Source organism: Populus alba, chromosome 19, assembly GCF_005239225.2.
Source record: "Populus alba chromosome 19, ASM523922v2, whole genome shotgun sequence".
Lineage (NCBI taxonomy): Eukaryota > Viridiplantae > Streptophyta > Magnoliopsida > Malpighiales > Salicaceae > Populus > Populus alba.
The window spans coordinates 22,075,696-22,128,923 of NC_133302.1; the positions used below are offsets into that span (position 1 = coordinate 22,075,696).

General features: G+C 33.0%; 6 protein-coding genes and 2 non-coding genes across 10 annotated transcripts in view; 3 read left to right on the forward strand and 5 right to left on the reverse strand.

The window, feature by feature from the left end:
* The first annotated feature begins 1,460 nt into the window (after positions 1–1,460).
* LOC118044204 (transcription repressor OFP4) lies at positions 1,461–3,033 on the forward strand. The gene has a single exon (XM_035052410.2). The coding sequence runs from the start codon at positions 1,750–1,752 to the stop codon at positions 2,908–2,910; it is 1,161 nt and encodes a 386-aa protein (XP_034908301.1). The 5' UTR covers positions 1,461–1,749; the 3' UTR covers positions 2,911–3,033.
* A 2,095-nt stretch (positions 3,034–5,128) lies between these two features.
* Positions 5,129–10,321, reverse strand: LOC118044205 (probable serine/threonine-protein kinase WNK4). 2 transcript variants are annotated; one of them, XM_035052413.2, is made up of 7 exons: positions 9,502–10,321; positions 7,743–8,008; positions 7,422–7,645; positions 7,170–7,327; positions 6,785–7,091; positions 6,283–6,582; positions 5,129–5,848 (listed from the first exon to the last, which is right to left on the reverse strand). In XM_035052413.2, the coding sequence occupies exons 1-7, from the start codon at positions 9,592–9,594 to the stop codon at positions 5,424–5,426; spliced, it is 1,773 nt and encodes a 590-aa protein (XP_034908304.1). In that variant the 5' UTR covers positions 9,595–10,321; the 3' UTR covers positions 5,129–5,423. The 2 variants fall into 2 exon arrangements, with proteins under 2 accessions (XP_034908304.1, XP_034908303.1); XM_035052412.2 differs by having other exon boundaries at positions 5,129–5,893; positions 9,502–10,316.
* Positions 10,322–21,068: 10,747 nt separating this feature from the next.
* TRNAG-GCC (transfer RNA glycine (anticodon GCC)) lies at positions 21,069–21,139 on the forward strand. The gene has a single exon. It is a non-coding gene; the product is annotated as a tRNA-Gly (tRNA).
* A 6-nt stretch (positions 21,140–21,145) lies between these two features.
* Positions 21,146–21,235, forward strand: LOC118044245 (small nucleolar RNA snoR114). The gene has a single exon (XR_004686754.1). It is a non-coding gene; the product is annotated as a small nucleolar RNA snoR114 (small nucleolar RNA).
* Positions 21,236–21,976: 741 nt separating this feature from the next.
* On the reverse strand, positions 21,977–28,439 carry LOC118044206 (uncharacterized). Its single transcript, XM_035052414.2, has 9 exons — positions 27,702–28,439; positions 25,747–25,932; positions 25,513–25,605; positions 25,078–25,260; positions 24,829–24,931; positions 24,543–24,728; positions 23,075–23,967; positions 22,533–22,951; positions 21,977–22,398 (listed from the first exon to the last, which is right to left on the reverse strand). Exons 1-9 carry the CDS (start codon positions 27,996–27,998, stop codon positions 22,338–22,340), a joined length of 2,421 nt encoding a protein of 806 aa, XP_034908305.1. The 5' UTR covers positions 27,999–28,439; the 3' UTR covers positions 21,977–22,337.
* Positions 28,440–32,727: 4,288 nt separating this feature from the next.
* On the reverse strand, positions 32,728–36,566 carry LOC118044207 (UDP-xylose transporter 3). Of its 2 annotated transcripts, none has more exons than XM_035052416.2 (9): positions 36,366–36,566; positions 36,225–36,281; positions 35,925–36,105; positions 34,912–35,096; positions 34,347–34,414; positions 34,048–34,180; positions 33,670–33,831; positions 33,308–33,580; positions 32,728–33,206 (listed from the first exon to the last, which is right to left on the reverse strand). In XM_035052416.2, exons 3-9 carry the CDS (start codon positions 36,043–36,045, stop codon positions 33,087–33,089), a joined length of 1,062 nt encoding a protein of 353 aa, XP_034908307.1. In that variant the 5' UTR covers positions 36,046–36,105; positions 36,225–36,281; positions 36,366–36,566; the 3' UTR covers positions 32,728–33,086. The 2 variants fall into 2 exon arrangements, with proteins under 2 accessions (XP_034908307.1, XP_034908306.1); XM_035052415.2 differs by having other exon boundaries at positions 35,925–36,087; positions 36,366–36,565.
* A 7,365-nt stretch (positions 36,567–43,931) lies between these two features.
* On the reverse strand, positions 43,932–47,180 carry LOC118044209 (uncharacterized). Its single transcript, XM_035052417.2, has 2 exons — positions 44,641–47,180; positions 43,932–44,494 (listed from the first exon to the last, which is right to left on the reverse strand). Exons 1-2 carry the CDS (start codon positions 47,147–47,149, stop codon positions 44,097–44,099), a joined length of 2,907 nt encoding a protein of 968 aa, XP_034908308.1. The 5' UTR covers positions 47,150–47,180; the 3' UTR covers positions 43,932–44,096.
* A 5,011-nt stretch (positions 47,181–52,191) lies between these two features.
* Positions 52,192–53,228, reverse strand: part of LOC118044210 (MDIS1-interacting receptor like kinase 2-like) — a 1,847-nt gene continuing 810 nt past the window's right edge. The window contains exons 1-2 of the mRNA XM_073406819.1: positions 52,833–53,228; positions 52,192–52,686 (exon numbers count right to left, since the gene is read on the reverse strand). The exon at positions 52,833–53,228 is cut by the window's right edge and continues 810 nt beyond it. Coding sequence (XP_073262920.1) covers positions 52,289–52,686; positions 52,833–53,228 — 794 coding nt within the window. The 3' untranslated portion in view covers positions 52,192–52,288. The remainder of the gene's footprint in view (positions 52,687–52,832) is intronic.

Here is a 53,228-nt window from a genome sequence, read left to right on the forward strand (position 1 = left end):
AGGTCCCAGCAATTTTTCAGAAGATGGATGGCATAGTTGTTGTGATCCGTACATGATTTCTAAATTATGGAAATAAGATTCAGCTCTAGATTACCTATCCAGTGCTAATCTTATTCTTGATTACAAATTATTGCCAACTATTTTTTTTTTTTTGGGTTCCTCTAGCACAGCCTAGTTCCTTAAACTCAGTTAAAGTTGTGCCCAAACAAATAATTACCTGACCAGCATGTGGCCGGCCTTAAATTATTCCTCATTTTACACAAATTAGTTGGTTTTTTTTATGAAACTAAAAAGTAAAAAAAAATATATTTTAAAAAATAGAACGATTTTTAAGGTTGTGTTAGGAACAATACAACCTTTTTTTTTTTAAAATATATAAAGGTTGGTATTTGGAACACACAACCTACTAAATAATTAAAATAGAAAATAAAATTCAATAGGTTACGTTGCTTTCAATATTGTGAACTATTTGAAGAAAAAATTGTGAAGTAGATTGTGCTGTTATGAACAACGCCATATTTATATCTGTTAAAAAAAAAAAAAATAGGTTATGCTATTGATTACAACGCAACTTAGAGATTACGCTCTGCTCAACAACGCAATACAGAAATTTTGTTATTTCTCTATATATATTTTTTTGCTTGAGCTAATTTATCAATATTTTTTTTTTACATGTATTCATCAAAAAAAAAAGAAACTCAAATATAATTTTTTATATATATATATATATATATGATATTTGAATATGTTTTATCCATTTTCGATTAATTCTGAGTTTTAAAATTAACAATTATATAAGTCTTCCAATAATTAAAAAGATTTAAAATTATCATCTTTAAAAAACAAATTCAAAATCTGAAAATTTAATCTATTTTTCTTTTAACATGACCGGTGATAACCTGCCTTGCCTGTGTTCGATTCAGAATCCATCATTGATTACAAGCATGGATGAGCATGAACCTCGCATGAATGTGAATGGACAGACATTTACTATCGAATAATTGCTCCACAGAGATGTTATCAACGAATTCGGCTAATTTACAGAGCCATTTTCTCCCCTGAAGTTTGGAGAAACGCAGCTTCATCTTCACCTGGGAAACACAAGTGAAAGAACCTGTAAAGTGCTTGGTAGGGGACCAGAAACAGAAGGTGCAGCACCAGGCACGTGGGACAACTTGTGACATTAAGCAGTTGGAAAGGCATGGAATATCATCATTTAAGAAACATGGAATCATGGGAAAGAACACAGCACTTAGTAGACATATGGGCCTTGATTAATGCTAAAATCATCATTACATTCTCTTAACCCTTGCTTTGGCTACGCAAAAGATGAGGCCCCATATGAGTAGTTTTGACAAATCTTCAAGTTGCAGCAAAAATATTGGCTGCTGGCCTCAGGAGTGTGTATAAAATGGTACAAGTGATTGACAGACTAAACTTTAGCCAACGTTTTCAAGCCCTTAGTTTCTTGTAGTAAAGTTGAATTTAAGAGATCATTATGCATAACAAACCCTGATTTTGTTGGTGTAATCCAAAACAAAAGATCTGATTATGGAATTCTGCTTGTGGTCATGATGAAAAGTCGTTTTGATAATAGGCTTTCTCAACACTCCTTGCTTTCAAGCTGAACTTTTTTCTAGTGAGCCCCATTTATTCTACCTTTTATAGTCCAGACATTGTAGCTCTTTTCATCTTTTTTCAGGTATCAAAGAGAGGGAAAGGTGTAAACCATCTCAGAGAGGGAAAGAAATGGGCAATTACAGGTTTAGATTGTCAGATATGATACCAAATGCCTGGTTTTACAAGCTCAAGGACATGAGCAAAGGCAGAAAGCAATACACCTCTCAAGCTTTCAAGAAAAAACCACCCCCAGGAAATGTAACATCACAAAAACCCAACATTTCTCATCAAAGATACTCTTATTGCTTCACCACAGAACCTGGAAGAGCTGAGAAATTCCACTACAATTCACCTGTAAATCCAAAAGCCTCAGATACTCACTTTCCTGATCTACCAAGAAAATCATCCAATAAAAGAAACAAAAGAAAAACCATTTACAAGCCTTCTCCAAAACTGGTCTCCACATTCTCTGCTGATTGTAGCTGTCGCGTAACGGTTAACTCAAACCTGACCAAGTCAATTCCAGGTGATTCACCTGACTACTCTAGCTCTCCTGCTGAGAGCTCCTATGATGAGCTTGGCTTCTTATCAGAATCTGATGAAGATGACGGTTTTCTTGTTCCTGATTCAATTGATCATCAATTATCGTCCTGGTCTAGCTCTTGCAACTGTAATGTTAGCTCTTCAACCGCTGACATTATCATTGACATGAATGAAGAATCCTATGAAAGGAAAATCAAGGAGGTTGAAGGGTTTGGCAGGATCCCCGAGCTAGAGCTTCCTCGAATATTGACCAAGCCAGCAAAATTCAACGACAAAGAAACTGAAGTTACTCAGTTCAGAAGAAGTTCATCTAAATTGGAAGGGGTAAAAGCACATAGGTCTCTCTCTGTCAAGATTGTCAATGAGAGAAGCATTAGGACTCGTAAAGAGCAAAAGAACAATCCTCCTTCAAGAAAGTCCTCAGCGAATTCGACAGGGATAAAACTCCGAGCTAATACTCCAAGAATTGCAAGCAGGAAAATCCAGGCTTGTGCTCGAAAAGGCGTGTCATTTTCAAGAAACAAGACGCTTTCAGAGAGCTTCGCAGTGGTTATGTCCTCAGTTGATCCACAGAGAGACTTCAAGAATTCAATGGTGGAGATGATTGTGGAGAACAATATCCAGGATTCAAAGGATTTGGAAGAACTTCTTGCTTGTTACCTTTCACTCAATTCAAAAAAATATCATGATTTCATTATCAAGGCATTTGAGCAAATCTGGTTTGACATGACTGACCTTCACTTGTAATTGTAAAATCTTGTTAGATTATCAGATGCATGAATAATATGATCTTGTAAATGTTACAGCTTGAATGAAAATTTCTATCCTTTCTTACAATCATTGGCTTCCCAAGTTGAAATATTTTAGTTCCAAATTATTTTTCCTCCTTGGAGTCTCATGAAGAATTTTTCCAACCTTTGGTTGCCTCCCCTCAGGGGGATTCTAAAATTTTAAATCCAAGCAAAGCCACTGAGTCAAAAACTGACAGTAGAACACTTGACTTTTGTTTTTGTGCGTAAACTAAAAGGAAGTTTGACATTTGTCACAACAGGCTCCTGTTGGTATCAGATTGTCTGAAGAAAACAATCAGCTGGAATGCAAGCTAATGGATCATGATGAAGGACTGAATGATCATAACATGCTATGATTGCCAGCTGCATGAGCATGAGCCTTTTGAGTTTGAGACATGGTTGAAGTGAAAGTTGACTTTGAACAGACAAGACTTCCTCATGCATGGATAGCTTTAATCAAGGTTGGTTGAGTGAGGTCATATCGTATTTGGTAAAGAACACCTTAATAATTAACTTAAGAAAAACCTTTATCATGCTATTAAAGATAACATCATAGGCTTGATTATTAACTTTCACATGTTAATTTTGTATTTAATTTGTAGCTGTAACACCTCTTAGAAAATTTGGATATTCAAAGAGAACTGAAAAATGGGGGCACTCAACTGTATAAACCTGCTCTCAGACTTGCCATTGCTTTCCTACTCAGGTCCAGATAGGCCGGATCATGTGCCGGTTTGGTATCGGAAAACGTTTAACCTAAGATAGGAATTATTAGAATCCTTACACAAACAGGTAGTCTTGTACCTTGGTAAATTTGTTAGAAATTTTTACTAATGTAACCATTATTGAACCTTTTAGCAGAAAGTTGTTTCATAGCCAATATATTGTAAAACAGGACCACAAATTCTTATGTTACCTTTAGGTATAGAATTGGCGCTTTGGTGACAAGTTATGTCCCTTTGTTGTTTAGTCATGTAGATTTGTTGAAGATTTTGAAGTTTTGAACCATCATGAAGTGCCAAAAACTATTTGTTCGATTAATTTCTTTAATTAAATCTAAATATAGGAAAATCCAAATAACAGGCATGCAGAGAGTTGTAATTTTCAACTTTTCAGGTGGTGATAGGCCTAGCAGCAGCAGCAGTTACACTTTTCAACTCTCCCTAGGTTTCTAAACTAATTTACCATCTCTTACTGCTCATTTTTCTGACATGTTTTGAATGGCTAGTCCCATCAGAAGAAAAGATAGAAGAAAACTGAATGGCCAGGACAAGACTAGTATGCTGTTATGATCAGGAAATAAGCAAGACAGACAATTTAGGTCAGTGTAATTAATAGCCGCAGTTTTTTTTGGTTTTATCACTTTTAAAAAAAATAAAATAACATAGTACAAGGAAAGCAGCAAGTAAAAAATAAACTGATACAATTTATGATATATAAAAAAAAGAGAGTAGTATTATTGAATACTAATAATTAATTTTGTACCCTATTTGATAGTATTTAATGTTTTCACACTTTAAGCCAATTCTTTATTTGTTTCAACAGATTCTTTGACAGCTACTTCCACACATAATATACAACACTAAATTTTCGAACCCCTCAATCAGATCCAGTTGGATTAAAGTTATGAACTAACAGATAAGTATTTACTGTCAACAACTTGTATCAAAGTCAGAAACCTCAATGGCTGCATTATTTGAGAAAAGGTGGGAGGATCATAATTCAGGCAGGATCCACCCGGCAAAACTTAATGGAAAACGATTGGGAACTGCAGATGGTACACAAATGTGAAATCTCTACAGTTAATCCTTTGCAATTATGGACATGAAGAACACAGCATGCTGTACTGCATTATTTGGTTTCAATGATGCATTGTTTCCAATTGTTTCACTATATTGACAAAATACTAAATGCTATCATGCAATACATAACTATTGATAGCTTGATTATTGCAAGCTCAAAATTGTAGACCACACATTAGTTGAAACTGTTGTTGCTTTTACTCTGTCAAATTTTCAGCCTCAGGATCTCCACCTTTCAGGTTGAGCCCTAAAATGTATACTGGCATGGCTTCTTGGAAGCTTTTCATATGGGGTTTCACATGAGAAAAATTGGAAGCAGAATTTCACAAAAAGCAGAGCTTTGAGTATAAACGCTTAAGATTTTCCCGTGGGTGCAAGTAAAAGAAAGCAATATAACTTCAATGCAAAATACAAGCTAGTATCATCCAACACAAACCATGTAAATACATATTTACACTGAATGTATCTAGCATTCTAGTACCTTCAACCTCAGAATTCTTAATACCAGCTTACACGGATGCCAAACAAAGCTTCCTCTTATTGTTTTTGTAGACTTACTGCGTAAGGGGTAATTTATCTGCTACCTAAAAGCATTTTCTCTATAGCTTCATTCTGGAACAAGATCATCAATTCTCTCATTCATTTTTGACATGGAGAAAAGCTAATTTTAATGTCTTCTGCTCGAAGTCCGTTGTGACGCCTTTTTGCAAACCTCGGCAGGTGCCTGAAAACCAACATCCTCTACATCTCCTACTGTCTTGGACAATCGTCGCTTGTGCACTTCTTCCACCAGCGATCGGTGTAGTAGCTGGCTACGAATATCTACCAGTGATCGGTTCCTTGTTAATCTACGACTGTCCATCATCCTTTTGCTTTTAGAGCTAGAAACTCGACTTTGTGATTCCAGCAAAACCTTGCAGTTGTTGTGGGCATTTGTCGCCAGTACCTGGCCAATATTGGAATTTGAATTTTCTCGAGGACAGAATCTTGTTGAATTTTGAGTCCTCGTGTCCAGATGTTTCTCCCTCCTTGTTGTGCTTAAATCAAGCTTGTGCTCATCGCCAGAGATGTAGTTCAAGCAAGAATATGATCCTGAGTGTGAAGAGCTTTGAGAGCTGGTATCATCAAACAAATCATCTGCAACAGCAGTTGTTTCCAATTGATTTTGTGATATTGAAACATTAACCTAAGGCCCAGCAAGCATATTCAGAATTAACTAGCTTTTTCGATTTTCCTATCAGAACGAACATGGGATACCTAGCATGTTCTGGCTGTAGCGTACAATTGTTCCTATACCAATTCTTTTGAAAAACTTTGATTAGCATTTCCAAAATTCTAAGAAATTAGTTTCTTTGAATAAAAGGAAGATATTCCTACTTGATTTTGACAAAATTCAGGGCCTGAAGATACATCAGACAGACCAAGGCCAAGCAATAATTAACTAATTCTTTGATTAGGCTAACTAATCCATGGCTCAAATAGGAACTACATAACAGCTAAGCTGTAAGGCATTATGGGAGACATACCTCGGAGCAAATGTGGCATTAATCCTGATAGGGATGAATGAGATGATGAATATGAGGAAGAGTGGAATGGATGATTATGCCCATCATCTTCTTGGTAATCAAATATATGGCGGGGTTCAGTGTCAGGTAAGTCCCATTTCTTCCAGTTTGGCACTAGATCAGAGATCGCCCCGTCAATCATATCAGCAATTTCAAATGGTTCCCAGTCACCAATCTCAAGCTCCTTGACCATCTCCATTGCAACATCAATCGGTGTGTCATGTAGAATGTCGAAAGGAAAAAATATGTTCCTAGGAGTTCCTGCAAGAAAACATTGAAGGGGAAAGCACTTCAGAAACATGCTTGTCTACAAATACTGGCCAGTTAACAAAGCTTATGAAAGCCACACTGTCATCAGTATGGCAGAAACTATGAAAACTCCTTTTTTTCAGCAACAAACAAACAATTCCTGAAGAACAAACGTTTTAAAACACTTGCATTGAAAGAGAAATTGTTCCCTTACCATCTTCATTAGCAATTTGCACTTTAAGGAAGATGGTATCGTCACGGTTCAGCTTCCCTGTGATTATCATGTCTGTCCTTGGGGGATTATCGTTTAGTTGGAGTTTCTCCATTTCCCTCTCATTCAGAAATGACTTTTGATTTCTGATCCTTGGAACCTGTGACAGTTCAGCTTCATCAGATGCAAAAAATGGATCAAGCAGTAGCTCTTTTGCTGGCAATCTCTTTGAAGCAGTTTCTAAGCATTTTCCAATAAACCTCTGAGCTTCCAAGTCCTGAATCCGGTAGAATACTGCTGGTAACTTCCCCTGCATAACAAAAGTATTATACTGGGCATGCTCTAGCTCACCAGAAATTACGAGTGTTACTATGAAAACAGACTTTACCGATGTTACTTTCTTGTAAATTTGTGCTGGATTAGTACATTCACTATACGGGTATTCGGCTGTGAGCATCTCCAATACACACATGCCAAATGAGTAGATATCAACTAGTTCATTGTAATTCTCCTCGTATAGTTCTGGTGCCATGAACTCCGGAGTGCCTGAAAATGGTTCCCGAATCGTAGAGATATAATACAAGTCAGAACAAATGGAGCAGGCATCGATCCATGCATCAATGAAGGAAAAAACGACTACCTATGACACTGTGTGCTGATTGGGAACCCCGGAGTATGGCTGCAAGACCTAGATCACCAATCTTGACCTGTCCAAGATGGCCATTGACAAAGATATTGTCACATTTTAGGTCTCGATGAATTACAGGAGGATCATGGCCATGTAGATACTCGATGCCTTCTAAGATTTGTCGAGCCCATTTCTTGATGGCTCGGATGTTCACACGGGTATACTTTTGGCGATATCTGCAAAACAGCAGATAGTTCTTGCGTTATGGCATAAAACGCATCAGGTTAAAGGATCATGGCCACGTAAACAAAATTGAATTGCGAAGGAAATTACTGTCTGAGAGTTCCTGAAGTAAACATTTCAGTGATGAAGTTAAAGGTTTTTCCACGAACATCAATCCAAGAGGCGTAAAATTTGATGATAGAGTCATGATTGAGGATTCTTAGCAGATGAACTTCTGAGTATAGCCTCTGCAAATCCTCTGGTGAGCAAAGCACCCGACTGAGTTTAGCCTGGTTCCATGCCACCTCGATTCCCAAGAACTCATCTATTGCCTTGTACACTGTTTTCATTGCTCCTCTGCCAAGAACTTCTTCGAACTATTGATTTAAAACACATTCAATTCTTGTCATAAGTGGATACGCTAATCTTTTTCAGTATTCCCATCAATCAAGTAATCAATCAATCATCTCATAGAAGAACTAAATTGAAATCTTGGATTAAACATACGTGTCAATCATCACTCGAATCAATCATACATATTTTCCATCCCAAAGGTATAACATAGTGATGATGTGCTTGCAGATGTGTCTATGAACCATACAAACAAGTTAAAGCTCGCGAAGAAGGCTACGTATGTAAAAAGTATAGTATGACAAAAATAACTATAATTTTAGATATAATCATTAAATTAGATTTAAATTTGGTTGGGAGGTTCTACAGGCAATATCTAGTGGTTGTAACTAGCCGAGATCTTGAAGGCTTCAAATTAGTTCCATGAATTGTTGTTTTAATTATTTTTCTTGTTAATTTTATATTTTAATAACTATTCCTACCTATATAGCTTCTGATTGTTTTGGTTAGGTTTAGCTCTATATAAACAATTGGAGTATTATTTTGTCCATCAAATTATTAAACTATAGGCTTTTAGAAAATTTCAGAATTTTATTTATTTATTTCACTACAATTTATTTAAAACCGTAACCTTAGAAATTGAAAATTCCAGTTTCTATCGATACTATATACGCTGCGTAACCTAACACAAATCATTGATTAACTACTAAACTAAAAAAAAAAAAAAATCAATTAAGATCATTGGTAGCACCGAAACTAAATAATAATTGTCTGTAATATCTACGAATCATAGCCTATACGGTCTTTGCAGTTTGCACAAATTCTTTAATTAACTGGTAATTCAATAAGTACCCCCAACGAGTGTGTTAATATATAAATCATCACTTTTAGGGATGATTAAAACCAAAAAAATATAACATAAACAAAGATTAGGACAGTGACTTCCCAGCTGAAAAAAGAAAAGAAAAGGTTTTATCCTACTAAATTATATATTAAGATTCATGTATTGACATGGTAAAAATGGACGTGTGATAACTAAAACAATTCATTACCCTGTGCAATCATGTCTAATTAACCTCCTCAAACTACACATTCTCAATTAATATTACATGTATTTTATACAATAAACTAATTAATAATACAAGTTGTGTCCTAGATTAAACCTAAGTTTTGTTACATCAAACTTGACAGGACAACATCACTTGCATCGACATGGAATAGTTTTTTCCCGATCTTATGAACAACACTATCTTGTACAGTCCAATCTAATCCAGTCTCGTCAAGATCAAATACACATGCTAAATGAACCCTAGATTGTGAGTTAAGGTAAGACATGGTGAAGGTACAAACTAGTAGACCTTTAACCTTCTATCCAATGCTATGAGAATCAATGCAAATTGTAGAAGTAATTGCAAGAAGATGAGAACAAAACAGATGCATGAAGACAACAAATGCATACATGCATAGATACATACATACATATATGATGATGATGATGATAAAAAAGGCTGAGACTTACCCGACCATAACGGCCTGTCGGATCGGTTTCAGCATAGCCATGATCAGCCTTGGTTTCATCAAAAGGACGCACTTCAACATGCTTTCTAGACATCCTTATGATATGGCCAAAACTTTTGCAAACTTTATGGAAAAATATAGGGAAAATAGAAAAGACTTAAGGGCTTTAGGACGCACGTAGATATTGTCTGTGTAGCTAGCTATATAACTAATTCTAAGCAAAAGATCGATGTGCCCTAAATCCGGGGCTTCCCTTCATGATTTTCATAAGAGAAAACACCAAAGAGAAGCCAGAAGAGTCTCGAGTAGTCTATCCTTAGCATGATCCAAGCCATCTCTACAACCCCACTTGAAGATATTATGTCGTACTTGTTTGAAACCATTTGGGGTGAAGTTAAGAAAAAAACAAATATTGAATTTGTCTTAGAACTGACAAGACAGTATTATGGGAACTGATGAAAAATTTGTTGGCTAGTTTTGCTGAGGGTGGAAAAGCAAAAATATCATTTGCAAACAAGGGTATAGTATAGGCAAAATATATATATGTGTGTGAGTTTAATTAGGTAGATATAGCTGCAATGACTCGAAGAATTCTGAATTTGAAGAATCCGTGGCCACTCTTTGTTGGAGACATTTGTGGATGATCAAGAGAACCCAAAATGATGTATTGTTAGGATGTTGGTGTAGAGAGGAAAGATGGATGTTTGAGAGAGCTTTTGGGAAGATAATATGGAACGCTAGCCAAGATGCAAAAACGTTTTAAAGAAGATGGCTGTGATTGCAACTTCTTCACAAAAGGTGCTCAATAAATAAGGGGAAAGGTAGATGATTAAAGACGACACTATGTGGAAATATGTGATACTGTGCCATTATATGATCTTCCATGAAGGTGGTTGTCTGCATATTAAAAGCATATATTATAATCGTGGCTATGCTGAGTTTAATAAATTCCATCTATGAAAACCAATAATATAAATGTATTAAGGGTTACAAAATATCAAGTCCAATATTCTAACAAGTTAATTTAATGATTCATTGATTTAAAAATACCTTTCAAGTCAAGTTTTATTTTAAATTAGATTTTTTTAATTAAAATGATGCAATTTTATTTTAAAAGTAAAATAATATCGATTTTAATATATTTGATTATCAATTGATGACCTAAATCTTGTAGCGTATCAGCCTGAGTCACTTGTAATATACAATTTATATAATTTTTTAAAAAAGAAAAGAAACACATAGAAAAAGAAAATTGTGGGCATTTTTATATTTTTGTAGCTTCTTTCTTGTGTAGTTGAGAATTGTGAAGGAGAAAGATTCCTCCTCCTTATCATTAATCAGGATGTCAAGCTTGACTTTGATGCCATTATTGCAACTGAAATGACAACATTCACTCCATGATTTTTTGGCCACGCATATGTTTAGATATGGACGGCTTGGCTTGTTTGGATTATATGGTTGAAATTTTGTCAAATACCAAAAAACAAAATGAAGGAAAACTCAAATAGGCCCCAAACTATATAGGAATTTCAATTAAATCTCAAATATTTTTTCTTAATTATATCAATTGAATTTCCAATGATTCATAGGATTCTGATCAACTGAACCTTCAGTCCATGGCAGTCAATAGATTCCGTAAAAATCCTATATTTATGCGTAAAAATTTATCTTTTTTGTATAAAGATTGATGTTTTTATTTTAAAAAAGTAGTGAAATGGAAAAATCATTTGATTTTTTTTTTTTTAAGAAAAATATGAGGATACAATTGAGACTAAGAAGACTCAATTTAGAGATGGGTGGGTGATGTGAGAGATGCCAAAAAAAAATGATAATTATAACTCTCCTCTTTTCTTTTTCTTTTTTATCTTAGGTATAAGCAATTTTAATCTTAAATTACTTAAACTAATGTCAGATTATAGCACGAGGCAACTTATATAGGTTGCACCCACGAAATGAATACCCCATATTTTTTTAAAATACTCTTTCACGTGATTGTAACATCAACTTGAGGTTGCTTATTAATACGTTTTTATAATCTTTTCTAAGATTAAAATATTGACTAATTAGCTGAATTAAAGCTCATAGGATAATATTGTACATAGCTGCAGAAGACAAAATGGATTAGCAAAGTTGACTCTAATTAATAAAAATTAAGATATATTAATATTAGAAAAAACTCATATAAAAATCTGCCAAAACCATCAAAGGTGTATCTTCTTATGTTAATTAAATGATATCCTAATACCAATGGGCCATTTTCAATTAGATGATTATGTCTAATCCATGGTTTAATAATAAAACAAGTTCATTAAACACTAAATAAATAAAACTTTATTGATGGTGTTTTCATCATGGTTATAAATTATTGATGAAAAGACCAAAAAAATATTGGCACTAAATAAATAAAATACGCCAACCAAGATTATATTGGTCATTCCATTCATCACTAAATAAATTACCAATGAAGTATTTTGTCACTTGATTTGTAGGTATAATCTAAGTATTGTCGATGGGTTAGATAATGGAATTGGTGATAGAATATCCATGACTAACTCCGTCCAAGATTCTAAAACTTTTTAATTATTCTTGTAATTTTCTAATGAAATAGTACCTCTATTTTTGAGGATAATATTGTACCGATGGATTTTTTTGTCTATCAATGATTCTATTGGAAAATTAGTATTTTTTTTTGTTTTTTTAGTTAAGTAGTTGTTAAATTAAAAAGAAAAAAAAATCACAATAAAATCAAACATCATCAATTTTATTAAACATTAAAATTTTATTAATTTTAATATTAATTTTGCAACAATAAATACATCGTTACATAAATGAAGATGGAGGTGGAGAATCCTGAGCCAAAAGAACCGAAATGTGAAGTAAGGTAATATGAAGCCATATACTCCATCATTTTCTCTCAATTTGTCCTATTTTTCTGTTTTAATTTGGCTATCATTTCTTCTTCTAATTTAGCTACTCGCTCCTGGACTTACTCTAGGATCCTCAATTCAAATTCTAGCATCGACTAGCTTGGTTAGATTGGTTGTGTGCTTAAAGTTGAAGCAATACAACCTAACCTCGTTTCTCTAGTCAATCCCATAGGCATCTCATATACATAATTCCTATTAGGTCCATCAATTTCTCTAGTCTCCAACAACAACTAAGTATTATGAGGAGGATGGGTGGAAGTGTATTCTCTATAGGCTTCTAATATACTCTGCTTTACCTAATTATAGGTAAAACCAAATAAAAAACTTTTTTGTTTATCGGAATGCAAAACCAAATAGAATGCCTTATATTGTAAAAACTACATCATACAATTCTTCACCTGATAGCATTGACGGTGCAACATCCTTTTTAGCTTTACATTTCAAGAAGTTTTTTTGTTGTTTCTGTATCGATGATGACTTGGTAAGAATCTCCATTAACAATAAAAAGAAAATTGGCACCATTCATTAAGGTAAATTCCTTATTAATTTTTATAGAATATGAACAAGATAATTTTTCATGTGTGCTCAAACCCGAAACCATCTTATATGTGGGAAAATAATTAATAGTTCATATCAATGTTGTCTTCATCTAAAAATTTTGTTTTCTTAAAACATCATTTGGAAAAGCCTTTATTAACTATAACCAATTCAACTCATTAATCAACAGTTAAAGATAAACATTTATATTCATACCTCAGACTATAACGACCTGGTATGACATAGACAATTGCATTAATTTAAGTTTCATAAAAATCTAGGGACAAGTTATAAACTGTTAGTATGACTAACCAATAAGAATAAGGTGCAACAAAGGATCCAAATAGATTAAATCCATTTGTACACAAGCTAAGACGTACATTATATGGTTCTATTAAAAACTACGGATGCACTTTATTAAACTACTTCTAAGCTTCACCATCATAAGGATGCACTATGAATTCATTCACCACATCATGTGAATGATATCATGTTGTGTGACCAACAGTCTTTGGAGACATAATAACATTTACAATTTAAAAGTGATTGAGAAGTATCTTAATTTTTTATATATATGGTAAGTGTATTTCCTCTACCACTATTAGGTTTACACCAAGTATGTTGATAGGTTTTGCACATGGTAAAATTTGCATATTCACCATAGTACAACATGTAAAAGTTTGAACACATATCAGGTTTTTAGTATCCTAGGCCAAGAGATTTAATCATTGATTTTACAACATAGAAATTCTTTTTTAGTCCCTTCCTTTCAAGTAACATATGTTTAGCCCATTCAATGATGTATTTTAATCGGCTTACTCAAACCATAATTTGACTTGATGATAAACACTCGTACAATGGACAAAAATTTATTGTGAGTTGTACATTTATCTCATAATGGTTCATCAAAATTTTTTAAAAGTTCAAAAAACCTAATTGCATCTGCATTTAGTTTCTCTTCTAAATGGATGTTACGTGAATCTTAACATGAATAACCATGATTCATTCCTATTGCATCCATCACCGCACTTCTATAAGCATTACTTTTATCATCTACAAACCCGTGTATATTGCTAAAACAAGAAGTTGAGCCAACTATCTTTTTTAATATGGTTTTGTAAGGAACATAGATTTCTCTGTGTGTAAACCAATACAAATATTAATTGATGAACCTTTTTTAAGTAAATACATCATCGTAATATTTTTATGGTGAAAATTTTTATTTTTACACTACACACATGGATATCAAATTTCACATGTACTAATATTATTTGGTTTAAAAAGTATGAAATTAACCTCTTAAAGATAATATTACTTATACAACCTTCCAGGAAAATCTTGATATATACAAAAAAGATCATTCATTACTTAATTATAAAACCGCTATAGAATAATATTGATTGTATGGTTTTGAATCTATTTTTTTTTTTTTTTTGCTTCATAAATTCCATTGATAATTACCAATGAACACAAATTCATCTTTATTTCTGTCAGAAACTATCAATGAAAATTCTTTGTCGCCCCACTGGAAATTTGCAATGGGTTTTTTGTCACCATTTAAGTTGCTATTTACCTATTTTCTAGTAATGGTTTTCCACTAGTTTTAATACATTTTTATTTGGTCTACTTATGATGTAGGTATAGGTGCATGGAATTTTATCTACTCTCCTCGATTCAATTTTTTTAAGATTTTTACAATAAAGTGTTCGATTTGCATAGGTGTAGAAATTAATCTGGATAGAAGAATTTAAAATAATGTTTAGTTACTGTTCTGAGATAGAAAAAAAAAAAAACAATAGATATAAATTATCAGACATGTCTTCATATCCTTATTGTTTTGAAATAACAAAAATTCACTCTAAAGCTGTTCAAAAACATATTTATATTATATGTTTTCCCCATTCCTTTCAAAGTGCCAAACAAACACTTTTGTATCTGTTTTGCTTTTTTTATTTCCTGAAATACTAATAGACTTCAACTCTCTCTTTTTAACATTTTAGATAAGCAGAGATAAACACTTGTACATCCTAAGAAGTATGTGTTTCACTTTTTAGGGATAAAAACAAATAAATATTTCCTTTTTAGGGTTTAAACTAATTAGTATTGTTGATTAGTACCTTAATATATTGATAATAATGAGCCATGTAAGCTAATTGGGCACGCTGCAAGTTTTTTCAGCTCAGCCAGCCGTCTCCCTCCCTCTTTTCCTGAGCTGAATGGCTCCATCGACTAGGGGCATGCCCACGATCTCATTTCACCAAACTACTTTTGTGATGGATTGACGATAAAGCTATGGCCTCCCGTTGTCAATTCCGTCTGATTTAGTATTCTTTATCAATTGCATGACATAAAGAGTCTTCTTTCCACTTACTAATTAATAGTCTGTTCTTATCCTCTTTTTGTTAATAGTTCTTTTAATCATTGTGGAACTCTTCCCTATTCTCTGATTCTTTAAGCTTTTCCTGACGTCAATATGATTGTTTTTGTCTCTAATTTATATCTTAATTAATTTGATTAAAAAAGAGTATAATCAGAAAGTGTCATTGATTGACCAGGTCTCTGCCTACCACGCACACTTCTCTTTACCATTTACCCTTTTTTCTTCTTTTTTGCTTTGGATGGGCAAAAAAAAACACGTGCTCATAGTTATAAAACTCGTCCTCATACATGATTTTAATCTTATATAGATTTAGTCATGGGTTGGATTACTTAATTGGAAACGATATTATTTAATTTTTTTAAAAAAAAAAAAAACAAGTTAAATTGTATCTCAATTCATCATAAAACTTACCTGAATTCATTGGGCTGGATGAAGTTTCATATCACTCTATTGTTTGTCGTTCAAAAGAAAAGGAGAATTTTGTTTCTCCCTCGTTGCAAATGAAATCTGTAAACGCATTGCATGTATCTTTTTCAATGTAATTGTTTGAAAGTTGATAAATATATAGAAAGCCGTTTATGCTTCATATTTATATCTGCACATGTATGTTTTATTAATTTATTTATCAATCAAGATAATAAAACATGACTCTTGTGAGCATGTTAAACATGTGTCTCCTGGTGAGTTCAACTCTAAAGTAAACTAAATAATAAAAAATAAAATCAAAAAATATAGAATAAAAACATTAAGAAAAAAAAACTTCGAATTAGCATGAGTTAACTCGACTAACTCGTAACTCAAGATATGAGATCAAGATAATCCTATAAAAAAAAAAATCACAAAATTGAAGGCCTAACAACCTAATATCAGTGGATGAAATTGAAAAAAAAATTTCTTAAAAAAAAACCTAAAAAAATATATATTGAAGTCAAATTAGGCTAATCTTCAAAACTTGTAATCCAGATAATGAGACTGAGTTACCTCATAAAATGCAAACCCAGAAAAATTATGAAAAAAAATTCTCAATCATCCAAAATAAAAAAATCAAAATAAATAGTAATTAAAAGAATAAAGACAGAATCTTATATAAAAATTAAATGAAATGAAAGAATGAGGGAATAAGTTGAAAAATAAATAAATAAAGAAAAGAATTAAAAAAAAATAAGGATCAAATATGATAAATGAAAAAAGCAAAGGAGGATGAAATTGAAAAAAAAATATAATTTTATAAATTATTTCAAATAAAACAAATAATAATCAAATAAACTCTGATCAAATCTAAAGGAGAAAAATCAAATGGCTATTTTAAAAAATTAAAGGGTTTGACTCGAAAAATTAAGGAGAAGAGAGGAAAAAAAAAAAGAAAAAAAAAATACCGTCAATACCAAATCAAAAGTATGTTGACTACACGCACCACCTGGATATGGAGGGGCCACCAAGGAGATTCTAATGCTATCTTGGAAAATGGTGTTTGGCAACCAGGCGTTGCCACATGCGCTGCCTGAAGTGCAGGAGCACTACCAACACATTGATACCTGCAATGCACGCATCAACTATTTTTTTAAATAATATTTATATTTATTAAATCAATAAATCACCCCTCAATCTTTCTAATTATAACAAACAAATAAAAAACATAATGAAAATAAAAAAAAACTCTTGGAATTAAGCTAAGTAAATTTTGAATTTAAGTATATTTTAGTCCTTTTATTATTTTGTAAAGGTTGAAAAGATTGAATAGCCCTTAAATTCAAGGTTAAATTCTTTTGCTTTTACTACCAATCAAGTCATTTATTGTGCTAAAAAAGTGAAAAGACCGATTTAATCCCAAATAATTTAATAATATCAATTGATCCCGTAAAAAAGTTATTTTAGCCCCTAATTTTCACTTCTTTAGCTTTTATCATGAAGAGCAAAAATATCATTACATTGTCATAGATGCATCTTAGTTTTTTTGTTTTTTTAAATATATATATATAAATCATTTGTGTCAACCGTAATTTACCAGGTTGAAATTTTAAATAAATTCATGAAATTAAAAACTCTAGACGGCTTGGGAAAAAGGAAATTATCACAGGAAGAAAAGGGAACAACATGATTCAATAAGCACTATATAATTGAAGCCATTAACTTGCATTATTGGATAATTTTTCAACGAACTCCCAGCGTGTTGCTTCATAATCATTTGATCTAGCAAATGGAATTTTACCAAAGGCATCAGCTTCCTCTATAAAAACATTACATAGCACAAAATAAGTTCTTGTAGTCTGCATAGAACAGAATATATGTGCAACAAGACAACCTTTTCGAGCACAAATTGGAGCTCTCGTACAATTATTGCTTGAATTTCTTACAAACGTGCTAAAAAAGTAGCACGGCAGCCACCATCGTAAAGTAAGTCAATCCACTTCTAACTGGAGAATTTTAGCAGTATTTTTTAAATTTTCTATGTCATTCTAAAATTGCAAATAATAATTCACATATAGTGGTTGTTTTTTTTCCTAGAGTTCTTCTTCTTCTTCTTTTTTGTCTCTGAATTGTTTTTGTCTTATTTGGTCCATTAATATTTAATTTTGTTGATATGGGATTTGTCTTTATAATTTATTGCTTTGCTTGTGTATGGAGACCCTCGTTGTGTCGTGTAGTGAATGTTCCCTTGCTCGAATATATATATATTGCTTTAGGTATTTTTTTTTAATTGATTTTTTTTTAAAAAAATTACTATTCAATATTGATTCGGTTAAAAATTAAGTTTTGTGATTTTTTTTTAGAGAATTATCGTAGTCTCATGAATCAAGCTATTTATTTGGAATGTCAACCCAGGCTAAGATCAGTCTTTCTTTTAGATTTTTTTATATCAATTTGTTTTTAGTTTCATCTTTTAACATTGAATTTTTTGAAAATTAAACTTCATGATTTTCTTTTCTTTACTTTACTTTTTAAAAGATTATATTGATCTCGTGATCTAAGTCATGGGTTTGGAAGGTTAGGTCCGGTTACTAAAGTCTTTTTTCGAGTTGTTTTTTTTTTTAAGATTGAATAATTTTTTAATTATATCCTTCAATATTGAGTTAATCTATTCACATGAACTGACTCACAGGGTTTCATGGCCTTGGTCGGGTTTGTTGGTGTTTTTATCCTTTTTATTAACATATTTGTTTTTTGATTTTGTCTTTCTACATTTGCATGGTTGGAAATTAAGCATCATAATTTTTTTTAATTTTATTTATATAAGGTTATCTCAACCTCATAATTCAAGTCATAATTTTGGCATAATAACTCCAATTATCTCGGTTACTTTTTTTTTAAAAAAAAAAAAAAAACTTTAATTTCATCATTCAACATTGAGTTGTATTGGAATTGAGCTTCATAATTTTTATTTTTATTTTACCAAGAATTCTTTTTATATAGGTCCTCATTATCTCTTTTTATTTTTTTAAATCTAGTCGATTTGTTATCATTGCTTTTTTTTTTTTTTTGTATCATATAATTAGATGAAGCCACTATTGAATCTAGTTAGGCCTATGACTTACGTCGCAAGATTTTTTTTATCCTTTTTGTTATGTTAAAAAAATAAACTTAGTTTACAACATAGTATAGACCACCTATCTAGTATGATGCTAAACATAATGTTTCTAAACCTTACTTGTTTTGATGCAGGGGCTAGGTGTAAAAAAAATTCAACTTGAAGTTAATCCAATTTGACCAGCTCAACTAGCAACCCAATTGAAACCCGGTTTTACTTTTATATTTTATTTAAAACAACATTGTTTAAACTTTTTAAAAAATGATATGATTAAATGTTTGTTATAATTGAATTTCTAATAATTAATTATTTCTAGAACTTGTAATAAAATCTTTTTCTCCATCAATATTCACTTATTATATATATAAACCCTTCTCTTCTTGTGAAATACTATAGAACAATAGAGATTACCCAAGAAAAATGCTACATAATCGATGTGTTGAAAATGAAATGACAGAAACATTGTATCTACCTAGCTTGCCATCAGCTTCACTTGGATTGAATGTAGAAAAACATAGGACATGTCAGCTATGGCTACCGAGAACGACTTTTCTTTGTTTCATTTCCATGGCAACATGGGGCCACAGTGATGGCTGGACCACGACAATAGAGCCCGCCACCAACTGGTGTTGTTCATGGAGGACCTCAGATGACAGGTGGAGAATCAAGTAATTAATTAATGGAGGTATTTAATTACAAGCATGATTATGGAATCAGTAATTAATGGTGATGATAATATATTAGTATCAAACCCTTCATCTCTCCTGTGTTTGCTTCAAAAGAATTAAGGCTTAACTGGACATTTTTGTTAAGAGAAATAATCGAATAATTGAAACAAACGAAGTGAGAGAAATAATAATTTTTGCTTACTTGTTAATTACTCATAGAAATGGAGGTTTAATAATTTGGTTTTACTAATACAAGGATTATGTGCTATTAGGTCCAATTAAAGTGTGATGTAAGGCTATGAAAAATTTAGTCATCTATGACATCATATGTTGATGTGGATCTAAAAATAAATAAATAAGAGTTTCCTTATTAATTAATAAAAGATCAAACCACCTTTGAGATACAATAAATATCTATAATGTCATTAAATAGCTTATCATGGACATATGGGCCACAATTTTATTTTATTTTATTTTTATTAATTTTTCAATGTTTTGTAATAAAAAAGAGTATAATTTTTAATTTTTAGAATTAAATGGGTTTTTAAGTTAGCTTGCATGTATCTTGATTAATCCCACGAGTTTTGAAATTAACAATCATGTAATCCTCAAATTATCTTAAGATTTATAAAATTTAAATTAATAATTTTTAGATAGCATAAATAAATTTAAAATTTAACTAATTAAATTATATCTCATTACAAGAGATAGGCACGTAATATTTCTGGAAACGTTACCTGCTTTTCATTGGAGGACAATCTTGGTCTTTGCTTAATTCACCATGTGTTATGCTTTGCAAACAAATAAATATTAAGTAACATAAAGCTTTTGAGTCTGGGGTAAGTGGGATTACAAACATATAAAATTAATTAAAGCAACTTAAATTATTATTACGGGTAATGAGAAATAAAATCTATTTAGTTTTTCTTCGGGATAGAAAACAAGAGGTCTAGACAAATATACCTGACTCTCTAGATGATCAGGAGAGGAGCACCTGCGATGTGCTGCAAATGAGGTTCCAACTCCCAGCATCATTTTAATATCGGAATTTTTACTCACTACCTGTATGAAAATCTTGGCAAGATACATGTCTGTAATTAATTCAAAACATAACGGAAAACGTATACATATAGTTAACATAAATAGACTGTTTGGAGAAGGAAGCGATGCTTGCTTCTACATAATAGAAAAGTATATATTTGTTTATTTATGTTATAGATATTATTATTTTTATTATAATTTAAAGTATTGATATAAAAAATATTATTGTGTTGTAATCATCTTTGAAATTCTTGATATAATTATTAATGTTATAAAATCATTATTTTTATTATAAATTTTTATAATAGTTTTCATAAAAATATAAAATAAACCCGCCTTTAATAATGGTAATTTCTAACAATGATTGATTCTAAATTCTTATGACAAATGTCGCTCTTTTATGACGTGTTTACTTTTTAACAGATGATTGATATTGGATTAGTAAGTAATGTATTTAATTATTTTTATATTGGAGAAGAGAATCAACAAGCACCAGTGGTCTAGTGGTAGAATAGTACCCTGCCACGGTACAGACCCGGGTTCGATTCCCGCCTGGTGCAAATCCTGAGCTGTGATGACCTCTGTGCTCAACGTGATGATAGGGTCTATCACTACCGTCTGATCATCATCGGACGAAAGCGAGCGCATCTGAGCTCTTGATTTCGTAATTTTGTTTTATTTTTCTTTTTTTTAGCAGAATAACATATCAACACACATGTATATTAGAGAATTTTTGTTTTCAAACTATATTGTAAGGCTGAGTTAAATTATTTAATGATAGACATACCTTTTTAATAATGATAATTATGAGTTGCAATACAACCTCTAAAAAAATAGCAACTTTTTTTTTTTTTTTTTACCAAAACTATTTCAATTAATTATTGCATTAGATATCATTTTTTTTCAATTTAATGTTGCGATTGGTTAATGTGAAGGAATAAAAATATGCTTGGTGAGAGAGACATCTCCATTGTCTTCGTTTTCTATGTCGAATCAGCAACCCAACACTGATTACAGATGATTCCTGGCCTTCTTTTCTAGAAATGGTGGTGTTAGTATGATCCAAGTTCTCCACTAATAAAAAAGGGAGAGATTATAAGAAGGGATCGTGTGACATGAAGAACAGGGGAGATTCATGACAAATTTCGGGGACACCTCGTCCACGCTTCGATTAAATGAAGGATGAGATGAACATCATAATGACAAAGATCTCAGGATTTCAACTCAACATTCTGGAAGATTTTCAGCACCCAGGAGATTTAACTCACCAAAGCATAGAAAAGAAAAGAAAAGAAAAACTTTGGTAATTCTGTGTCCTCCCCACTCCATGTTGTAGGTATTTGGCATGGGGTATTCACGGGGCAAATTCAAAAGTTTCCTCAGTTGGAGACCAAAACTTGCATTCAAATATCCACTAGTCTTCACTGCAAAGCTGAAATTTATCATCAACAATTGATATTCGGATGTTTCTATATTCACTGAAAAGATATCTACACAAACCTTTTCTGTTAGACTACCTCCAAATCCTACAAGCATTTAAATGGAAACATAAGATCTAAGAAACAAAAGCCGGTGTTACACAGAGTTGGCGTAGAAAACCATCATGGCGGACAAAAATAGTCGTTTTCTACATTAGAATGACCTCAATCTCCCAACGAAAGGTGAAGAAGAAAAGCAAAACAGAAGTCTTCACCGAATCTTGGATAGTCATTAGAATCTATAGTCATTATCTTCAGTTAATCTACGCTTCGAAATCCTTCATTGAGTCAGTGGAGGAAAATGAACATTGTCTTTAAGATGATATTGCTGCAATAAAGCCCTAAAATCCAGATGATGAGGTATTAATAAAGTACCACCTTCTATAAAGAAAAAATATTAAAAACGAAAAACCCTTAAATTATCCTCTTTTTTATTGAAAATGAAAATTTACAGATTCTAGGAAAGTCTATTTACCTTTCTTGCTCATTTTCTAAAATCTCGAGGTCCTTGGCTGTTGATGCGACAGGGCTTGTAGCTGAGGTCCCAGGGCATGACAGGACCTCCAAATCTGACGTGGAAGGAGGCCCTTCAGGATGCTGAAGGCCCCGAGAACCACAATCAGTTCTCACAAATGCACGGGAGGAACCATTGGCATTGGAAGATCCCCATACAGAAGGGTAAGAATGGTGGGCCTCTATTGGCACAGGCTTCCCATTACCAAGATGTGGGTATTCGGCCTCTGAAAGATCATGGCCATGTTCAGAGAGATTCTTCTCCTGCAAAGTTGTAGGCAAACCATTGTCATGGACATATTTATGCAACTGACCATGATATACTTGTGGTTGAGTCCTCCCTCTTCCCAAGGACAGCCTATCCCCCCTTGAGTGATAACTCTGCGAAATCATAGGCAAGGAAAAACTATGAGACCTGGAATCTATAAAAATAAAAATGGATGGCATGCCAACAATCATCAAAAAGCATAAATGCCACAGAGCATAATAGTCACTTGGAAATACCATGTTGGGAATGTATGTTCCTGTTCCTCGTCGTTTGTTCTTTTCTTCAGAATCAGTAGCAGCTCTAAATGGTCCCCCTGGGTTAACACAATAGAGTTGTGTTCCAAAAACATAGTTCGTGTTCATTTGAGAATGACCATTCTGCTTCAATTGTAGGGACTGTTGAACGGTTTCCCAACCATTCTTATTCTCTGACAGAGGCAACATGGAAGGACAGGGTGGTAAAGGTGCAGATACAGCATGCATATGGCAATACTGACTATATGCCAAACTTTGTAAGTGGCCATTGTGATCCCCTCTGAGTCCCAACAAGGATTTCAAAGGTTGGGAGTTTCCATTAATGCCAGCAAAGTCTTTTTCTACTCGAGTAGTTGATAGGTTCTCCGGGACATTATCAGCAGGATTTGGGGTTGTTGAAACAGATGGAGCTATTCCTTCATGCTTGGTACATGAACACACTGAATTACTACTCTGAAAATGGTTCTGTTTTGGTTCTGGCCTAAAAATGCAGCTCATTTCATCATCAGCACTAAAATTTATAAGGATTTCTCTATTTCCTTCAGATAGCCCTGGGAAATGCAAAGGGGGGGTATGATTAGATTTTTCAGAAAATAGTGTATCATTATCATAGCCACCATTCAATTTCAGATGTATGTCATCTTCAGAGCAAGTATTGGAATGTGATGACAGTGATACTGAGTTATCAGAACTTCTAGCACCAGATGCTAATTCAGAATTTCCCACTTCAGTCCAATAGTCGCTTCCATGCCTATCCAAAGTATTTGCGAAGAATATTTTGAGCTCATCAGCTATTCTCTCTTTGGGTAACAAAAGAATTTGGCCAAGCTTGCGAGCTCCATATTTAAAGGCACTCCTTATTCGAAAGAAATTGCCTGAAAAAAAACCCACAGCATAATCATTGGCATGGGCTAACACGAACATTCTTAAGTGCCCATTTAATTGGACTCAACATGCGAACAAACAGGAGCAAAACAAATTGTCATTTATTAAAACTGTGCAGAATCCCATTAAAAAAAAAGAAGCAGAAGGATAATGTCATCTGTTACCCTTGTCCTTTGGCACAAGATAAACAGCTTAGATTTTATGCCACAATGCAGAACAAACCTTCCACCAAAGGTAAGCACAACAAAAGAATCTAAGGTAGCTATGCAGCCATGGTAGTCATGAGGGCAAAAGTGTAGAGGAGGTAGTGCTAACAATGGATTTGTCAGTGGTGCTAATTCCATTAATAATCTCAGGGCAAAAGCCATGATGGTCAGTCATGCTATGAGCAGTAGAAAAACAGAGTTTAACAATTAAAACTACTCAGTTTTGACATCGCTGAAAATTTTACAATTTCAATGTGATGAAAAAGAAAATCCATATCCAAGGTCAGGTACACCAGTCAATACAAATTCTTCTTTCTTGTTGTGCCACAGTTAAAAGAGAAAAAGAGACAGCTTCAAACCTCTGTTGACGCTGCGCCCAAGGTTGTTATTCTCCTTCAAAGGATCAACTATATTAAGATGTTTTTGGGGAAAAGGCCGTGAATTCATCTCAGGCTTTCTTGATGGGACAGAGAACCTATCAACACAATCTTTGAGAAATTCATCACCAAGCAACAATTTACCTTGCCCATTTTCAAGTGGCTCAGCTGCACAAAAAGAGACAAAGCATAAGACAAATATGAATCCATCAAACAATCTATAACATCAGAAACTAGTTTGTTAAAAAGAATGCAGCAAGTATCTCACCAACAATATTGGGAAGGGAAGATTTGCAAACTGGTCCATTTAAACTAATACAATAATTCTCCCAGTCAAACGTGCTGAAGTAATCCAGAAATCTGTAGAGAACCTACAGAAAATGCATGCACATTCAATGGTTCATGAATGCATAGAACACTGCAATTTGCACACATGGAGATACTGCATGCACACGGCAATATTTCAATTGAAGATGCACAAGCACAATCCACACTGTTTAAGTCCTCTAAATCTTACCGCCAAAGGCCCATTTAAGGAACAGTGAAATAGATGGAAGATGTACAGAATCAGCGTTTCCAAAGCATACGTTGAAATCAAACCATGATGGGCACCAAGAATTCGACTCTCATAGTAGCACCAAGCCTTGATCAAAATAATGCTGCGTTTGAAGAGGTGATTTTTTCCAACAAGCTGATCAACCTGCATACAAGTGATATTAAAATGACAATCAAAACTTGACCAAAATCATATTCTACAGCACTCATAAATTTTGATCCTAATTTTATCAGGGAGCTGGGTGCTACAACAGAGCATGGCGCTAGAAGACATAAATTAATTTAAGACTCACCTTTCCTAAAATAAGTGCAAAAGACAAATTCAAGCACTCAATGCTGCAACTATAGTACAAATACATAAACTCATCCAGAAAGCCAATGAAGATAAGAATCATACCTCTTCAAGAAAGCATAGGGTGCAAAGTCCTCCTAATTGATTGAAGGAAATATCCACCACTGTATTCTGTACAATACATTTTATAAGCTTAACCTGCCAACAAAAACCCAGAATCAACCAGAAGTGAAGGAACAAGGGAAGTGACTAGAACATTCATTCTGCAAAAGTACCAATTTCTCTACTTTAAACTAATTAGAACTGCAATAAAAGATAAGGCATCTGCATGAGAAGAACCTCGGCATCAATGCAATGGACATCTTTCACTTCAAATGTAGAATCCTCATTCAGCTCTTCTCTTCTTAGAACAGCATGAATATCAGAGACCAAAGCTTCCTCAATGGCAGGACTGCTAATGGCAGTCAAGTCAATATCCCCATCAGGGAGATATGTCTTTAAAGGAACTGACCCATATGGGAACACCTGTAAGAAAGAATGACCAGAAAAGGGTACAAATCCCATTAGCATCCACATCATTGAAATTAACTGTAACTCCTATGTATTAAACACTAATTGCAGAAAGTAATCACAATCAAGTAGGTAGATACCAATCTTGACTTAATGGGTGATGCTTAAACTGAGAAAAGTTAAAAATGTGATAATGTTTACACCAACAATTGAAATCCCAACTAAATCATTTCAATTTAAGCTTTAGGCATCAGCACCAGAACCAGAACTTTCACAATCCCATTACAACTACTGCAACATCAAGGCTTTTACTCACTCAGGACCTCCCTGCCACATGCCTAAACACCTGTACTCATGTCAAACATGACAAACAACACAACAGTACAACTCCAACCTCACATAGAATGAAAATCTACTTCTGCAACCTAATCATGATGAGAAATTTACTCTGTAATGAACTCATACTCATTAACCTATTCTTGCATTACAATTCATGAATCACAATAACTGATCAGCCACATAAACAAAACACATTGATTCCTACACTAAGAATTCTAATCATCATGATTAGAATTTTATGTTGAGTTGATTGGATTAAAATAAATTACCTTGTAAAGGCCTAAGGGTCCGTAATCATAAACCACCATATCTTACTTCATACTTCCAATCACAAAACATACACAAACACCAGCTCTGTCTCCATCTCTCCACTACGAATGTTCATCAAATTATTACAACGCCACATCACCAACAACTCTATCATTGACAGGAATATCCAAACACAAACACTTTTGATAACATCACTATCCTACACTCGTTAAGATCCTGACTGCCACTACTATAACTCAATTTTCACTTTCAAAGAGTAGTCATATCTTTTGCATCTTTTTCTGTGCTTTTTAGAACTCATGATATTTCAGAAAGCAGTGCAGACAATTGAATATACAGATACCAATCTTAACTTATTGGGTGTGATTTATCTCAACAAGAAATTGTCGATGTAATAAATATTTCAATTGATCTTTCAAGTAATAAACCCTTCCAGATTCAGCTGCAGGAATCAAGATCAGAATCGAAACATTAAAGGTCACTTTACAACTACTAACTATCCAGATTTCAACAGATCCGAGGATCACCCCACCACATCAATGAACACTCGCACTCATACCATACATTTCAGCTATTCACAAACAAAACCCAGTTAGCTACACACAAGAACATAGGTATACCTCTGCAATCCTAATCATCATGATTAGTATCTACCTCAGTCAATCAAATTGTCCACAACATTACTCTGCAAAGAGCTCATTCACGCAAACCACCTAATCTTCCTTTATACTGTAAAATCACTAATCATTACCGTAAAACAAAACAAAAAAAAACTCTCACCCTAAACTCCATTTTCCAATCCTTGAAAGCATTATATCACCAAAAACCCCTTAACCAACTACAATTTCCGAACACAAAAACAGTTTATAACATCACTACTCCATACACTTCAATATCCCAAATTTTCACAATTGGAACTCAACTTTCACAATACAAACAAATTCACAAAATAACCCTATTCCTCCTAGCAATAATAATAATAATAAAAGACAGGAACAAGACAATAAATTATGGTGAAATAACTACATTAACACCTATAATCACCAAAATAACCCACATTAACCCCAAGAAACAAATTTTAGCAAAAACCCACATCACAAAACCACTAAAAACATCAAAAAAGAAATAACAAAAAGAGAAATTATGCAAGAGAAAGGGATTGTTTAAAATATAACCTCAAATCCAAGAGAGGATTTAACGAGTCTTTGAACATAACCAATTACTTGTTTCCTCTTGAAATTGGATTCTACAGTTGGGTGTATTCTATAAACAATCTCTCTCGTAAATTCCTCTGCTCTCTCCCAATTCTCTTCCACAATTGACCAAGGATCCGGATTCGAAGAAAAAGAAGGAGAAACCGGGTCTTGACCCGAACCCAGAAGACCATGGTGATGATCATGATCGTTTTGGTGGTGATTCTGGTGAAGATGGCCGTTTTCAGTCGGAAAGTCACAAACTTGAAGATCACCCATTATTTAAAACTGAAATTCTAACAAAACCCGCAGATTTATTTCTTGAAAGAAGAGATTTTCTTCTTGCTTGACAGGATCATATCATTTGCTGCCGTTTTTTTCTTTTGCTTTCTTTTTTTCCTTCTAGTTTAGTAAGAGAGAGAGAAAAAGGTTTCTTTTTTCAGGATTGAAATTGAATTGTTATTGCTACTATTATTTACACACAGAAGATGAGGAAAGAACAATTTTAAGAACCCAGAAACCAGAAAAGAGAGAAAAAAACAAAAGAAGAGAAAGGATTCTTTTTTTAATATCTTTGGGTTTTCTTTGGAATTTTTTGTTTTTTTTATACGATGTTTGTGTGTGGGTTTGATTTATTGATTCACAGGTCGTTTGTTTGCACGTCAGTCAGATGAGATGCGACGGAAAGGAAGTGAAAAAAAAGTAAAGAAGGAGAAATATTAATACTATTATTATTATTATTATTATTATAAGACAGAGTGATATACGGCCAGTTGAATCGATTTAGAACCGGGCTGCTCTGGATTCTGATTAGAAAGAAGAATTGATTTGGTTTGGCCTTATTAAAAATCCGATGAAAACTTATTTAGATCCGATTAATAACTTGCAGGCTGTTTTTTTAAAAAATATATATTAAATTAATTTTTTTAATTTTTTTTAAAATAATTAAGTTAATTTTATTTTAGATTTATCATATAACGGGTTTAATTAACAATTATGAGGTAATATAAATATAAAGAAGGAGATATAAGGATTTGAAAGAGAGAGATTGGATTGTTTTGTTATGTTTCGTTTGCATTTACTCCAAGCAGTTTTTGTTTGTTTGTTGATTTTTTATGAAAAAAATATTAACTTAAAAAACATTTATGCAAGAGGGAACATAACCACATGTTGTTGTTATTTAACAGTATAAATATTCTAGAATTGGTATAATTACGAGTCTTCCTTTATTTCTTTAGACAAGTATCAAATAAAAATATATTTGTTATTTTTTAAATTATTGGAGAAAAATTAATTTAGTTTAGAGAGAGAGATATAAAATAAAACTTGGTTTTGTATAGAATTAAGCTTTAGAAATGTTATGCTCAATATCTAGATTTGAATATTCATAATTTTTTTTTTGATAAATTTTTTTTATTTAATATTTTTTACTGGATCAACTTATATATATATCTCAATTAATTTCATGAACTCTGAAGTTAATGATAATGTAAATTTCTAATGATTTTAAAAAAAATTCAAACTCATAATCATAAAAAAGCAAATTCAAGATTTGATCAATTAAGTTATCCAACAAGATTCCTCAATTTGTTTTTTTTTTTTTATATGTTAGCTACAAGTTCGTTCAATGATATATAAGGAATCAAGAATGAATTTATAGCTGTGTTAATATTTCAAGTGATAAATATATTACATCTCTCATTAAATAATGGCCTTGATATCTGATTGCGGTCTTGAATATTCTTCTATCAATAAAATAAGACGTCGGTGGCATAACCCACTGCAACGTTGATAAGTAATTAATTATAAGAGATTAATTTCTAGAATTGAAACTCATAAATTAAAGTTTCTATTATGGATAACCGATCGAGAGAGGAAGTTCAATGTATTTAATGAAGAATTCCTAAATCGAAAAGACTTAATGAAATGCTACTCAAAATCTCAATAATTACTATGTATTTTAATTCTCGAATCCAATTTCATTATGTTAAATTTGATTTTCATCTTTATTTGAATTTTATAAAATCATAATCATAATAATAATAATAATGATATACTATTATTACCATAAATAAAATTACATTTCCCTATAAAAATAACATATCCTCTTAATCATATGGGTACCTAGTAATTATAATATTTATTCACTGTATCTAAATCAATGAGCTTAATGTGTCATCATAACGTTAATTAATGACGCTTTAATGAGTCATAAAATCATAGGATTAGCTTGGCCGTGCCATCTTGCATGCATGCAAGTTGTCATCTCTGCAGCCATCTCTTTCTTTGTGTCTTATTTTATTTGTATTTTTACTAATCTTTTAATTCTGAAACTAATATTTATATAAGCTTCTAATAATTTTATATAGTTTGTGAAACTCGAATTATAATCTCTAAAAAGTAAATATAGAATTTAATCAGTTGAGGTACATTCCTCATAGTTAATTAAATATTAATTGGAGCACTCTTCATCTAGAAAGTTTATTTATTTATTTCCTTAAAAAAGAGGAATGCAAATTAAAAAAAAAAAAACTAAAAAGCATGGGATCCAAAATAAGTCTCATGCCCATAGAATATTTTACACGGCAAATGGTTACTTGCACTCTTCATTAGGGATTACCTTTTGGATATGGACGTCACAAAAGTCAATTTCTTTGAATATCCAGACAGCTTTACGCTCACAGCTCTAATTTTGACATCCAAAGAGATAATTAATTAATTACTCCATCAAATTATTATTGTCGACTGCCATAGGGCAAACCCTAAGTAACGTATCACAGTTTGTAATGTTCACCTTTGCCTGCCTAAACTTGCTGTCTATCAAAGAAAAACACGGTAGCTAATACTCTGAGTTTTATTTTTTTAATAATTATAAATATTTAAATCAGTTTAAGTATATTTTTAATTAATGATAACTTTAAAAGATATAATTTAACTGGTTAAATTTAAAAAAAAAAATTAAATCACCGAGTCTTATAAATTTTAATATTATTAAAAAATTATAGTATTATTACTTTTAAAATTTATAAGATTATAAACTATCACAAATATTTATTAATAAAAAAATGTAATGATTGTCCCAATCCAGCTAATAACATCTAGCATGCTCCTTAACCTAAAGTTGGACTTCTTGATAGGCTGAGTATCTTCTGCCTCTTAGCCACGAGGCTTCTTCTCGATCGACTCTTGACTTTCAATCATCTTATCAAACCGTTAAGTGTAGATAGAAAAAGAATGTAGAGGATGTTATAGTCTAGTCCTTGTGCTTTCAAGACTTTGATAAGATAGTCTCTCTTGTTCAAAAAATTCCATATTTAATCCTTGTATTTTCATGGATATTGGTATCTTAAACGTGGGATTTTCCATAGATTTGTCATGTTTATGAAATCGATATGATTAGCTTGAATATCAACCATTAAGCTTATTTAGTTAAGTTAATGGAAGGTTAGATTTTTTAAAAAATGATATATGATAGATATTCCTTTCTCTTTATCATTACAAATAATTAAATTAATCCCCCTTTTTTCTGCTGATATGTAATTTTAAATTTATAAATACATCAAACATATTTAAAATCAATTTTTATACTCTTAAAATTTGATTTTATAATAATTACTTTTGTAATAATTTACCTTAATCTTTTCAACCTCATTCCAAACACCTCTTTACATATAATGGACTCAGCTCAGCGCTATAGCCACATGTTATCTCAATCAGATTTGATATAAAAAAAAGTTCATCTTTACAAGTTCAATGATGTTAAGGTTTTGTTTGCTTGCAAAAAAATATTTTTTTTTAAATAATTTATATAGAAAGGTAATTTGTAGAAAAAATATTGAAAAATATTTTCTAATATTTGGTCATGTCTTGAAAAATGAGTTGGAAAATAAATTATTTTTTAAAATTTATTAAAAAAATAAGGATCAAATATGACAAATAAAAAAGTTGAAAGATGAAATTAAAAAAATTTAATTTTAGTAGAATGAAGATAAAATATGACAGATAAAAAAATTAAGGATGATGTAATTGAAAGAATTTCAATTTAAAGAATGAATACCAAATTTGATAGATAAAAATTTTAATTAAAAAAATAATAAGATAAAAACAAATAATAAAAAAAAAATGAGAGTGAAAGTTAATATAAAAATCAAATCAAATTAAATTTTAAGAGAAAAAATTAAAAAAAATATAACAATAAAAAAATTGAAAATCAAATTTGATAAAATCAACAAATAATAAGATATTTTTGAATTTTTTGCAACTCTTTAGAAAATATATTCCTCTTAAAATAAATTAAAAATGTTTTTCTAAAAGCTAAGTTAATTTTTTATTAAAAAATATTTTTTATCGATCAATTTTTTTAATAATATATATATATATATATATATATATATATATATATATATATATAAGCACAGTGGGCTCTGACCTACTGGCTTCTGGCCCCTTGGTGGAATTGGGTGCCTAGATATGGGACCTTTGACCTTCAGCGACACTCTACAATACATCTAGTTGCGGACAGGTTTCTATATTCCAAGTATCCCCAGCAAAATGCCTGCCGCCAATTATAATTGAAAAACCACTCCCTCGAATTGTTGATGACTTTTGCTTCTTCTCTTTCTTCCTCTGTTTTCCTTTTCCCCTCCGTGACAATTAGGTTTGGGGGGCTTGTTGCAAGGTTTGATGAATCTAGACTCATTTTAAGAGGTGCAATTACCGATTAATTCACATTCAGACTGATGAAGTGTATCTGAGACCATGTCAAGGTTCTTATGATAATCAATGCCTAAGCTCTTAATTAATGTTCACCAAAACTAGAAATATTAATGAAGCTGTCAAGAAGAGCAACATTGGCCAAGAAGTGTGATGAGCCATTCACCATGGCATGCATGCATTGACCATTCTTAGTTTCTTTCAACATTCCTTTGAAAATTGGGTTCAGAAGCAATTCATTGATCTCTAAGCATTAATGAAGGTAGAAAGTTTCAGAAGCACTAGAAGAGCTGACTTCCTGGCAACTTGGGAGGACAAGGTATGTATTTGTTCTTCTTCACCGATGAATAGGAATACAACCAGAGAACAAATAGTAAAAATTTTGCAGTCTGCTGTAACAAAAGTATACATTTAAGAAACCAAATCCTAGTATCATACCATTGCCCACGCACGCTTCATACAAAACTAAGCCAAAACTGCTATATTAATGACATGTTTGTTCAACTCTTTTATCTGATATAATAGATGCAACGATCTCAGAATACCACAACTCCAGCTATGTGATACACCCTTGCCAGCAACATCTTCATTGCTGAGACAGTTTTGTTTCCAGATTTTGATCTAGAGTAAATGAATTTATAAAAATGAGAATGTTTATGCATCCAAGTCCTTGTTTGAGTTCCACAAGGGGACTACTTTTGGTACGCCACCATCAGCTAAGATCCCAGCTCCATTTTCTGCGCTGATTAAAGGATCAGTTTCACTTTCCTTGACCTAAAACCCATTCAAAATATGAGAGCATAAGATGTCTGAAAAAGCTTACAAGCACTAACTGACTTTGCACTCATAACATGAAAGAGAGGTAAGAGAATTACCTCAGGCAATTTTGCTGGTGCTTCATTTTGCTTCTGCTGATTCTCAAGGGTGCAACAGTAAGAATACAGTACCATTCCAACCACTGCAATGAGGATTCCCAAAATGTTGCGCCAGCTGAATGGATCACGAAGGAGACCATAGCCAAATGCCAAAACTAGGCATGTTTTCAGATGTCCTAGGACTTGATAGGTGACCGGAGATGTCTTTCCAATCACCAGAAAAGTACTGAAGTTCACAGAGACAGAGATCAGGCAGGATAGAACAATGAAGAACTGCAACCACATAATGCACAGAAAATGGTCAGAAGCAAGAAAACAAAGAAAATGCCAGGAAAGAGGTTAAAGTATTCCTCAATTCTCACCAGCACTAGAGGGGTGTATTTGAAAGCAAAAACGTTTTTGTTAGTCAGAAGCCCATCCAGGAATGGGCCAACAATGAACAAGGTTAATGCCTGATAGGGGCAAGACTGGTACAGAAGTTGTGTTGAAGAGACTCTGAACTTCTTCTGGATGGTATTGGTCATCTGAAATGCACTGGTTAAGATTTTAACAAAACAACAAAAATAAAAAACAAAAGACACAGACTTCCCTAAGAATGAAGGGATGGTAGCCACACAGTACAGCGCTTATTATATATTTCCTTTTCTTTTGCTTACCATTGAAACGACTAAATAAGGTATCTTAAAGAAGAAAAAAAGAAATCAAATAGCAATTAGCAAAGGAACTTCAGCTAAGGATACAATCTGAGCAACACAGGTTGTAAGGACTGCAAGCAGAGACAAGATAGATCCCAGGACATTGAGCTGAAGATCAGTCACAGTTGCAATTCCAACACCCATAAGAAGAATGGTCAGTGAAAGCTGGATACTCCGACTGCAGTATCACAAGTACAGCAGGCAAGAGTAACCACATATACAACTTAAGCAAGTGCATCAAAAATTAAATTGTTGTCACATAACTTATGAAAACAACATTAGTTACATTAGTGACAGGCCTAAAAATTTCTCAATAAACAATATACTCAATAATTCAGACTGACCTGAATTGCTTACGGAAGAAAAGCGTCTCCAAAAGAACAGTACATGGGATGATAGCCAATTTTGTCATCTAAAAAAGGGGAAAAGAAAGTTAATAAATTTTCATAAGCTATTGCTCCAAAATGGTTTATAAGGGAAAAGAAAACCTAGCATCAAGGATTAAAGTGGACAGGACAATAGTTAACATATGACAGAAAAAAAGGTCAACCAAAGGACTTTCACTAAATATGATATTAATAGATGTCAACAAATCAAGATGCTGCAAAGGGAAACCCAACCTATCCACAGTCAATTCATACTTTACAAGGAAGAGTTTAATAAACAACAACCTGGTCTCATTTAAATCACAGGAAAGTATTAAGCACTTTTTTTTTTACTGTTTACCACCCCCCTGAAACACAAAAGCACTTAAAATGACTTTCTAGTCTACTGCATCAAGATGCTACAGTCAAAGAATGATAGAGTATGTAAATCAAATTCCATGCCACTGATCATACATAATAGCATAGTGGTTGGGAAGAAAAATGCATACCAGATCACAAGTCTGGCACAGAGAAGACAGCATACCTGATAAAAACCAACTGAGTTGAAACCCAAGCTAAGATTCAAAAGTCCAATGGATATCCCATTTAGGATGCCAAATCCCATTACTGCTCTTGCATCAAAAGGCTTGTGTTCAAACAATTTCATCCATAATGCCATGTGAAGAGAGCAAAACGTGACCAGAAGATGCCAGCTTGTCAATGTTGTGGCTGCATTTGCCAAAAAATAAGTTAGTATAAATGATGGCGAAAGTTAGAAAAAATAAAATGCTGAGCAACAAAAATAGTGATGATAATTCAAATCAAGCACATCTAAAGAAAAATGACCGCATACAGAGTTTCCACCCATTTACTATCATCATCAAAAACTGCCAGTGATTATATGCCATATGCTTGCATCCGAGTATAAAGGAAAGAAGCAAGGCAAGAATATATGAAATCATCATTTCATTGCATCATATTGCAGTTGGAACACATCAGATAATACAGTCACCAAATGAAATCCCACACTATAAAACATCAATTGATGATCAGTAACTAATAAGATTGACTTCTTATGCGCTATGTGTCCATGATCAATTGATTGTAAAACCTTACAAAGATGCATTGGAAACAATACAACTTGACAAATCATAAACAGTTTTTTAAATTTACACTAAATGATGAAGACCATGTGGTCTTAAGCTTTTACTTACAAAAAAACACCATTTTTATCCGTTCCATAATTTCTGAACAACGAGCATATGGTCGCCTATTCCATCATTCATGACCTCACACAATTACCATCCATGCATAATCATAAAACTTGTCCTTTTAAAATGAATTTTGGCATCTAATATAACCAGCAGACTCCCCATCCAACTATCCACAATCATGTTCTAAAAAAAGACACATTTATATTGAATAAATATTGAATACCGCAACATAAAAAGTGATTCAACAACGTAACAATCATAACTTCACAAAAATAAAATCTAATCTAAGCAAACAAAATACATTATGCTTAAAAGGAGAAGGTATGCAAATATAAACACTCACCAAAAGTGAAGCCAAGAGTGCTAATGAGAGCCTTATTGCAAATCACAATAGAAACCGACGAAACCACTGATAAACTCAAAGCCCCAACGGTCCCTAGCTGGAATTTCTGGCCCTCACTCATTTTCACTTCTATTCAAAATCACTCTATCTCCTTGATCCAGATCTATCAAAATCCCAAAACCTCAATACAATCAACACATTTGTGCATAAGAAAGAAAACCCATTTCAGATTTTGCATAAAAAGAAAAACCCATGAAAGCAATACATTTGTAATTCAATACAGAAACAAAAACCCACTACCTGATTCAACTCATAATTTGATCCAAAATTTTCAAAATGCGATCAATGCAGCTGAGACTGTCAAGAATTAACAATGGATTAGAAAAAAAAATACCACAGATCTGTTACTAAAATTAAAGATCAACTTAGAGAAATAGAAACCTTTGGCAATTCTTGATAACTGAAATCTATCTATAAAAGAATACTAAAAGGGGTTTTTTTGTTTTTGTTTATGCCCCTTTTTTTCTTTGCAACTCTGTTTGCTTTGATTGAGAATGAGAGAAAGAGAGAGATATTTATTTATATATAAATGGAAGAGAAAAGGAAATGTAGAAAAGGAAGGAGTGCTGGCGTTGATGCTGTTGCTGTTGGTGATGGGAAGGAAGCTTTGACTCTCTTCCGTTTTTCGGGGATTAAATTGTAATTGTGTCCAAATTAGGGGACATCAAATTTACGGCTTTGTTTGGGTAGAAGGTGGAAGCCGAACAAGTTCTTTTTAGGAGTGATCATTTTTTGTTCAGTTTGATTTGTTTTTTATTTATAAAAATAATTAAATTAAAATTTTATAAAATATAAAAAATAAAATCAAAACTAAACAAAAACCGGTTCCAACCAACCGATTTTGGTTTGGTTCGATTATTTTATATTAAAATTCAAAACCAAATTGATCGATTTTGGTTTGGTTTGGTTTGGTTTCGATTATGTTTAATTATCTTATATTAAAAACTAAAAATTATATTGTTTTTTGGGGTTTTTTTTGGATTTTCTAATGGGATTGGTTTCAATTCGGTTTAGTTTTTCAATTCAATTCGGTTTATTTTTAACTATACCAATTTGGTTCGGTTGAGATTTTTTGGTTTTAAGCTTATAAAATTAAAACCAAACCAAATATTATTTTAAAAATATTATAATCAATTTTTTTTCATGGTTCAATTTTTTTTTTTATTTTCTTATTTTAATTGGTTTATCGATTTTTTTGTTCACCCCTTGTTCGTTTATTTTTAGGTGGGATGATAATAGATACCTGTAGATCAGGTTTCGTATTATTCATACCCAAACTTGAAACCAAAATAACTACCCGAACCTAACCCAAACATCTGTGCTATTGATACACAAATAAATTTGTATTTTTTATACCCGAACTTGACCTGATAGAATTTCAAGTATTCATAACCCAAATTTGAAACCCAAGTCCAAATCCTATATTTATATTTAGTACATAATTAACTTGGGATATATGTAATTTTTTAAAATTTAAAAATTATCCATTTATTTCGAGTTGATATTTGGATTGATAACCATTTAAAGTGTCATCTTTACTATCAGTCAATTTTTATGTAATAATATTAAGTTTTATATATATATTGTGATTAAGTCTTACGTACATTCATGATAATTAATTCAAACCTTGCATGTTATTAAACTCCGACTGCTTCATCATGTTAATCTGGTGATTTAACCTAAAACTTGATTTAGGTTAAGTTTTAAATTAAATTAAATTGAAGTTGATTTGACAAATTTAATAAAAAATTATTTTTATTTTTTTATAAAACATTATTAAAACGGATATTAGATTAACTCGTCTATCTTATAATTTAAAATTTAAATCAAGTCATGTTTAATAACTTTAGTATAACTTATTTATTGCTTTTCTATTGAAACAAACATGTTCTGAAAGTAAATAACAACTGAGCTCTCAAATGATAATTTCCCAAAGAAAAAAAGAGTGGTTGATGGGGTGTCACATTAACATATCAAACTCAATCAAGCGGGGAGATTGTTAGGTTAGACATCGGAACAATTATTTGGTCTCATGAGATTTTTTATACTTTTAACAGGAAATAAAATAAAACAGCAGGCGAGATACTGACAAATTGGATTGTCATTTGCAATTATATCATCACTACATTCCATAATAATACGATGTATAGTGGATTGGTGTTTTAAGATAAAAATAAATAAATAAATATAAAAATAATAAAAACATGTTTGAGATGGTTTTGGAATAAATCTCTTTATTCTTTTCAAAAATGTTTTATTTTTTATCCTTCTATCTCTGTGTTTTTTAGTCCTGAAATAATAATAATGAGATGATTAATTCTAATGCTTAACAATACATAGAGAGTTGAGTACAGCTATGATTTGTTTGTTGGCATGTCAAGTAATTAGCTCGTAAGGAATTCTCTATTTAAAAATTGTCATACCTTCTCCACAACAAATATACATATCAAAATATAATGTACCTGAAAATTATCATGGCAAGAGGAGGTCCAGTTAGCCTACTTATTACTTTGTCTCTCTGAATTAATTATCTTTGGGATAATGTACCTGAAAATTCAAGTAAGTTAGTAACAAAGTTTATATATATTTAATAATTAGTTAATCACTTAGTTTTAGTTATTCGATCTATTCTCTTTAGTCAATGTGGCTTGTAGCTTGTGTGGGTAGCCAAAGCGACTGATAGGTGAGAAATCAAGGTGACTAGTTGCTAGTGTTTGATAAGCTAAAATGACTGGTAAAAGATATCTAATACTTGGTAAGTCAGATATGACTAATAGTAGATAGCTAATACATGTAAAAAGTTTTTTTTTTTTTTTTTATAATGAATAAATGACTCTCAGATATTTAAACAAATATCTTTGTTGAAACAGAATGCAATGATATTTTTAGATAATGGAGAATAAATAATGTAAACTCAAAGCTTGGAGAATGTGAACCTAGAGCTTGAAGGTATCTTTGTAGAGATAGTGCAATTGTATTTTAAAGAATGTAGAATAGAAAATGTGAATCTAGAGCTCGGACTCTTAGAGTATAATGGTATTATAAAGAGAATGTAGTTATATTTTAGATAAACTTTAAAAAATATGTATACATCGGAGAAATGAAGATTGTGAATTTAGAATTTAGAGAATTTATGGAGTATTTTATAACCCATGAATTTTATTATTTTGTAGATAGAAGAGGTTGATGAGTCATTTCATCCCTATATATTAATATAGTATTTGAAGTTGTATTTCATTCAATGTAATATGTATTGGATCAATATAAAATATATAAAAATTTTAAAAATCCAAGTTAGATCCTAGAAAAATTCTTAAAAGATTGTTAGGCTCAATGCCTAAACCTGTTAACAGTAGAAAATAAATCTAAACACAATATTTGAGCCCATAATCATTAGGCTAAGGTGTGTGCCCAAACCTTTAGGGGTGCTGGGCACCATACCCAGCAAGGCACTAATTGTGATAGCATGCCAAATAAGGCTAGGCATGTGCCTAACATGGACTTAGGTAGTAACCTCGGCTCATATTTTTTTTGGGGAAGTATTTTTTTGTTCTTTAGATATTTGAAAGTTATTTTTTAATCTTTAATTTTAGATTCATCACTTTGCTTATTGCATGGGTTGATTTTTGAAATCCCGGGTCAAAAATTGCCAAAATGAGTCGCTGCTCTCACTTTTGATTAATGTTCATGACTAACCAAATGAGCTTTGAATTTTATTTTTTTTTACTTATTTGATTAGATGTTGCCAGATGCAAAATTGCAATTATCATGCGTCATTGGTGAAAATGTCTGGGTTGGGTTTGATTTGAATGGAAAAGGAAATGTCTTGGATCCATCTATACGAGTGGAAAATGAATATAAATATTCCAATTTGAGAAAGAAATTTATTAGAAAATTCAATACTTTTTGGCAATGTAAAACAGTATTTATGTAGCAATCTCATCTTAATGCAATTAAGACTACAACGGAAAGTGTAAAATACTGATCTTGAATGAGATAAATATATATGTGAAAGGCCAGCCAAAATGGTGCTATTTAATCTTCTCTCCCAAACCTTCACCAAAAGCCCCCGTTTGCCTCTCAGTTTGTATAACAAGAAGCACTTAAATGCCCACTAATTAACCAAGCTTAAATATTTATAGTGGCAGATGCATTAGTTAATGGCAGAAAGATTATCCTAACTTTAATTGAAATAAAATGAAAAACATAAGGAAAATTGTAAATAATCTGCAAGCAAGATTTACCTCCTAAATGCTACAGGAACAATTCCAGCATGGTATTGAGCAATTTGCAAGAAAGCAGGCACAGCCATATCAAAGTGCTGGAGAGGAGGATTGCACCATCCACCATTGTTGTTAGGCAAAGCAGGGTTAGGAGGGCTAAAATTTGTAGCAGGGAGACACCATTAATCGATCGAACGAATTAATCAAGCTCCTTGATGGCATCTGAATATGGCATATCAACTTGGAGTCTTGAAACAAACTGTACTAAATATAGTTGGAAGTGGTGATTCGTCAAGTGATGCATATATGTTTGTTGGAATTTATGAACTCTCTTATATGATGTTAGAGATCAAATGATATGAATTAATTGCTTAATTAATTTTTTTTTCTAAACATCTCTCTTTCACCTTTTTGGTCCTGGCTAGACAAGGAGAATGACCCTCTGTTTCCTCAGCCACCATTGTTCCTTAGCCTCTATTCATTATCCTTATTAAGATCGTGAGATCAAATGACACAATGTTTATTGACAAGTGCTCAATCATGTGCCCTCACAAAGTTTTCACCCATAAATGTGTTGAAATCATGGATTTTCCACTGATATGTACATTGTTTTCAAGAACAATGTACATCATACACCCACAGCTTATTTAGGAAGAAATGATACAAGAACAACAAGCAAAAATGACGCGAACAGCGATCTTCCCCCTCCATTTTTCAACTTTTCTCAGCTTCTCTGTAGCTACCAATCTCATGGACTGGACCTTCATGATCTAGTTGTCCTCTCAACTAGTCACTCAATTGGACTTGCTCGGTGAGTCGCTTTCTGCTATCGAATTTACAATGAAACTGATATATACACCAATTTTGCTACCTCTTTGAGCTCATGTTGCCCACGAAGTGGAGGAGACGATGTTAGGAAACCGTTTGATTCAACTACAACAAGTTTCGATACGAAATATTTTGTGGATTTGGTGAATAAAATGGGAAATATGATGTTTCTCATTGGCGATGGAGAGATCAGAATGGATTGCAGAGTGGTGAATCCCTCTTAAAATTTCCACGCATTTGATTTTCGGAGCTGGCAATGGAAAATGTTCACTTCTACATGCTTTCTGTATTGAATTAATCTTTGTTTATGCACGTAAATCCCATTGGCATGAAATGGAAAGGGTAACATTGTTATTTTCTGCAGAACGTCAACAGTAGTTGACATCAACCAAAATGGTTGCAGAAAATGGAGGTTGACGAAGGAGCGACTCACTTAAAGCAGGAGTCTCAACCATGATCAAGAGGTTTAGCTGGTGGTTCTAGCGGCGTTACGGCCAGAAATGGTGGTTGGAGTCGTTCACGGGGAGAAAAGGAAGACTTTTGCAGGAGTGAGAGAAAAGAAGAAACGGTGGCTGTTTTAGGAGCGAGGGAGGTCGGCTGGTGGTTGGGCTAGCTACCTGTGGTGGAGCTGGTGGTGGCTCTGGTTGGTGGCTGGAACGGCAAAGAGAGAGAGGGAGAGAAAAAAATGCAGAAACAGGGGGTAGAGGGGTTGGTTTTGGCCGACTTTCAACCCGATTTTTTTCCTGCTCAAGCCATTAAATCCACCCCTATTTATAAGGTGTGGGAGAGGGTATTCTTGTCTTCAAAAGAGAAAAATTTCAGCTCTTAATTCGGTTGGTAAGGATCCCAAGTCCCAACCATTGGTTCAAAGTAAGCATCATGAACTGTCAAATCTGACAGTTCAAGGTTGCCTTAGTTGGGTATTTTAGACTGGTACCAAGGTTGTTTTGATGATAATATGCCTGAACGGACCATATTCAGGGATAGAGAGATGTCAGGTGACTATTTTGGGCCTATGTTGTCAATTTTTGTGGACATATGAGACATTAAATGTACCTGAAAAGTAGCCACCTAGGCAACATTCTCGAGCAAAATCGGGGAAGACAATGAACAATGACTAGACAGCGTGTCGTCTGGTCCTCTCTCTTTCTCTTGTTTTTTTAAATACAAAAAGGGCATTGTTTTTGGTTAAATAAGGGATTTTTGTCAAACTTTAGTTGAGTCTTTTAGCTTTTGCATTTGTACAATTACACCCCTAATTAGCCCTAAACCTTTGATTTAGTTCAATCTAGCCCTTGCTGAACTTCAATTTAGCTCTTGTTGAACTTTAATTTGAACCTCAAATTTTAGCACTTTTTGCACTTTAGTTCTTGGTCTTGAATTTATGCAATCTAACCCCTAATTGATCATTAAACTTTCAATTTTTTCAATTTCACTTCAGGTTTCAACCAATTAAGCCCCTAGAGTTCAGTGTCTTCTACAAACTAGTCATGAGCTGCAAAAATCTTCAATTTGACCCTAAAACTTTAATTTTCTTGCGATTTTTCCCTTGATTTCAATGAATTAACTTGGTAAAAATTAAATTTGATCGCTTAAAATTACAATCTTCTCAATTGAACTCAAATTGGGATCTCAAACTTAATTTTCATTAGCTAAGGGACCTTGATAAGTGAATCAAATTGTTCAATAAAACTATGAATGCTTTTGTTCTTGACACAATTGAATATGCTATAATTTTAAAACCCGGCTCGGCGGGTCGACTCGAAGCTGGAACCAGGCTAGGTTTAAAAAATTAGTTATGTATATAAAAATAACGACATTACACTTAAAATATTTTTTTATATAAAAAGTTAATTTTTATTATGTACTCTTTCCTTAATTTATCTTTTGGATTATTTTTAATTATCCTCATTGTTTTTAGTTTATATTTTTAATTTTCAATTCCTAATTATTTTATGAAAAAATTGATGTCATTCTTTAAACAGAAAATAAGATGCTGAAATTCAATAAAAAAAGGATACGAAGCTCTATTTCTTTAAACAGTAGAGGTTCTATTTTTTTTTTGTTCTTGATTCAGTATATACTTGACCCAAACCGATTAAACCCATGGATACAACCCAAAGTATTTAGCCCAGATTGATAAAGCTATAGCCCGATATTCTTCAAAGAGAATCCAAGCCCACAGTCCACCACACAACCCACGGCCAATGCTGAATAAACCAAAAGAAAACTAAAGCCAGCCCATTGGCTAGAACCCACATAAGCCTTATCCAAGAAACAAAATGGGCTAAAGCCAGCCCATTGGGGTTGACATGTAGCCTCTATATTTCATGATTTTTTGATTTTTTTTAAAATTAATTTTATTTTTATTTTTTCAGACTTAACATTAGAAATAATATTTAAAAATAAAAAAAAATAATTTTTTGATATATTTATGAATAAAAAATATTTTAAAAAGTAACCATCACCAAACATTTCTAGTTTTTTATTTAAAAAAAAATAAAAATGGAGGAAGGTTTTAGAAGTTAAGGAAAATGAAAAAAAACCAAAGAGAGGGATGAAATAAATATTGTTTTGTTTTCCAATAGTCTCAAATCTAAGACTTTTAAAAGAGAGATTTTTCGATATCAATAGTCTCGAACCAGTGGTTCTTTGAATATATTTTATCACAATCAGTAAATATTTTTTAATATATTTATCAGCTTATTTAGGAAGAAATGATTCAAGAACAAGCAAAAATGACGAATGTATAACGAAGCACATGATCAGGATGGGAAATATGAAGCCACTTACTGGAACTGATGGGGAGATCATAATGAATTGTAGAAAGGACTATATATGGGTTTTAATCTTGCTCTTTCTACATTCAAAACCGAAACAAGGATCATTTCTTAATTAATTAATGTTGTTTCACTTATCTTTCATAACAGGTATTTTTTGACATACTTTAAAATAATAATAAAAAAAAGCCAACCCATGCACATCGTCTACATCAAATTACAAAATTTATTGCTCCAATCTATAGTTGAAGAGAAGAAGTTAAACCCCACAAAAAAACTGGTCAGTCGACCACACTAACTGTATGTGAGAAGAGATCTTCCAAACTTATTGTGCAAAATTCCTTTGGCAGAGAAGGCCACTTAGTTGCAATCTCTGAAGAAATTCTTCCCATTGTAGGTCGGGATTGCGGATTGGGATGCAAGCATGCAAGTGCTATCTTCATGATATGGACAACACCCTCTGCTGCTCCTTTCTTAGGAAGCGAGATGCGTTGGTCAAGCACGTCCTTCAACAATGTCTGTTGAGAAATCGGTGGCGTCGAAGATGACGAGGAAGTTGCTTCTGATGAGAGTGTGGAGATGAGATCGCCCGGGTGCCTTCCCATCATCACTTCCATTGTTACCACTCCGAAGCTATAGACATCACATTTTTCAGTCACTTTCATCGTGTAAGCTAGCTCTGCCAAAAACAAAAAAATGGTTATGTTGTGTTTTTATCACATAGTTGATAGAAATAAAATAGAAAAAAAATTACTTATGTATTTATATTATAAGCTAAAAACATACTATTATAGGAATTTAATGTTGAAGTAAAGCTATACGCACCTGGAGCAGTATATCCAAAAGTACCTGCAAATGAGGTCCAATTGGATGAGTCAGGCATCAACATTCTAGCTATGCCAAAGTCAGAGACATGTGCCTCATATTCCAAATCCAGAAGGACATTATTGCTGGTAATGTCTCGATGAATGATCGGAGGAGAGGAAGAATGGTGAAGATAGGATAAAGCTCCAGCCATTCCTTTCACAACATTTAGCCTTTTCATCCAATCCATCTCTATTGCTTGTTCATCACTAGTTATAATCTTTCTCAAGCTTCCTCTTTCTATGAACTCATAAACCAAAAAAGAATGCTTTGCATGTGAGCAAAATCCATACAGCTTCACGATATTTCGATGTCGAATATTTGCCAACACACAAACTTCCGTTTCAAAAGCTTTAAAATCGGACAACTTGTCTGTTTGTGACTGGTGAAGTTTCTTCACAGCAACCACCCGTTCTGTTGGCATCACTGCTTTATAAACAATTCCATATCCTCCTTCGCCAATACAGTAGTTGGAATTGAATTCCTCGGTAGCTGCAATGATATTCTCATACAATAACTTCCCATCATGGCCCAATATCGTGAATAAGTTTCGATCTTGTTCAATATTCCCTGGATCAGCTTTTCTCTTCCTAGCTCTTTGGCGAAGAATGAATAAAGCTCCAATCACAACAAGCACTAAGAGTAAGCTTCCTAAAAGAGGGAGTACAATCAAAATAACAAGCTTGTTGCTCTTTCTCTTAACAGTTCTGCTGCCTTTTGGAAGATCGCATGGCTTGAGACCACTGGCGTTGCCACATATACCCATATTATCCCTTAATGCCTCAAATGAAGCGTTGTGGAAGGCTTTGATATCGGGAATGGGGCCTTGTAGCTTATTGGATGATATATCCACAACTATCAAGCTTAATAGATCTTTGAAAGTGCGCGGAATCAATCCAGAAAGCATGTTGTGAGAGACATTCAGAGTTTCCAACATTTTCAGTTGCCCAAGTTGCCACGGTATCTCTTGAGCTAAGAAATTGCAACTAAGATCAAGATCCTGAAGAGAACGCAGAAAGCCTATCTCCTGTGGAATGCTATTTGTAAATTTATTATTACTGAGGTTCAGCAATAATAAATTTGAGCACTCCCCAAGTTGTTTTGGAATCGATCCACTTAGATTGTTAGATGCTAAATCAAGGATTTTGAGGGAAGAAAGCATCTTGATGTCTGAGGGGATGGCACCTGAAAGATGATTGTTGCTAAGAGTGAGGTTGTACAAGAGCTTCAACCCCCCTAATTCTTTTGGGATGGTTCCTTCTAAGTGATTTGAGGATAGATCAATCAATTGTAATTGAGTAGCCTTCCCGAGCTCTGCTGGTATCTCCCCAGAAACATTATTGTTCGAGATTTTCAAGCTCGTTATGTTACGACAATCTCCCCATTTCAAAGAAAGCTCGCCATAAAAATTATTGTGACTCAAATCAACATAATCCAAATGTGGATAGATGCCAAAATCCTCAGAAATATTTCCTGTCAATTGATTCTTATCAAGTCTCACTCGGTATAAACTGGTACAGTTTTTCAAGCTTTTCGGGATGGAACCAGAGAAATAGTTGTTGGCAGCGGTAATATTTTCCAATACTCCTCCATGGCATACCTCTTGTGGCAAATGACCCGTGAATTTATTGGCAGACATTTGAAATTGCTTCAAATGGGTGAGATTGTTCATCTCTAGGGGCAATGGGCCATGAAGTTTGTTATTAGCCAAGCTCAATGACACCAGAGATTTAAGTTGTCCTATTTCTGAAGGAACGTGACCAGAGAGTTCATTTTCCCAAAGAAAGAGAATGGATAGGTTTTTCAAATTTCCAATAGAGGAAGGAATCGAACCAGTGAGATTATTCACAGCTAATGAGAGATGGGAAAGAGACGTCAACTTTCCAATTTCGTGTGGAATGGAGCCACTAAAAAGATTTCTACATAAAACTAAAACAGTGATACTTTTCAGGGAGCCTATCTCAGATGGGATATTTCCGGTGAGATCATTATAACATAAGCCCAACTGAGTAAGCTTGGATAGATTACCGATATGTGATGGTAAGGTTCCATGAATTGAATTGTTCGAAAGGTCAAGAACGGAAAGATTGGGGAAGGATGAGAAGTTGAAATCATAAAGCGTACCTCTCAAACCAAAGTGCGGGAAGGTCAGATTGGCGACACTTCCAGAACCGTCGCAAGTGATTCCAATCCAATCCATGCAAGGGCTGATGCCGACCCAAGAAGAAAGGAGAGATTGGCTTTGGTTGTCAAGACTTGCTTTCCATTTGAGAAGAGCCTCAGCTTCTTTGATATTACCTCCAGCAACTTTTGAATTGGCAGCACTAGTAGCCGTACCAAATATCGAAGTTTTAGAGGGAGTGTGATCAGCAAGAACAAAGAAAGAAGAGAAGTAGAACATGTGAAGGAGCACGATGATCAGGACGTGGAGAAAGATTGAGAAGAATGGTTTGTGCTGTAAGGACGTCATGGTGTGTTTTCAAGAGATACAGAATATTAATGGTTTGCTATGGTAGATGGAGATCCGAGGCTGCATGCAGTGGTATTTATAGGAGTGGGTCCTTTTTTTAATTTCATCGAATATTTAAATCTGAGAATTCCAGTTCATCAATAATTTCTTTTCCCATTGGAAATCATAAGATGCGACAAATATTGTAGACATTGACAATGTTGACTTGCTTTTTACATAGAAATTGAAAAGCCATTTCTTAGTTTATTTCTATTTCAAAAATAAATATCATAAATGGAGATATAATAACAGGAGTAGTACCCATTTAAAAAAACTAAATAAAAATAAAAGATAGCATAATTCATGTGTGTGCGATTTAAAAAATGTAGAACATGTCTGATGAGCCTGCACTCTCATGAACTTGATTTGTTGGTGAGCAATAAAGCTTGCTTATTAGTCATTTTATATCTTAAAATCACAATAAGTATTCATCCATCACAACCATAATATCATCATAAATGTAAATTAACTGCTGTTCCTACGGTGCTTGACACTGTTGAAATTTCCAAATCATCTTTCCAAATTATCGTTGGAAAGTCCAGCGTTCACACGCTATCTCTTTTTTTTTTTTTTTTTTTTTTTTAGTTTAACGTAGGTGTCCGGGCCAGCTTGTGCGTACCTCGACTAATCCTACAGGTCCTGAAGTTAACGACCATATAAGCCTTCAGTACCTATCATATGAGCAACCTAGGGCTCGAATCTGAGACCATAGAGAGAGCAAACCTCTTGATCTCAAGTTTTTATCACTTGGCCACCACCTAGATGGTTGTTCACACGCTATCTTACTTAAGGGGCTGAATGGTGTAGACGGGTCAATGGGGATGGAAAAATTGTAACGTTATGGAAAATATCAAGTATAAATATCAACAGAAAAGTCTCTCGGAAAAACTTTTAAATCAATGTTTAGTTGCCGTCTCCCTCCGGTCACTGGGGATGGAAAAATGTTGGATACAACAAGAAGTTGGAAATTCATTGATTAGTTGCCGTCTTCCTACGGTTGATTAAGTTCTCATGCCTTCTCTCTAACTATCAATATCATGGGCTAAAATGCGTTGACTTCTACTCTTATGAATTGTGCCATGTACAAAAATTACTATGGATTCTGTACTAGGAAATTATTCTCTTAAAACTTGTGTCATTCTATCTAGCTAATTATGCTGGTTTCATATTGCCTTGATTGCTTTTGTTTTTGTATAGTAAATTTGCTAAACTCTCAACTCTTTTTGCATTTAACGAGCTTTATTTTGCTTATAAAAAAAATATTTGTTTTTTTAAATAAAAAAATGCCATAAAAGAGAATATTTTCCAAAACTAAATAGAAATAAAATCAATTAAGAAAACAAAAAATTTGCCATAAAAATCCTTTTGCATCACCATGCATATATGCTCTCATCTAATGGAATTGTTTCAAATAAGTTGTTTTTTTTTTTTTTCAAATAAAGAAACATTGAATTGTTTCAGATTTATACTATCTTGGTTTAATTTTTATTAAATAAATAGAAATAGTGAGATTCGAACTAGTAACTACTTGGTCTTTAAAATTTTAATACTATATTAAAAAACCTATTTAATCCAAGAATTTAAATTATTAAGTGAGTTCTTAAATATGATTTATATTAATATAATTATTATAACCTTTAACCTTTCATCTTATAATAAAAGTACAAAGAATTTATAATTATAGCTTACAAAACAAGATGTACATCAATCACAATTATAATATCATCATAAATGTAAATTAACTCCTGTTTCTCTGGTGCTTGACACTGTTTGAAATTTCCAAATCATCTTTGTTTCCCCTTTCCAAATTATTGTCGGAAAGTCCAGCGTTCACACGCTACCTTGCTTAAGGAATATCATTCTTTCCGTTTTATGTTTACTTCAATTTTCTTACTTTAATTTCACCTCTGAATATAAAGTAAATCTTAGGCAAAATTGGTTTTATACTTTCTTTTTGCAAGGAAAAAATCTTATTGGAAGCTTACCAAGGGCAGCCAAGCACCATACAAAAGCTTCAACGTTCGCTGGGCTAGAGACTTCCAAACACATGAATCTATTGACTGTTTTCTCGTAAAATTACTGCGTCCAATAACTTCCTGCATCTCAGTGCTGTTATGAATCCAAACTTATCTATCTTCCAGCTTCGGATTCAACTGAATACTCTCAAGACCTTAATTAGCTGTCTCCTTCAATCTCTGTCCTTTATACAAGTGCTCGGTTTATTTAGGCTGAAATGATTCAAGAACAGGAAGCAAAAATGACGCAAATTAACAATAATCTTCCTCCCCCATTTTTCAACTTCTTACAGCTAATCCTAACTATGAAATTAGGATAATTGTCTATGAAATTTCCGATTCAACAATATTGTGGGCTCTCCCTCCTAATGTGTGCAAGTCCTTTTGTTCACATACTATGTATTCCGTGGAATTCCTGAGCAAGTGTCACGTACGATGAGAAATTATACCATTACAGTTTTTTCCATGAGGTTGGCGAGAATGTTACCGAAGACTCCACGTACGTAAATAGACAACGGAGGGCCAACGTTGTCAAATTCAAGAAGTTGAGAAGTGATCTATGGATCACCCGTAACGACCACGGGAACAAGTAAAACAAGGATGTTTCTGCACTTTAGGTCTTGGCGTTGGCGTAGTGGTGGGAGGGGCTTGTTCCTTTCCACCTCATTGTGCACGCATGTCATCTCCGTGATGCCTTACATGCTCACTGAGTTTGCAGGATGTTCAGTGGGCTGTCGGATTAGTCGTGGTGCACACAAGCTGACCTGGACACCCACGTTAATAAAAATAAAAAAAAAACAAGGATGTTTCTTCAATATAAAATAACTTTCTCAAATATGCTCTTAATTTTGAAATGGTAAGAACAAGAGTTTTTTTATGTTTTTTTATGGCCTTTTACTAGAAATTAACTTTGTCAAATACGGTTGCATATTGATAATAACAAGAGCTGTTTTTCTTTTTGTTGATTTTTCTATAGTTTTGTTTGATCAGCTTAGATAGCATAATGAAAATAACCCTCCATAAATCGCATAAAAAGATTCAAACTAACTTCATTAAATAAACCTAATGAATAAGTGAATTGAATCGTTCAATAAAACTGTAAATGCTCTCGTTCTTGACACAGTTGAGCACGCTAGTCATTTTCTTGCAACAATAAATTTAATTATCGGTGCTCTTATTTTAAAGAACATGTCGTCAAGTGTTAATATCCTTGTTCCCATCATATTATAGTCATAAATCATGTGAATTTTGCATAATTCTACCCCTTTTAATACTCTGTAATCAAGTCTTTAATAACTTGAATAGAGCTATCATAATGGCGTGGACATTTCGGCACCGATATGAATTCACACTTGACAATAACCACACACGCACGCAAAAATACTCGGATTAATCCTCGATTATACATATACCAATTATCAAGTAAACCCCGATATTTTTTTTTCTCGGTCGAATCCTGATTCACAATAACTCCCAATTTGACTATCTCTAGCTAAAATCAAAATAAATATTAACAGAAAATGTAAGGTTCTCTTTAATATGATGTTTTTATCACTGCATGGAACGAGAGCTTCTAGGATTTTAACAGAAAAATATTAACACACGGTAGAGGGACTCGATTGAAAATGTTTTTACTCATTGGGTATCTAATTGAGAAAAAAGCTGGTTTAAAAAATAATTCCGAACTGTCAAGCAAGTTTTGTTATTTGTTAAAATATATTCGAACTGCACAGGGAAAAGGATAGAGGAAAGGCAACAAATGGTAGCTCGCTATCGTGCTCAAGGGGGTAATGGAGGGTTACCAAACATGCCACTCCACTGACTAGATAATGGAGGACCAACGTTGTCAGATTCAAGAAATTGGGGAGACTGGGGAAACAACTAAAACAAGGATGGTCCCTCGTATAACAATTTTTATTCAAAAAATGACGCGGAAATGAACAATATCATCCTTATATTATCATTTTTTATAAAAGATTACCTTTATTTCCTTAATTTATCTTTTTAATTATTCTAATTGTTTTTAATTTATATTTTTAATTTTCAATTTCTAATATTTTTTAAAAAATTTTGATGTTGATCTATAAACACATCAGAAAATAATATCAGTTTCTAAAAATAGAAAATTCACGAAAAATATAGCTTAAATCTAAAAAGCGATTTCATCAAAATTGCTAAAAATATACTATCTCATATTTGAATTTAAATCTAGATATATATCTTTTTTTTTAATATATATATATATATATAATGTTTATCCTTAAAATAAGAGATTTCATCAACATTGTTAAGAGAATAGACGTTGATAAAAATTAGGCTTCGGCCCCAGAAGTATAAAAAATAATCTTCACTTTTCGGCGCCCACCTTTTCTTTAGAAGTTGGGGCAAGCCGGCCCCGAGAAAGTCTAAGTTGGCTCCCAAACCCTTTTGCTTAAAAAGAATCTTGTAAAATGATAATTTTTTATCATTGTTTTTATCATTTTTCTTTCCAAAAAGACACATGATGTTTTTTTAAAAAATTGGTATATAATCCCAATGGGCTAGTTTATTGGACGAAGTGTTAATAAACTTAATAAACTTGTTACTAAATTTAAATATCCATGCAACAAATAGTCTCAAATCTAAGACTTTTAAAAGAGAGAGATTTTTCGATATCAATAGTCTCGAACCAGTGGTTCTTTGAATATATTTTATCACAATCAGTAAATAATTTTTAATATATTTATCAGCTTATTTAGGAAGAAATGATTCAAGAACAAGCAAAAATGACGAATGTATAACGAAGCTCATGATCAAGATGAGAAATATGAAGCCACTTACTGGAACTGATGGGGAGATCATAATGAATTGTAGAAAGGACTATATATGGGTTTTAATCTTGCTCTTTCTACATTCAAAACCGAAACAAGGATCATTTCTTAATTAATTAATGTTGTTTCACTTATCTTTCATAACAGGTATTTTTTGACATACTTTCAAAAAAAAAAAAAAAAAAAGCCAACCCATGAACATATTCTACATCAAATTACAAAATTTATTGCTCCAATCTATAGTTGAAGAGAAGTTAAACCCCACAAAAAACTGGTTAGTCGACCACACTAACTGTATGTGAGAAGAGATCTTCCAAACTTATTGTGCAAAATTCCTTTGGCAGAGAAGGCCACTTAGTTGCAAGCTCCGAAGAAATTCTTCCCATTGTAGGTCGGGATTGCGGATTGGGATGCAAGCATGCAAGTGCTATCTTCATGATATGGACAACACCCTCTGCTGCTCCTTTCTTAGGAAGCGAGATGCGTTGGTCAAGCACGTCCTTCAACAATGTCTGTTGAGAAATCGGTGGCGTCGAAGATGACGAGGAAGTTGCTTCTGATGAGAGTGTGGAGATGAGATCGCCCGGGTGCCTTCCCATCATCACTTCCATTGTTACCACTCCGAAGCTATAGACATCACATTTTTCAGTCACTTTCATCGTGTAAGCTAGCTCTGCCAAAAACAAAAAAATGGTTATGTTGTGTTTTTATCACATAGTTGATAGAAATAAAATAGAAATAAAATTTCTTATGTATTTATACTATAAGCTAAAAACATAATATTATAGGAATTTAATGCTGAAGTAAAGCTATACGCACCTGGAGCAGTATATCCAAAAGTACCGGCAAATGAGGTCCAATTGGATGAGTCAGGCATCAACATTCTAGCTGTACCAAAGTCAGAGACATGTGCCTCATATTCCGAATCTAGAAGGACATTATTGCTGGTAATGTCTCGATGAATGATCGGAGGAGAGCTAGAATGGTGTAGATAGGATAAAGCTCCAGCCATCCCTTTCACGACATTTAGCCTTTTCACCCAATCCAGCTCAATTGCTTGTTCATCATTGGTTATAATCTTTCTCAAGCTTCCTCTTTCTATGAACTCATAAACCAAAAAAGAGTGCTTTGCATGTGAGCAAAATCCATACAGCTTCACGATATTTCGATGTCGAATATTTGCCAACACACAAACTTCCGTTTCAAAAGCTTTAA

Bases quoted from the DNA above. Each gene is read 5' to 3' on its own strand.
- LOC118044204 (XM_035052410.2), top strand. From the start codon at position 1,750: ATGGGCAATTACAGGTTTAGATTGTCAGATATGATACCAAATGCCTGG.
- LOC118044206 (XM_035052414.2), bottom strand. From the start codon at position 27,998: ATGGGTGATCTTCAAGTTTGTGACTTTCCGACTGAAAACGGCCATCTT. The intron at 25,933-27,701 runs GTTATATTTTAA...TCTTTCTTACAG, and splicing joins AATCCTCTCTTGGATTTGAG to GTGTTCCCATATGGGTCAGT. The intron at 24,932-25,077 runs GTAAGATTTAGA...CATTTTCTGTAG, and splicing joins CCTTAAATGGGCCTTTGGCG to GTTCTCTACAGATTTCTGGA.
- LOC118044209 (XM_035052417.2), bottom strand. From the start codon at position 47,149: ATGACGTCCTTACAGCACAAACCATTCTTCTCAATCTTTCTCCACGTC. The intron at 44,495-44,640 runs GTGCGTATAGCT...TGTTTTTGGCAG, and splicing joins TTTTGGATATACTGCTCCAG to AGCTAGCTTACACGATGAAA.
- LOC118044205 (XM_035052412.2), bottom strand. From the start codon at position 9,594: ATGTCTAGAAAGCATGTTGAAGTGCGTCCTTTTGATGAAACCAAGGCT. The intron at 7,646-7,742 runs GTAATTTCCTTC...GCTGTTTTGCAG, and splicing joins ACTTCAGGAACTCTCAGACA to ATATCGCCAAAAGTATACCC. The intron at 6,583-6,784 runs GTAAGGGAACAA...GTTTTCTTGCAG, and splicing joins GCAAATTGCTAATGAAGATG to GAACTCCTAGGAACATATTT.
- LOC118044207 (XM_035052416.2), bottom strand. From the start codon at position 36,045: ATGAGTGAGGGCCAGAAATTCCAGCTAGGGACCGTTGGGGCTTTGAGT. The intron at 35,097-35,924 runs GTGAGTGTTTAT...TGGCAAATGCAG, and splicing joins CACTCTTGGCTTCACTTTTG to CCACAACATTGACAAGCTGG. The intron at 33,581-33,669 runs GTGAGAATTGAG...ATGTGGTTGCAG, and splicing joins AATACACCCCTCTAGTGCTG to TTCTTCATTGTTCTATCCTG.